A 72,089-nucleotide genomic window follows, 5' to 3' on the forward strand; every position below is an offset into this window, starting at 1 on the left:
TCGGCAGAGAGAGTCAATTAGGGATTTTATCCCGTTTTAGTCATGATCCTAGAAGAGTATTAGGATGTGTATCTAGTGTAAATAAGGAAAGTCAACTCAGTAAAATAAGGAATAGGAAACTGTCAATATTTTATTTTATTCCTTTTCTTTTTTGTGTAATCTCGTGTGCCTCCTCTTACCTATAAAGAGGGCATTGTATTCATTAAATAAAATTATTCTAGACACAATTTTATTCTACCTTCTAAGTTGGTATCAGAGCCTCTCACTCTTCAACGTGTCCAAAACCCTAGAAAACCTTTCCTTCCCTCCGTCCAAACATAGCCATGTCTGAGGTCACGTCGGAAGCTACCACAAGCCTTGCTGTTGCTGCACCAAAGAAAACTCCAGAAACTCAACCGAACCATTCCACCCATCCCAACACTCATTCGGTCCAGATCACCACTATTCGTCTAAATGGCGACAATTTTCTCCGCTGGTCTCAATCTGTCCGGATGTTACATTCGGGGGCAAGGAAAACCGGTTACATCATAGGGGACAAGAAGGCACCTGCAGTTGATGATCCATCATATGCTACTTGAGACGCGAAAAATTTCATGGTTATGACATGGTTGGTCAATTCCATGGATGAGGATATTAGCTCTAATTACATGTGCTATCCCACAACAAAAGAATTATGGGATAATGTTAGTCAGATGTACTCTGACCTGGGAAATCAATCTCAAGTTTTTGAGATAACTTTGAAATTGGGAGAGATTCGGCAAGGGAAAGATTCTGTCACCAAATATTTCAATTCCTTGAAAAGACTGTGGCAAGACCTTGATCTCTTCAATACCTATGAATGGAAATCTACTGATGATTGCAATCACCATAAGAAAACTGTGGAGGATAACCGGATTTACAAGTTTCTTGTTGGCCTCAACATTGAGTTTGATGAAGTGCGTGAAAGAATTATTGGAAGGCGTCCTCTCCCATCCATTGGTGAAGTTTTTGCCGAAGTTAGAAGGGAAGAAAGCCGAAGGAGTGTTGGGCTTGGAAAAGGGTGCTGGTGAGTCCATTGAAAATTCTGCTTTAATTACTGATGCTGCTGCCTATAAGGTCGCAAACTATCAACGCAGGGATGATGAGAAGTCTCGACTTTGGTGTGACTTTTGCAAAAAGCCACGTCACACTCGTGAGACGTGTTGGAGGATTCATGGCAAACCAGAAAATTGGAAAAACGGCAAGATAGGGGAGAAGAATAACTGTGGCCCTCCAAGGTTTCCCATAGCAAATGAAGCCAACTCGGGCTCCTCCAACAAGGAGCAAAACTTGGGTCCTTTCAACAAGGAGCAAATCGATAAACTCTTGACACTGATAAAGTCCAATTTCTCATCCGGTATTCCTAGTGCTTCCTTGGCACAAACAGGTAGAAAGCCTACATCCCTCTCTTGTTTAAATTCTTCTCCGTGGATCATAGATTCCGGAGCTTCTGACCATATGACTTGTTTTTCTCACCTATTTAACACATATTTCCCTTGTTCTGGCAATGAAAAAATTAGAATTGCCGATGGTAGTTTTTCACCTATTGCAAGAAAAGGGCTGATTAAATTGACTGAGAAAATTAATCTCAATTTTGTTCTTCATGTTCCCAAACTAGCCTGCAAGCTTTTGTCAGTTAGTAAACTATCCAAAGATTCTAATTGTCGTATCACTTTCTTTGAATCACATTCTGAATTTTAGGACCAGAACTCGGGGATGATAATTGGGCGTGCTAGGATGATTGAAGGTCTTTACTACTTTGATGAAGTCTCTACAAGTAATAAAAAAGCTCAGAGATTTAGTAGTATTAGTTCAATTTCTGTTCAAGAACAAATCATGCTATGGCATCTTAGGCTAGGACACCCTAGTTTTCTTTATTTGAAACATTTGTTTCCTAAGTTATTTAAAGGAATTGATTGTTCCTCTTTTCAGTGTGAAAGTTACATTTTAGCAAAAAATCATCGGTCTACATATGTACTGAAATCTTATCAAACTTCAAAGCCTTTTTATCTAATTCATAGTGATGTTTGGGGGGCCTCTAAAGTTATTACTCTTTCGAGAAAAAGGTGGTTTGTCACGTTTATTGATGACCACACATAGTTATGTTGGGTATACTTGACGAGTAAAAAATCTGAAGTAAAAAATTTGTTTAAAAATTTCTACACAATGATTGAAACCCAGTTTCAAACCAAAATTGGTATTTTACATTCTGACAATGGAACATAATATTTTAATGAACAATTGGGTGATTTTTTGAAAGAAAAAGGTATTCACCACCAATCCACTTGTCGGGATACCCCACAACAAAATGGCATTGCAGAATGAAAAAACAAACATTTACTTGAAGTAGCACGAGCCATAATGTTTTCTATGCATGTCCTGAAATATTTGTGGGGTGAGGCAGTTTTGACAGCCTCATTTAATAAATAGGATGCCCACTAAAGTGTAAAAATACAAAACACCCCTTGAGTGCTTGAAGACATCCTTTTCACAAACTCGGTTGTACTCAGATTTACCCGTTAAAGTTTTTGGGTGTACTGTCTATGTCAATATACCTAGTCAATTCCGTTCAAAACTTGATCTACGGGCTGTAAAGTGTGTTTTCTTAGGCTATTCTTCAAACAAAAAGGGTTACAAGTGTTATGACCCTAAAACAAAAAAATTCCATGTGAGTATGGATGTTTCTTTTCTTGAAAAACAACCCTATTTTCCCCAAAATTCTCTTCAGGGGGGAGACACATGAAATGGAAGACAATTTTTGGGATATTTCTGAACCTCTTCCTAGAATAATTCATTCTACACAGGATTAACATGTTACTGATAATGATCACTTAGGAGAACCATGTTCTTTGGTGACTAGTGAAGAGGATTCTCAGACAGGGGAAGAATTACTACAAAACGATCGACATGATCGGAATTCTGAGCTTCAGGTTTATACTAGGAAGAGATTTCATCAAAGGAACAAAGATGTGACTATCAATCCAGCACATACTCAATCCGAAAACCCAAGTTCAGGTACTACTCTTCCAACTTCTAGTCTAATTCCTTCATCTAATAGTTAACCTGTTGTTCCCTCAAATATTACTGATAACTTACCAATTATTCATGATTTTGATGTTCCCATAGCTATTAGGAAGGGTGTCAGAAGTTGCACTGAACACCCTATTGCCAAGTACCTCTCTTACCAAAAACTGTCAAAAAACCATAAAGCTTTCATATCTAGGATTTCACACTTGTTTGTTCCAAGGAATATACTGGAAGCACTGGATGATCCAAATTGGAAGTTAGCAGTCATGGAGGAGATGAATGCTCTAAGGCAAAATGGTACTTGGGAAATAGTTGATTTGCCTAGAGATAAGAAAACAGTAGGTTGTAAATGGGTGTTTACTATAAAGTGTAATGCGGATGGAAGTGTTGAGGGGTACAAGACCAGATTGGTTGCTAAAGGATTCACTCAGACTTATGGGATAGATTACCAGGAAAATTTTGCTCCTATTGCTAAAATAAACTTTATTAGAGTTTTGTTGTCCCTTGTAGTGAACTTTGATTGGCCTCTACATCAACTTGACATCAAGAATGCTTTCCTCAATGGCAATCTTGAAGAGAAAGTGTTCATGAGTTTCACCGCCAGGATTCGAAAGGAAGCTTGGAAGTGACAAAGTATGCAGACTGAAGAAGTCCTTGTATGGACTTAAACAATCACCAAGAGCATGGTTTGAATGCTTTGGGAAAGCTGTTACTAGTTATGGCTTCTTTCAAAGTCAGGCAGATCACACTATATTTTATAAACACTCAAAAATGGGCAAAGTTGCAATTTTGATTGTTTATGTTGATGATATCATCCTAACTGGTAATGATGAAACAGAATTAGGCATTCTGAAGAAAAGACTTGCAGAAGATTTTCAAGTCAATGACCTGGGAAGGTTAAAATACTTTCTTGGTATGGAGTTTGCTAGATCCAAAGAAGGTATCTTTGTCAATTGGAGGAAGTATGTGCTTGATCTCCTCAAAGAAACAGGTCTCCTCGGCTGTAGGGTGGTTGAGACTCCCATTGAGCCTAATGTGAAGTTACAAGCCGCCAAAACTGAAGAGGTGAAGGACAAGGAACGATATTAGAGACTTATAGGTAGAATGATCTACTTATCACATACACGTCTTGATATTTCCTTTGCAGTAAGCATGGTAAGTCAGTTTATGTATTCACCAAGACCAGAGCACTTTGAAGTCTACAGGATTCTGAGATATTTAAAAGGAACTCCAGGGAAAGGCCTACTATTCAAGAAACACGGCCATCTGCAGATTGAAGTTTATACTGATGTAGACTGGGCTAGAAGTATTACAGATAGAAGATCTAATTCGGGCTACTGTTCCTTTGTTGGAGGAAATCTAGTTACTTGGCGAAGCAAAAAACAAAATGGTGGCTAGGAGCAGTGCAGAGGAAAAATTCAGAGCTGTTGCCCTTGGAATTTGTGAGGGAATATGGATCAATAGAATACTTGAAGAATTGAAGATTTCTCATTTGTTACCTATAAAAGTCTACTGTGATAACAAGGCTGCTATATCTATAGCTCATAATCCAATTCTACATGATCGAAAAAATCATGTAGAAGTGGATAAGCATTTTATCAAGGAGAAAGTTGACACATGAGTAGTATGCATGCCGTACCTTCCAACAATAGAAAAAGTCGTTGATATGTTAACTAAGGGGCTACATAGAAAGCAGTTTGATAAATTAGTTGGCAAGCTGGCTATGGTAGATATCTTTAAACCAGCTTGAGGGGCAGTGTCGGCAGAGAGAGTCAATTAGGGATTTTATCTCGTTTTAGTCATGATCCTAGAAGAGTATTAGGATGTGTATCTAGTGTAAATATGGAAAGTCAACTCAATAGAATAGGGAATAGGAAACTGTCAATATTTTATTTTATTCCTTTCCTTTTTTGTGTAATCCCGTGTACCTCCTCTTACCTATAAAGAGGGCACTGTATTCATTCAATAAAATTATTCTAGCCACAATTTTATTCTACCTTCTAAGTGTTGACATACCAAGGTAGAAGAAGATAGTTGGATTCAAATGGGTGTTTACTATAAAATGCAGGGTTGATGGTAGCATTGAAAGATACAAGCCGAGACTAGTGGCGAAAGGTTTCACACAAACCTATGGAATTGACTATCAAGAAACTTTTACTCCCGTAGCCAAGATAAATTCAATTCGAGTTTTATTGTCTTTGGTAGCGAATTCTAACTGTCCTTTACATCAGTTGGATATTAAAAATGCCTTTTTAAATGGAGACTTGGAAGAAGAAGTCTTTATGAGTTTACTTCCTGGTTTTGAGGAGAAATTTGGCAAAAATAAAATCTGTAAACTGAATAAGTCCTTGTATGGTCTTAAATAGTCTCCTAGAGCATGGTTTGAACGCTTCGGGAAGGCTGTGAAGAGTTATGGTTACTGCCAAAGTGAAGCAGATCACACCATGTTTTTTAAGCATTCCACAAAAGGGAAAATTACCATTTTAATTGTCTATGTGGATGATATAATCATAACAGGTGATGATAGTGCTCAAGTAGAGAAACTAAAGAAGAGTCTTGCTGATGACTTTGAGATCAAGGACTTGGGCGCTTTGAAATATTTCCTTGAAAGGGAATTTGCAAGATCTAAAGAGGGCATATTTGTTAATCGAAGAAAATATGCTCTTGATTTGCTCAGAGAAACAGGGCTGCTTGGTTGAAAAGCTGCTGAAACTCCAATCGAACCCAATGTCAAGCTACAATCAGCAAAAACCGAGGATGTGGTGAACAAAGAACAGTACCAAAGACTTGTTGGAAGAATGATTTATTTGTCTCATACACGTTCAGATATAGCATTTGCAGCGAGCATGGTGAGTTAGTTTATGCATTCACCAAGACAAGAACACTTTGATGCCGTCTACAGAATATTGAGGCACTTGAAAGGAACTCCAAGAAGGGGTCTGATATTTAAAAGGTGTGACCATTACAAATTGAAGTCTATACCGTTGCAGATTGGTATGGGACTATAATTGATAGACGGTCAACCTCTGGTTATTGTACCTTCGTTGCAGGTAATCTTGTAACGTGGCAGAGCAAGAAACAAAATGTCGTAGCTCGGAGTAGTGCAGTTGAGAAGTTTTGTCGATTGAAAGATTGTTAGAAGATTTGAAGATTCCTGACTCCTCACCCATGAAAGTATATTGTGACAACAAGACAGCCATCTCCATTGCTCATAACCCCGTTCTCCATGACAGAACAAAGCACGTAGAAGTTGACAAGCATTTTATCAAGGAAAAAGCTTGATGGTGGACTAATTTGTATGCCATATATTCCAACTACTGATCAGGTTGCTGATACACTAACAAAGGGACTACACAAGAAGTAGTTCGATAGATTGATTGACAAGCTGGCAATGGAAGATATCTTCAAACCAGCTTGAGGGGGGTTGTTGGAAAATAGAAGACTTAGCTGAGATATTGCCGAATTATAGGAGATTTGATTAGATGATTTGTTATATGTAAATATAGAATTAGTAACTAGTCAAATCTTGTAAAATAGGAAAGTCTGGTAATAGGTTAGCTGGCATAGTTATTTTATTCCTATTTTTTCTCCTTGTCTTTTCCTATAAGCAGGAAACCGTGTAAACTATTTTTATAGAGTATCAATATACGAGAAATTCCATCACTCTATTCTTATCTTTCTAAGTTTATACTTCTCATCCCATGCTCACTAGATTATGTGATGGTATTGTCAAACCTAAGCTTTTCTTATCTACTAACCATCCTTTACCTATTAGTCCTGGACCTGTAGAACCTACTACTGTTTCTCCTGCACTTGTTGTTCCAGCTTGGAAGAAGGCCATGCAAGCTGAGTATACAGCTCTTATGTACAATCAGACTTGGGAATTAGTCCCTATCTCCTAAGTAAATGTTGTGGGAAATAAATCAGTTTCTAAGCTCAAGTTTAATCATGATGGTACTGTTCAAAGACATAAGGCTCATCTCAAGGCAAAGGGTTTTCTTCAAACCCTAGGAATATATTTTTTAGAAACGTTTAGTCTAGTGGTCAAGGCTTCTACAGTTCGCGTGGTTCTTACCTTAGCTATCAATTAAGGTTGGGATGTCAAGCAACTTGATGTGCAAAATGCCTTCTTGTATGGCTTCTTAAAAGAGACTATTTATATGCATCACTCCGAGGGGTTCATTGATCCTGTCAGGAGTACTCATGTTTGTAAATTGAAGAGAGCTCTATATGGTCTTAAACAGGCTCCAAGAGCTTGGTTTGAAAGACTTTTGTTTGCTTGGGGTTTTCATAATTCTCATTCTGATGTGTCTCTTTTCATCTAACATAAAAATGGAGTTTTGCTGCTTCTTCTCTTATATGTAGATGATATCCTCATTACTGGCAATTCAGCTTCTCTCATTTCTCAGCTTATCAAGGATCCCAACAATCAGTTTGCCTTGAAGGAGTTAAGGTCTGCATTATTTCTTGGGTTGAGGCCTATCGAGACAAGTCTAAATACATTTCTGATCTACTGGCTAAAACTGATATGTTAGGTGCAAAAGCCTTGGTCTACTCCAGCTGCTCCTGGCCTTACTTTGTCCAAGACAGAGGGAGAGCCAATGAGAGATCCTTCTTTATACAGAGGCACTTTATACAGAAGCACTAATGGTGCTTTACAATATTTGACTATTACTAGACCGGATATTTCCTACAAAGTCCTACAAAAGTACATTGGCAAGCCTGTAAAAGAGTGTTAAGGTACTTAAAGGGTACTGTCACTCGTGGGATTTCTTTTAAACCGGGACATCAACTGCAATTGACAAGCTTGCTAATGTTGATTGGGCAAGCTGTCCAGGCGGTTAACTAGTGCTTATTGTTTTTTTCTAGCAGGTTGTTTGGTGTCTTGGAGCTCAAAGAAGCAGCATGTAGTGCTTAAGTACTGAGGCAGAGTATAGAGCACTTGCTCACATAGCTGCAGAAATTACATGGTTACAGGCAGTGTAGACAGAGATTGGGGGGTTACTTTACAAACAGCTGATGTATTGACTAAAGGTCTCTCTGTCAGTAGATTTATCAGAATAAGGGAAAAACTCAATGTGGTTGAATCCCCTTTTCGTTTGAGAGGGCGCGTTGAAGACATTAGCCAATCAAGTCAGAGAGAAGTGCCAGTTCAGATCTTGAATCCAGCTTAGCAGAGTCAAGTTGGTAAAGTTAGTTAGAGGAATACCCAAGTTGTATTGAATTAGTTATAGAATCAGGATTGGTATTTTGATTAGTTAGACAACTTGTGTAATTAGTTAGAAGAACAGATGTAGTTATATTCAACTATTAATACAAGTGTTCACTCTCCCAGATTAATCACACTCAGAGATTTCCATCAAAGATTTTCCTCTACTTCTAAACATTTTCCTTCTCATTCTTTCTAGCCAAACAGTGTGTTTTGTCTGCAGGTAACAAAAAACAAGAAAAATAAAAAGGGACTAACTAACTTTTGATCCCTTCTATAAATTTTTGAACAAAAATCAACTGTCTTTTAATGTGAAAAGAGCTAGAATATGCAAGTTTCTTAAAAATACAGACAAAAACTACTGAAGTTTCTTACAAACACACAATGATTTTTTAATGACTAGGATTAATGTAGCATCATCTGGGCTAACATTTCATTAGATTCCAGCACTATTTGACAAGATTAAAACTCTGAAACGAGTAAAAATAGATAAATGCAACAGCATTTGTAAAAAAAAGGAAAGTTCTATTCTGAAAACAAGTTAAAATATAATCGGAACTACTAATAAAATTACCAGTGAGCATATAATTATTTTTTTTTTTTCCTGAAAAAAAAAAAAATCTGCCTATCAAACTTAGACTAACAAACATAACCCACTCTAAATTTGAGTATAAGAAAGAAACAGATCTCTTGTACAAATGGGTTATTTTTCCGAATCAAACGCTAATCATATTTAACATCAATCAACACGGTACTCACAAGAACTCAGAACCCGCAATCTTGGCCTCAGCATCTCGAACACACTGTAGAACGACAGATTTCCCCTCGTCATCCCTATAAGCCCCCTAATGGTTTCATCCCAAATATTAAGCATCAGTCATAAATTCCAAAAACCAAAAATTTCATTACCACCAAAAAATAGAAAAAACAAAAACAAAACAAAACCCCATTTGAAATACCATTCCAAGATTGATCCTGTTGGGATTTGGGTCCGCAAGAAAAGCTTCAGTGACGCCAGTAATGGGGTCCTTAGAAGCAGGGTTGACGTGGTCCCACCAAGTAGTACTGGTTCTGGTTGAGCTCGAAATGCATCTTCTTGTAAGACTAGACGCCATGCATTTCCGATACATGATTGATCGTCAAATCCTCTTTATTTGATCCTTCACTTTTTGAGTTACCATTATGCTTATAAGTATTTTGGTGAGGTATATAAAGAGCTTGGAGTTGGGAGATTTCTTCATCTTCTTCTTCTTCCATGGTTTATTTTGTCACTATTTTCTGTTCCAGTGGGCTAGCTTCTTCCGATTTCATGACCAACAGCCAACAGATCATTGGGTTTTATACTTCCTCGTAGCCAACAGAATTAAGTTTTGACTGTTGATGTGTCCTAAAACCGGTGGTTTTTGTTTTTGTTTTTGTTTTGTATTGTATTTTTTTTTTCTTATGGCACTGATAAGTAAAATGAATTATTTGCATGTTTATATTTTTCAACCGTCTAATTTATATAAAAAAATTAATCTATATAAAAAAAATTTTGTTTTGCATATATATTTTATTTCAATATGATTTCAATTAGATTTAATATTTATAATAATTAAGAAAATTTTCATTTTAATACATTGTGTTATATCTAAATTTACATTTTGTACTTCGATGTTGTAAAAAATCTATTTCTTGGCACCTTGAGATCTTCATAGGACGTAAAATGTCAAACTTTCCTTATTAATAATAGGATAATTAGATTGGTTGGCCCATTTCCTACCTTTATTTAAGTAGATGCTAATCTTTTTTAAACTTACACCAATGGTCTTTTTTTTTTCCCTAAAGTCAATCACTTAGTGGCTGTTTGATATAAGGATTCTGAACCTGAAATTATGATTCTAGGTTTAAACTAGTGTTTGTTTATAAAAAAATAAAAAGTAGTTCTGATTTGACTCACTCAGAATCAGTGTTTGATTTGGATGGTTCTGATTTTAAGATTTAAACCCTGATGTGATGTTTTAAACTATGAATTACCCCTGATTCTAAAATCACCCACCCATTGATTTTGGGTGGTTCAAGCCCATAATTCTAGTTCTGGTTTCAGAATCATAATTTAGACCTAAAATCATAAATTATAGTTCTGGTTTCAAAATCAAAACTAAAATCACCTTGGTTTGAACCCTCATATCAAACGAATTCATAGATCGCAGTCAATCAATGATAGGCCGAGATCAATCAACGATAGACCGATGTTAAAATAGTCTAATAGACTATGACTGATAGACCATAGTCAATCAACGATAGACTATGGTCAACCAGCGATAGACTGTGAAAAGAAAACCCAAAAGGCAAAATTGGTAGTCAATTACTAATAGACCGCAATCAATCAATGATAGACCGTAATCAATTGGTGATAGACTACAGTCAATCAGTGATAGACTGTGAATAAAAATAGAACCCAAAAGCTACAACCATGTGTTGACTCTAAAAGTGATGCTATTTATGAAAATTATGCTCCTAAAGGGGCATATTCACTGGAGAAAATTAGTGAACTCACCATTTGAATGCATTGTTTAAAGATTTTTACTCTTTACTCTTGATCAATACCACTTTAACTAATATAATTTTTTGATTAAAGGGTATTAATTAAGAGTAAGGAGTGAAAGTCTAAGACCCACTTATATTCATTTGCACAACTCAAGTTATGACTTGAGTTGCGCATGTGAGAGAAAAATAATGTAACAAAAAAAATTAAATTTAAATTTTTATGAGAAAAAATACTGTAACAATTTGACTTGAGTCATGAATCAAAGTCATGAAATGAATAAGGCAGTACCCAATTGCAGTTGATGTCCTAGGTGTCCTACCATGATACTTAGACATGTCATGTCGTAATACTACCAAATTCAGGGAGCCAAACAACTGTCAGTATCATACTATGATACTTTGGGGGCGTTTCGTACGCAGTAATCAGTAGAAATCATATTCCTGAGAAAGTGATGGAGGGTAATATGATTCTCAGGAATAATACATTACTATGTTTGGTTCCATACATGAATCTTGTCTCAAATTCCCAGGAATAATGCATTATTGTGTTTGGTTGTGCGTAGGAATGTTGTGTATTAAAAAAAACGTTCAAGGGATTAAAATGTAATTTAAAAAAAATTAAATGTCAAATATATTTTAAAAAGTTAATGTTTGCTAAATGAAGCATTTCTTGGTTAAATACATTTACTACATAAAAATAATATAAGGATAAAATTGTAACACGATGTATTGAAAATTTAAACTATGCTATTTATTTTTACTACAAATGGTTTAATAAAATGGGCTATTACGATTTCTCAAAAAAAAAAAAAATTGTATTGACCTTATAGAAAAAGGATCCGACCCGGTAGTTAATTAGCCTGGCTTACCATTATGTGCATGATTACTGATTCAAGAATACCACCTTCTTTGATTTCCTTTGAAATCCATTACTTCTGAATAGGCGGAAGACAGTTTTACACTTTTATTCAATCATTTGTGAATCTAGACCATACCTTTCATCTTCTTGAAGGTGATGTGAGCAAGATCGGCGAGAGATCCCCGATGTCACTTTGTTGGCTGACAGCCAGATCAACTAAATGAGCTTCTGTGGAGACCTTCGTCGGATCCTATGAAGAGAACGGAGTCACTCAAATGTCAGTGAAATCTCCACCGCTACCAGCAAACGATCACATCTTGCAACGGCATTCTCCGAATGGCAAGCTGCGACGACAACTTCTTCTCCAACAGAATTACAAACCGACGATCATCTCGAACGACGTAGTGCATTAAATTGTTCCTCATCGTCGAGATAGGCGTATGAGCTTAGAAGAAATTAGTGAGAGAGATTTTGATTCCCGTGATATTACTTTCCTGGGAAAGTGAATAACACCTTATTAGGTGGGTTTAGGATTACCCCAAAATGTGGTAATGTGAATCCCATGGGCTTCACATTCCTGGGTTTTAAAAAAGTTCAATAATTGTACTAAACATAGAAATCTTTCAGATTCCCATTTCCACTCTTAAGATTACCCCATACCAAACGCTCCCTTTGTAGTTTTCAGCTGGAGACTAACAATTTCTTGGCATGATACTTTGTGGGCATTAACCACACTGGTTTTCTCACTAAAATACTTAAAAAGAATGAAGAAAATCCAAAAAGAAAAAATCACTAACAAAAAACACAAAACCATAAAAGAACATAAAATAATCTACATATAAGAAAGCACAAGACTTTCTCCTTGTGTTTTGGTTGAAAAAATGTTTTGGTACCAATCTTTTTACCTTCTCTTTTTATTTTTTAGTCCTTATTTTGTCTTTCCTTTTTATCTTTTGGTCCCTCCTTTTTTTCTTCTATTTTTTTGTTCTTATTTTTTGCCCTTCTTTTTTTCTTTTTACCTTTTAGTCCTTCCTTTCTTTTTTTTCCTTATTTTTTGTTCCTTTTTTGCTTTAAAACTTATTTATTTTTTCATTTTGGTCATTTTTAATGTCTTTTTTTTTTTTACTTTTTGCCCTAATTTCTTTTAAATTTTGGTTCGTTTTGCTTTAAAAATTATTTATTTTTTCATTTTAGTCCTTTTTGACCCTTTTTTTTATGTTTCCCCTAAAAAAATTTTTTTGTTTTTTTTTCTTTTTAGGATTTTATATTCAAATTTTATATGCTTATAAAATGTGTCTTCATACTCATTATCAAAGCCTATTCATACTCACATTATAAATCACAACTACTTGACCATATACATGAATATAATTACAACAACTTTGGTATTTGAATTCTGACTGAATTTGGTATATACGTAATATTGTCTCTCATAAATCGCAACACAAATTAATCAAGATTAAATAAATCCTAAGCTATTAGTTATGCATATATTTATAGATCATAAACTAAACTACCTATGCTTTTAAGAGTTCTTGTGAACAATCATAACAAAATTTCTCTCAAACTACTATTTTTCTTTTTAGTAAATAAAGAAAAAAGACAACTGACGTTATTCTAAAAACCGGAACGTCAACAATTTTTACAACTTGATTTAATCCTTATAAAATTAACTAATTAAGAGAAGGCCCCGTTAAAAATTAACTCGGAATGAACCCAGCGAAGAAGTAATAATGAAACCCCAACTTTTTTTTTTTCCTTTCTTGCTGAGAATGAAACCCCAACTTTTTTCGTCTTGCTTAATGAAACCCAAAATTCACAAATGATAAACATAGCCCAAAAACCTTCAAACGACAAGCGTTTCACATTCCCGATTCCCAAATATTTGAGTCATTATTTTAATATATCTAGCTAGATCTTTGCCAACATACTTTAGGTACTTTCCTCGGATCTACTTTTATTAGCTACCCCTGGCGGGTCCTAAATACAATATAAAAAAAAAACGTTTAATCATGTCTGTCCAATTTCAATCCATCCAACGGTTGCATGCTATTGTGCTGACCAGACATGTGTTTCTACTGCTGCCTGTTTGGAGACAATTCCGAATAAATATATTCGAGCCTATAATAAATGCATCATGAATAATATATAATAACTCCTCTCCCTCTCTCTTCTATTCTTTTCTTTTCTTTTCCTTTCTTTCTTTCTTTGAAGGACATCAGTCAATACGTTGCCAAACTTATAATCAGAGCATAAGCGTTCAAATAATATTTTGAGCGCGTATAGTAATGAGTTCAAATTTTGAGCGACAAAATAACTGGTTCAAATGTGCTATCTCATTTTTGTATTTCATTTTCCTGTCCCTAATTAAATTTCGACACGTCCTTTATTTACTTAAATATTGTTCCCAATCTTTAGTTCCTAATTATCTGCTCATGTCACCGTAAATTAAATTATATGAGAAATAAATAGTGGATTGATAAGCACAGGAACAGGAACAGAAAAATAGCGATAGCAGAGCTGGACTCAAGAAAGTAACATGTACCGCCACCAGAGTCACGATCAGCAACGGCCAAGAGATCAGCACAGGAGACGACTGGGCCACCACAGCAGCTATCCACCGCGGTCTTGATGTCATCCACAACCTCAAATCCCTGCACCGAATTCAGATTTGCAATCGCGTTCTTTTCACTGTCGATGGTCTCAGATGAGTCAAGAAGTATTGAGCCATCACAACCCAGAATATTAATTTATACAACAATACATAAGCAAGTTAGTATTATAATCGATCTCCATGGTAAAGATAATTAGTGAAAGAAATATCATTAGAGTTTTTGGTCTTGTTCTAGTAATAGTACTCTAAGACGAAAATATATAATTACATTGACAAAACAATCATGGAAGTGGAGACGAAGTAAAGAAGCTCCCATGCGTCCTTCTTTCGCCACAGCGGCGTCAACGATGCTTTTGATGGCCGACAGTGCGGCGGGGCACGACTCGTTGTAGAAGTTAGGAGAGAGTTCCGCTGAGGAGCATGTTGCTGCAAGAGAGAGTATTAATGCAAATGCTGCTAAATGACTTGCCGTTGAAGCCATTTCCTAGCTTGTTATTAGGTGTCTAGTGGGGTTTTTAAATCTGTTGTTAGTACCGGTTTTAGTCTTTTAACACTTTATAAGACAATATGAATAATGCAGAAATATAAAATAAAAGAACACGAGAGAAATGATATCGCGGTTCGGTAACACCCTACTCTGTGGGGTCACGCCCAGATGATGAACAATCCACTAAGAACTCTTTTACAATTCAATTGGACTTAATCTACCCGAGACTCCCTCTCTAAGAAGACGCCTATGAACTTGTAATTTTCCAATGGACTTGAACAACGAGATCCCCTCGACTTTTAACATTGGAATCCCTCAAACTAAGTTTTTCTCCCAAAAAATACTCAAATCATCTCTCTCAATACAAGTGCTCACCATTGTCTCACAACCCAGCAAAAACTCATCAAGAGGCGTACAAAGACTTAAGGGACACTTTCAATAAATAAGCAAGCGGTGAATAGTTTGACACATATTCAATTAATTCGCTGAACCAAATCTGTCGCAGATCCTTGTTGCAACAAAACTGCAACATAGCTGTTACGGTCAACTTTCTCAAAACCAGACGAATCAATCTCCTTTCATTCTGAAATCTTCCCAAAATTGATAAACGAACCTGGACACGTTCTTAGGCGACATAGGAAGATCATCCAGCTATGAAATCTCAATCAAGAATGAATCAAATCAATTTTTCATCTTTGAATCAATAGTTGACTTACAAAAATAGAAACTAAAACAAGTTTCCGGATCTTTTAGTAACATTCCATACAAAGCTAGCCAGCTGCACATCTATTTTAAAACACAATCAACCAGCCAAGCATTTTTAAAATAATGCCAATCAAATCCGATTACAATCAATACACAAATTTAGAAACAAATCCCAACAATCTCCCCCTTTGGCATTGTTTTGGCAAAACTAATATTAGCAACTAAAACACAATACTTTTTGTAAAGTCAATCCGCACAAATCAAACCTACTAGAAAAGAAGTAATAAGGAAGAAGAAGTAGAAGAAGAAGAAGAAGAAGAAGAAAAAGTAGTAAGCAAAAAGAAGTAATAAGGAAGACGAAAAAGATGAACAAGAAGAAGTAGTAGTAGTAGTAGTAAGCAAAAAGAAGTAATATGGAAGAAGAAGAAGTAGTAAGCAAAAAGAAGTAATAAGGAAGAAGGAGAAGAAGAAGAAGAGGAAGTAGTAAGCAAAAAGAAGTAATAAGCAAGAAGAGTAAGCAAAAAGAAGTAATAAGCAAGAAGAAGAAGGAAGAAGAAGTAGTAAGCAAAAAGAAGGAAGGAGAAGAAGAAGAAGCAAAGTGGAGCCAAAATGAAGCAAGAATGAAGAAGAAGAAGTAGTAAGCAAAGTGGAGCAAAAATGAAGCAACAATGAAGAAAAAGAAGAAGTAAGCAAATGGAGCCAAAATTAAGCCAAAATGAAGAAGAAGAAGAAGAAGAAGTAGTATGCAAAATAGTAATAAGCAAGAAGAGTAAGCAAAAAGAAGTAATAAGCAAGAAGAAAACAAGAACAAGAACAAGAAGCAAAGTGGAGCCAAAATGAAACAAGAATGAGAGGAACAAGTACTAAGCAAGGTGGAGCCAAAATGAAGAAAGAATGACGAAGAAGAAGTAGTAAGCAAATAGAACTAGTAAGCAAAATGAAGTAATAAGCAAGAGTAGTAAGCAAAAAGAAGTAATAAGTAAGAAGACGAAGGAAGAAGAAGTATTAAGCAAAAAGAATTACTAAGCAAGAAGAAGAAGAAGAAGAAGAAGAAGTAGTAACCAAAAAGTAGTAATAAGGAAGAAGAAGAAGGAGAAGAAGTAGTAAGCAAAAAGAAGTAATAAGGAAGAAGAAGAAGAAGAAGAAGAAGAAGAAGAAGTAAGCAAAAAGAAGTAATAACGAAGAAGAAGAAGAAGTAAGCAAAAAGAAGTAATAACGAAGAAGAAGAAGAAGAAGTAAGCAAAAAGAAGTAATAACGAAGAAGAAGAAGAAGAAGTAAGCAAAAAGAAGTAATAAGGATGAAGAAGAAGAAGAAGAAGAAGAAGAATTAAGCAAAAAGAAATAATAAGGAAGAAGAAAAAGAAGAAGAAGAAGTAAGCAAAAAGAAGTAATAAGGAAGAAGAAGAAGAAGAAGAACAAGTAGTAGTAGTAGTAAGCAAAAAGAAGTTGTAAACAAAAAGAAGTAATAAGTAAGAAGAAGAAGGAAGAAGAAGTTGTAGGAAAAAAGAAGTAATAAGCAAGAACAAGAAGGAAGAAGAAGTAGTAAGCAAAAAGAAGTAATAAAGCAAGAAGAAAAAGACGAAGAAGAAGAAGTAGTAGTAAGCAAAAAGAAGTAATAAGGAAGAAGAAGAAGTAGTAAGCAAAAAGAAGTAATAAGGAAGAAGAAGAAGAAGTAAGCAAAAAGAAGTAGTAAGCAAAAAGAAGTAATAAGCAAGAAGAAGACGGAAGAACAAGTAGTAAGCAAAAAAGTAGTCATAAGCAAGAAGAAGAAGAAGAAGAAGTGAGCAAAATGAAGTAATAAGGAAGAAGAAGAAGAAGAAGAAGAAGTAGTAGTAGAACGCAAAAAGAAGTAATAAGGAAGAAGAAGAAGTAAGCGAAATGAAGTAATAAGGAAGAAGAAGAAGGAGAAGAAGAAGTCGTAGTAGTAGTAAGCAAAAAGTAGTAAGCAAAAAGAAGTAGTAGTAGTAGTAAGCAAAAAGAAGTAATAAGCAAGAAGAAGAAGGAAGAAGAAGTAGTAAGCCAAAAAAGTAATAAGCAAGAAGAAGAAGAAGAAGAAAGAAGCAGTAGTAAGGAAAAAGAAGTAATAAGGAAGAAGAAGAAGAAGTAGTAAGCAAAAAGAAGTGACAAGGAAGAAGAAGAAGCAGAAGAAGAAGAAGAAGAAGTAAGCAAAAAGAAGTAATAAGGAAGAAGAAGAAGAAGAAGAAGTAAGCAAAAAGAAGTAATAAGGAAGAAGAAGAAGAAGAAGAAGTAGGCAAAAAGAAGTAATAAGGAAGAAGAAGAAGAAGAAGAAGTAGTAGTAGTAGTAGTAGTAGTAAGCAAAAAGAAGTAGTAAGCAAAAAGAAGTAATAATCAAGAAGAAGAAGGAAGAAGAAGTAGTAAGCAAAAAGAAGTAATAAGCAAGAAGAAGAAGAAGAAGTAGTAGTAGTAAGCAAAAAGAAGTAATAAGGAAGAAGAAGTGGTAGTAAGCAAAAAGAAGTAATAAGGAAGAAAAAGAAGAAGAAGAAGAAGTAGTAGTAAGCAAAAAGAAGTAATAAGCAAGAAGAGTAAACAAAAAGAAGTAATAAGCAAGAAGAACAAGGAAGAAGAAGTAGTAAGCAAAAAGAAGTAATAAGCAAGATGAAGAAGAAGAAGAAGAAGAAGTTAGCAAAAATAAGTAATAAGGAAGAAGAAGAAGAAGAAGAAGAAGTAGTAGTAGTAGTAAGCAAAGTGGAGCCAAAATGAAGAAGAAGAAGAAGAAGTAGTAGTAAGCAAAAAGAAGTAAGAAGAATAAGAAGAAGAAGAAGAAGAAGAAGAAGAAGCAAAGTGGAGCCAAAATGAAGCAGAATGAAGAAGAAGAAGAAGTACTAAGCAAAAAAAGTAAGAAGAAGAAGAAGAAGAAGAAGAAGAAGAAGAAGCAAGGTGGATCCAAAATGAAGTTAGAATGAAGAAGAAGTAGTATGCAAAAAGAAGTAATAAGCAAAGAAGAAGTGGAGCCAAAATGAAGCAAGAATGAAGAAGAAGTAGTAAGCATAGTGGAGCCAAAATGAAGCAAAAATGAAGAAGAAGAAGAAGTTGTAAGCAAAAAGAAGTAATAAGGAAGAAGAAGAAGGAAGAAGAAGTAGTAAGCAAAAAGAAGTAGTATGGAAGAAGAAGAAGAAGTAGTAAGCAAGAAGAAGAAGTGGTAAGCAAGAAGAAGAAGTAGTAAGCAAGAAGAAGAAGAAGAAGAAGTAGTAAGCAAGAAGAAGAAGAAGAAGAAGAAGAAGTACTAAGCAAAAAGAAGTAATAAGGAAGAACAAGAAGAAGAAGAAGAAGAAGTAGTGTAAGAAGAAGAAGTGCAAGAAGAAGATGTAGTAAGCAAGAAGAAGAAGAAGAAGAAGAAGAAGAAGAAGAAGAAGAAGAAGGAGGAGGAGGAGGATGAGGAGGAAGAAGAAGGAAGAGGAGGAGGAGGAGGAGGAGGAGGAGAAGCAGGAGGAAGAGGAGGAAGGGAAGAAGAAGAAGTAGTAAGCAAAAAGAAGTAATAAGTAATAAGGCGAAGGAAGAAGAAGTAGTAGGCAAAAAGAAGTAATAAGCAAGAAGAAGAAGAAGAAGAAGTAAGCAAAAAGAAGTAATAAGTAAGAAGAAGAAATAAGGAAGAAGAAGAAGAAGTAGTAAGCAAAAAGAAGTAATAAGCAAGAAGAGTAAGCAAAAAGAAGTAATAAGCAAGAAGAGTAAGCAAAAAGAAGTAATAAGCAAGAAGAAGAAGGAAGAAGAAGTAGTAAGCAAAAAGAAGTAATAAGCAAGAAGAAGAAGAAGAAGTAAGCAAAAAGAAGTAATAAGGAAGAAGAAGAAGAAGAAGAAAGCAAAGTGGTGCCAAAATGAAGCCAAAATGAAGAAGAAGAAGAGGTAGTAAGCAAAAAGAAGTAAGAAGAAGAAGAAGAAGAAGCAAAGTGGATCCAAAATGAAGTTAGAATGAAGAAGAAATAGTAAGCAAAAAGAAGTAATAAGCAAAGAAGAAGTGGAGCCAAAATGAAGCAAGAATGAAGAAGACGAAGTAGTAAGCAAAAATAAGTAGTAAGCAAAAAGAAGTAGTAAGCAAAGAAGAAGTGGAGCCAAAATGAAGCAAGAATGAAGAAGAAGAAGAAGAAGAAGAAGTAAGCAAAGTGGAGCCAAAATGACGCCAAAATGAAGAAGATGTTGGAAAAATAACGGCATTGAGTGCGCAGCAGAATTTAAAAAATTTAATCAACGTCAAAGCAAACCAATAACATTTTCATGATGTTATATAACATAAATACTAAAGATCTAAATCATACATTTTGAGATTTTAGGAAACTACACATCTGACAGATCAAAGCGTTCCAAACAGCAACCAGAAGAGCCGCAAGCAACTGGTCTTCTTTGCTATTCTCGTTTCCACGATCGGTGTGTGGGTGGGCACACGTCATTCAATCTCCTCATGGTATTCTTAATCTCCTTCCAATCACAAGAGAGCCAAAGAAAAAATTGTTCTTGAGAATTAAACAATTTTTCCTCTCAGGAATCTTTTATCAATAGCCTCCAAAAAGTCTCTCAAGTGATCTAATGAGTAATGTGACTTAATAGGCTATTTATAGTATTTAGGAAGTCATACTTCCGTAATAATTAGGTTTCCTAAAGTCTTAATCGCATCCAGAGTCGATTTTGCCACGTCAGCATGCATTTTACGTTACAACCGGTCGACCGGTGACAGAGACGTTATAACTCACCAGTCGACCTGTCTTCACTAACCGGTCGACCGGACCGGTCGACCTGTCTGCACTGACGAAAGTTGTTTTCCTAGTTTTTCAACACGGTAAACTTGCATAAAGCATCAGTTTTAATTCAAGCAACCCAATAAAGAAATTGTCTGATCAAAACAGTCATATAATAGTCTTCTCATATTAAACAACTCTTAAAATAATAATTCAACCAATTTATCTAGAATTAATTTATCAATTAATTCACCTGATAAATCACCCATGAATTAACTTTGAACCTCTTTTACGGAAATAACACAAGTTACCAATGTGTAGGAAATACGCCGTATCGTTACAAGAAATTATGTGAGCTAGCAAAGGAACCCGATGGACATATATAAATCAAGCTCCTATAATCACAACACTACTTGTAAACCAACAAGTCCGTCTCATGATTATAAAACTCTAGCGCTATTCCACTAAAAGCCTAGAGCTGCACTCTCGATTTATATAGTGTATTTACAAAGCTCTGATTAGCTATAGTCCATGACTCAATATATTAATGTATCATCCTCATAGGATATCCATAATCGACTTGAGGTCAAGTTCCGTTTTACCTTCCCGATTACATTTATCTTATGTTTCATTATCATACCATCAGAAAAATACTATTCGTACCATTACAAACAGTAAACCATTAGATAACACAGAGTAGTCCACAGATAATGCATAAGAGGATATCATTGACTCTCTATAGGAGCTATGGATTCCACTATCTATGAATAACGAATCTACGCATACACGAGTCATACCCATAATGTACCGGCAAGCGTACCATTATATAATGTCAGGATGTCTCCCTTTAGTACATCAAAGGATACAAGTCAAGCATACGGGTTCATCATCCATCTCAGGATTAAGATGACAACATATAATTCGTCAAAAGTGAATTGTTTTATTCAAACATAATTATTAATTAAAACAATTCAACTTTGGTCTGATCTAATATAGATTTCACCATTAGAAACTATATCAATGTCTCCACCCATGGAATCCCACCTCCGACGACCAAGACAAGCCGTCTCCATTAGGAAGTAGACAACATAACAATCTTAACATGAATAAAGTGCCCAACTTTATTCCATCGATTGTGGATCATAAGATTTAGACTATCATCTTTAGATTCTTGTCTTCCGTATGTTCTTCACATTACATGTATGACCTAAAGATTTAGAATGACAGTCTCCGTCTTTCAGTTTGCTTATCATACATTCAACTATTATGAACATAAAGAGGACAATACATAGATATATGAAATAAACAAATCTTTATTAATAGTCAAAATGTCTCAAAGAATATTGTTACATTAATCCCTAAGGGCATAAACGCTAACAATCTCCCACTTGCACTTAAGTGAGTAAATGTGACATGCTATGCATCCCCATAGCCTTGACATGCTTCTCGAAGACCTTAGCCAGTAGGGCCTTCATGAACGGGTCAGCCATATTGTCATCTGACGCGATCTTGCATATTTCCACATGCCCTTCTTCAATAAAGTTTCTTATCACGTGATACTTCCTGTCTATGTGCTTACTCATTTTCTGATATCTTGGTTCTTTGGTGTTAGCTATTGCCACACTGTTATCACATTATAGTCTCAATGGCTTATCCACACCAGGAACTACCTCAAGATCCATCAGAAATTTACGGAGCCACACTGCTTCTTTTGAAGCATCACTAGTTGCCACATACTCGGCTTCCATCATTGAGTCAGAAGTGCAAGTTTGCTTGACACTCCTCCAAACGACGGAACCACCTCCCAGAGTAAAGACAGAACTCGAAGTCAATTTTCTAGAATCCAAACAGGATTGAAAATCTGAATCTGTAAATCCTAGAGGTGTCAAATCCTCCCTGAAATATACTAACATATAATTTCAAGTCCTCCGAAGATACTTGAATATATGCTTGACCGCAACCCAGTGGTTAGGTCCTGGATTCGACTGATATCGACTTACAATCCCGACCGCATGATAAATGTCCGGTCGAGTACAAAGCATTGCATACATGAGGCTCCCGACCGCCGAAGCATAAGGTACCTTTGCCATGTATTCTCTTTCCTCAGAAGTCTTGGGACAATCACTGTTTGAAAGAGTAATTCCATACCTAGATGGTTGCCCACCTTTCTTGGAATTCAGCATTGCATACTTCTCGAGAATTTTATCTATGTATGAAGCCTGAGAGAGAGCTATCATTTTGTTCTTTCGATCTCTTAAGATTTGAATGCCCATAACATAATTAGCTTCTCCTAAGTCCTTCATGTCAAACTGTTTGGTAAGCCAAACTTTGACTGATGACAAAGCCCCTACATCATTGCCAATTAGTAGAATATCATCAACATATAGCAGTAGAAAAACCACTTTTCCATCTTGAATATGCTTATAAACACAAGGTTCATCCATATTCTGTTGGAATCCAAAAGTCTTAACCACTTGGTCAAATCTTTTGTTCTAAGAACGGGAAGCTTGCTTTAATCCATAAATGAATTTCAGCAACTTGCAAACTTTTCCCTCTTGACCCTTAGCCCCAAAGCCTTCTAGTTGTACAATATAGATACTTTCATCAAGATGGTCGTTCAAGAACGCCGTCTTGACATCCATTTGCCAGATCTCGTAGTCAAGAGCAGCCACAATGGATAAGAGAATGCGGATGGACTTAAGAATGGCTACAGGCGAAAAGGTTTCCTCGTAGTCGATTCCCTCCTTTTACGTGTATCCCTTAGCTACCAGTCTAGCCTTATAGGTTTTGACATTTCCTTCTGCATTTCTCTTTCTCCTGTAGACCCATTTACATCCAATGGGCTTAATCCCATTAGGAAGATCTACAAGTTCCCAGACTAGATTAAAATCCATAGATTTCATATCAGCTTTCATGGCTTCTGTCCAGAGGTTTACATCAACATCCTCCATAGCTTCTTTGTAAGTATATGGATCTCTGTCATGTTCCAGAGATTCTGCCAAAAAGGTTTCCCTAGTAGCCATGAATCTCTCAGGTTCATGTCTGATCCTCCCACTACGCCGAAGCCCCTTAGGTTGTTGATGGGTTTCCTTTTCTACTCTGATTGGACCGGTTTCTAAAGGAACAGTTAGTATGACCAACTCACTCGACATTTCCTCAAGCACCATTTTGCTATGAGGCTTAAAGTTGTTCATGTAACTTTCCTCAAGGAATGTTGCATTCGTTGAAACCACGACTTTATTTTCCTTGGGATTATAGAAATAACCCCCTTTCGTCCCTCTCGGATAACCTACAAAAATGCATACTTCTGAACGTGCTTCCAACTTGTTCACTTTCTTGTCCAGGACATGTGCAGGACATCCCCATATGCGAATATGGTTCAAAGATGTCTTCTTGCCCGTCCACAACTCGTGAGGAGTTTTAGGAACCAACTTTGTTGACACGTTATTTAGAAGATAACATGCAGTTTCTAAAGCATATCCCCAGAAAGGTATAAGCAATGTCGAATAACTCATCATGGACCGTACCATATCCAACAAGGTCCTATTTCTTCTCTCAGCTACACCATTCTGTTGTGGAGTGCCAGATGCAGTTAAATGGGATAGAATCCCATTCTCTAATAAGTATCCAGTGAACTCATCATAGAGGTATTTTCCACCTCGATCGGATCGAAGTGCCTTTATGGGTTTACCCAGTTGCTTTTCCACCTCAGCCTGAAACTCCTTGAATTTATCAAAAGTTTCACTTTTGTGGCGTAATAGGTACACATAACCATATCTTGAGTAATCATCGATAAAAGTGACGTAATACTTATACCCTCCTCTTGCCTTGATGTTCATGGGACCACAAACATCACTATGCACAAGTTCAAGAACATCTTCAGCCGTATTGCCCTTAGACCCAAATGGTTTTTGGTCATTTTGCCCTCCAAACAAGATTCACATTGGGGTAAGGACTCAACCTTTAAAGAAGTTAAAGGTCCATCATTTACCAACCTCTGTATCCTGTTAAGGCTAATGTGACCAAGTCACAAATGCCAAAGATATGTCTCATTAGAGAAGTTTGAAGCCTTTTAGAGTTATTAACAACTTCAGTGTTTAGCAGTGAGTCCATCTTAGGTTTGATAAAATATAGATTATTTTGCATCCATCCATCACAAATAAAAGACTTATTTTTACGAATCACAACTTTATTATTAAAAGAAACTAAATAAGAATCCTTAAATAAACAAGCAACAGAAATAAGATTTCTCTTAAATTGAGGAACATAAAAACAGTCTCGCAAAAATAAACTCCTATAACTATCAAAATAAAGATGGACGTCTCCTACTGCTTCAGCTAACACTAGTGTTCCATCGCCCATCCTCAACGTGAAGCTCTTATTTAGAAGACTTCTCGTTTGCTTGAACCCCTGCAGAAAAACACACACATGATTAGTTGCTCCAGAATCTATGACCTAGTTGTCACTGGATTCCTCAACCAGATATGCTTCCACAATCAAAAGATCACACTCACCTCCTTTGCCTTTAGTGGCTAGGTAGTATTTGCAATTCTTCTTCATGTGCCCCACCTTCCAGCAATGAAAGCACTTAAGCTTGTTCGGGTTCTTCTTCTTCTTGTTCTTATCCTTGTTTGGCGGAATTGAAGAACTCTCCTTCTTAGCTACTTGCTTCTTCTTTCCATTCCCTGGAGAGGGTTTGGAGGAAGATACCTCAGCAAAGTTGGCCTCCATAATAGTCGACCCCTTGATCATCCGCTCAAACTTTTGGAGTTCTTGCATCAACTCTGTCAGGGTTATATTCTGTCTAGCGCTCAAATTGAACGTTGCCCTAAATGAAATATGCTCTTTCAACAAAGTCTCAAAGATCATGGTCAATTGAGACTCAGCATCGATGTCGGCCCCATTGGTCTGAACTTCAGCCAAATAGCCCAATTAAAAGAGTATTAATAAAAAATAAAAAATAAAAACTCATACTCATACTCTACGAATAAGTTCAACAATTTTCTCAACTTTTTTCATTATAATGTCTACGTTTTAAATTAAGTATATTTTTGCGATATTTAAGGATGAAACTTAATTATATCTTCCTTCTAACTTAGAAATAGAAAGGAATGAAAAGTCGTCAACTTTCCTCTTTATCATACCAAATACTCTTTCTTTACATTTCACTAGTTCTCTCATTATACATATACTAAAGGAAAGGAAAGATTTATTGTTTATGCTACAGTGCAATGAACAGTGTCTTTCCTGTTTTACCCTTTGTTATTCCTTCATTTGATTTTTTATTTTTCGGTTTTACCCTCTTGATTAATGACGCCACCACATGTTAATTCAATATCTTGACCTTGAAGATGGTCCAACACGTGTGTCTATTGTTTGCCCATCTCTCTCTTGCTTACCTTTCTAATTGTTGACGTGGGTCCAATATTTTTCCCAAGCTCAGTGAGTGCCCATCTTCTTATGTGGTCCATTTGTTTCCTTTGGTTGTGTATAGCTACCTGGATCTTGCTGTAAATAGAGGGATTAAAAATATTTACAAATTTTGGCCCTGTTTATTTCGCCGATTTGAGTTTAAAATTCGAGTTTTGTTACAGTAAAAAACTCTCAGAAATAGTCACATCTAACTTTTTTGCTACAGTAAAAAACTCTCACACAAAATCACATCTAAACTCGAATCAGCGAAGTGAACGGGCCCTTTGATTTATCTGATTTTATATTTTGCACAATACAAAATAGAGAGAGAATAGAATAGTGACTATGCATCAATGGATTCACAAAGGCAAGACAAATTTATTAATTTATATCATATATGTCTAAAAAAATTTTTATTGTTTTAAATACATATCAATTTTTTTTTTTCATTTCAGTCCTTAACCAACACCATCATCACAGATATCAGACTCAACCACAATTAATCTACATATGCCAATCATAAAAAGATCAAGCACAAGATAAAACATGTTAAATATAAAAAATAATTTTTACTATTTTAAATACATATTTAAATAATATTCCACAATATCAACTCTGAATCAAAAACAACATAACATTTTAAAAAGCGTATAAGGACAAAGTAATATATTTTTTTCTATATCATTTAATTTACACTATGTATGATAAAAGTTTGTCAATTTCTTTAAAAATTATATTCACTAATTTTTATTTTTTAACATTCCTATCTTGCTTTAAAAAAAAAACAGTAAGGATTGAAACAACTTCAATATTTTATATTGTATATGTGTTTGTATATATGTATGAATATATTTTGAATAACATATATGTATATATATATATATATATATGTAAATATGTATATAAAAATCTTAAATATTTCATATATTACAACAATATATTCCGCAGCAACGCACGGAATATAAGCTCGTACTTATCTAGGGCCGACAATCCGAGTAACGACACGACGATACAACTCGAAATCCGCACAAAATTAGTGAGTTTGGGTTTATCATAAATAGGTACGGGTCAAAATCAGGTCGGATCCGTGAAACACGATTAAATAACGTGTCATTTTCATGTTAACCCGCCAACCCGCAATTGACCCGCCATAACCCGTTTATTAAACATGTCATATTTGGGTAACACCAATACACAACCCATTTATTACCCGTTTTATAAACATGTTCAAAAATAGGTTAACATGACTCATTTATTACCTATTTTATAAATAGGTTCAAAAATAGGTTTAGAAATAGATTAACACGACCCATTTATCACTCATTTTATAAACGGATTGATAGGTAATCAACGGGTTGACACGATACGTTTATAACCTGTTTAATAAATGGGTTATTCGTGTCATATCATGTCAACCTACCAATATACAAATTGTGTTCAGATTTGATATTTTGACACGATTAATAAATAAATTATGTTTATATCAAACTTATTCGTGTCAATTAAATGAGTCGACACACAAACACGATCTGCCAACCGAATTACCACCCCTATACTTATCCATCTTTTTACACTTCCCTCTCTCCTTGTCAACGAACCCTGAAAAAGCTGATTAAAGAAAAGAAAAAGACCCTGAAACACACGTTAACGAGTTACAATTACGGTGGCTAAGGTGATTCACCATGGACTGAGGACACGTGTCGATCTTGAAGCGTTTACAGCGTTATTTTGACTGCAGAATCGATCCGCTTGTCGTCACAACATAGCTCCTCTCCCCCACGTAAGCCAAGTAAATACCATGACGTGTCGTTTGCTCCTCTCTTCTGCTTTTAACTCGGCTCCAACATTTACCTCTGTATATATATGTTATGACCGAACTTCACTACATATGTCACCTCTATATACATTTCCAGTGCCATCAAAATATTTGAAAAAGACTACAAAAAGTTGTATTTGTGTTAGTACTCAAAAAGCTCTACTGAAACTAACTTTTCTCACGTAAACAAGTCAAGATCCGTTGGGGAGAGAATATGGCTTCGGATCAGGAAAGACGAGAACTGGACGAGAAGGCTAGACAAGGTGAGACTGTCGTCCCTGGTGGAACTGGTGGGAAAAGCCTCGAGGCTCAAGAGCACCTTGCTGAAGGTATATATGTACAGTTTAACGAGTAAGATGTATCATATATCTTATATGGCATAAAAAGCCAGTTTGTGTATTATTACTTTGTGTCTGTGTTGATTGAAAGGCCGGAGCCGAGGAGGCCGAAAGAGGGCCGAGCAGCTAGGCCATGAAGGGTACAAGGAGCTGGGCCACAAAGGAGGAGAGACCAGGAAGGAGCAGCTGGGCCATGCGGCGTACCAGGAGTTGGGCCACAAAGGTGGTGAGACGAGGAAGGAGCAGCTGGGCTATGAAGGGTACAAGGAGCTGGGCCACAAAGGAGGAGAGACCAGGAAGGAGCAGATAGGCCATGAGGGCTACAAGGAGATGGGCCGCAAAGGTGGGCTCAGCACCACGGACAAGTCTGGAGGAGAGAGAGCTGCGGAGGAAGGGATTGAGATTGACGAGTCCAAGTTTCGCACCAAGAACAAGTAATCAGTATTCAGTCGCGTAGGATCGAAAATGCAAGTAGTAGTTTTTTTTAACTTTTTTTTTTTTTTTTTTAAATTTTATGTTGGTCGTTTAGGTAGATGGTGGTGGTCGTATTTGACTAGGCTTTTTGTGATGTAGTCAACTCCTAGTATAGTTTCGTTTTAGGAGGTCGTTTAATCAGGTTGTCGATGTTTGGACAAGTCTTGGTAAAGCGGTTAAATCGTTGTTTGGGGTTTTCCTTTCAAAAATATCAGTGGTGTGTTTTTTTTTTTTTTTTTTTTTTTGTGCCTTCTTTTTTTTAACACTTTAGTGCTTTTTTCTTGGTTCATTTTGTTGTTTTTCACATTTTCACTTGAAAATGAAGGTGATCGGTTTGAGGGATATCATTCTAAAAACTTTTAAGTAGTTGTTATCAACGTAATAGACTAGGTAGAATATGCAAATATTTGCTGCTGCTAAGGATCTGATTTCAGACGGCAACTAAATAATTGGTTTGTTATTTGAGGGAGAAAGATATTATATAATATAGACACACATATATAAATATATATGTCACCGAAAATTTAGTAATTATTTTATTTCAACTAAAGTTTACTGTGTAACATATGATTTTTAACGAGCTCTCCTCTTCCATAACAGTTGGGAGTCTTTTCAGTGCCCTATGGGTTTAAAGGGTTGCAGAGGGGAAAAAAAAAAAAAAAAAAAAAAAAAAAAAATTGGACTAAAGAGGAAGAAACGAAACAAGTGAATTTTTGTTTGGATTCGCTAATGTCTCCAAAAACACATTGAAACCTCACTCTAAATTATACTTTTTCTGCAGAATTTTTTCAGCAACACTTTATTTTCTTAAAAAAAAAAATCCATAACTGACTCTAGGGTTCCCAATCAGAATGATACAATATAACAAAATAATAGTCATGACACAATATTGATCAACTTTCTGATCATACTTCAAAGCAAAAACTAGTCTACTAGTCATACTCCAAGCAATACCTTGGCATAATATGTACTTAGACTTGAAATTTGTTACCTTTCACTCAATTATTCTTAACTCAGTAACAAGGCTTTTAGTTCCCATGATATTTTGGAACTAATAACATACGTAGCACCTACTCTGAATTTTGTTCAAATAACTTGATAGAGTCATTGAAACTCTATTAACAACGTTCCTGTGGCTGAAAACTCTACATATTACACCTCGAAGAGTGGAGAGAGAATCTGTCAAATATCATCTCGAGAAGTAGAGTGACTTTTATTCTGTCCAAAACAGTTCTAATCCAATATAAAACCGCTAAATAAATTCACCAATTCTAACCTTTCACAAAATCAATAGGAGCGTCACATAAGCAGATGATTTTTCTTAGTTTTCTCATATAACATGAAGAACCTCAGAATCTAAAAACAGATTCATACCAACTCAAATAACTACTTATCTGTCTAAACCAAGAGTTTCACTCCCATTAAGGAATTAAAACATAGAATGACGTCTTACTAATTGACGTAAGTCCTTTTCAACCTCTGACTTCAAATGATATACTCTAATGCTCAAGTCATTCTTTAAGTCAAGGACGGAGCTAAAATTCTAGAATTTAGCACTCACAAGAAATTTATTTTTTTTTTTTATTTCTAACCATTTTTAGTTTTTTCCTTATAGTTACTAACAATTTTTTTAATGAAATAAATTATAAATACGCAAATCAAAGCTAATCTCTAAGATTAAGAAGTAAAATTCACACATAATTAATCAACAAAAACTTATTCTGTTAGAATAGTATTAATTCAAAATCAAAACAAAACCTTTTATAAAAGCGTAGAAGAAAGAAAAGTGGATAACAAAAAAATATCAAATATTGTTTAAGATTATTCAACCAAAAAAATAGTGGCTATCTGAGAGATTAAGTAAGAAAATCAATTAAATAACTTAAAATAGTAGGATAGGTTTAAGAAAAAATAAATAAACAGGGTCACTTTTTATAGAAAATATATTTTAATGGGAGCACATTTATAAACTAATATTAAATTATAGGTAAAAATTAAATAGATAAAAAAGTTAGGTACTCCGTCCATGCTTTAACTCTGCCACTAGAGATCATGTTAATTTTTCAGTACTCTGTACTACATACTCAACTTTGTATCTGTAACGACACATGTCCCAAATCATCAAAAATATGTAGAAACAAAAACAAAAATGTATCCGTGAAAAACATGCACAAGTTTAGTTCAGTGAAATCTAAAACCGTACTCTAATGTCACTCTGTCACGCCCCGAAAACAGGGAACGTGACTAATGAAAATCAAACGTAAAATAAATCGGATTTATTGATCTAAATTGTTTTTGTCGACCCGAAAATAACATCACAACATACCGGAATGTTGATGGGCATATAGGATCAAGTTGAGTTGTATCGTCTCAAAATCAAAGACGTTGAGTAACTTGTGAACTTTGAATAAATCAAGTGTAACTCATTTGGTTTTTTGAATTGTCGTGCCAAAATTAGAAGTTATCGATAACAATATTAGAATTACTATCATACTTTCTACTATTGTGTATTGTTCTCTCTCCTATGTTATATTGGCATCATCGCATGCATAAGTGGAGCTCCTTTAGCTAGTCTCGCAATGACATGATGGGAACACGTAAGCTTGGGAATTCAGTATATAACAACAGAACCAAACACGGTGCACTGAAGACATGAAACTTGATAGAATAAAAGGCCATGGCGTCTTGTAAAAAACTAGGGTGAAAAATTCAAGGTGGGTAATCAGTAAGCAAATTGTTTCCTAATTTACAACAGGTACATATGTTTAAGGTTCAGATACAAACAGAAAAAAGAAAATCCTCAAATAGGAACGAACAAAATTTCCCCAAAAGAGGAGAGAGAGAGAGAGAGTACAACATGTTTTAGCAGTAGTTATTTTGCACCAGCTCTAAAGCTTCCTCTGCCATTGTGTCGCGTCTCTCCTCCAAAGGCCACCGAGTAATTGCAACCCAAAATCTCAATGGCTGGTTGCTAAAGCAGTCACTAATAGACCAAGCACGAGAAATGGCTGTGCACTAGCCTGAAACATAGGAAAACCAAGGTTATGCAAAACAGGTAATGAATTGCACTCTCTTCAGTGATGGAAATATAAATCCCCAGATTAACTGGACATTAAGAATGCCTTCCTAAATGGAGATTTAGAAGAGGAAGTGTACATGGAAGCTCCTCCGGGATTTATTGAAAGCTTTGGGAAAAAATGTTGCAGGTTGTGGAAGTCTTTATATGGACTTAAACAATCCCCGAGGGCCTGTTTCGACAGATTTGCAACATTTGTAAAGACTCAAGGTTTCTTACAGGGGCAGGCTAATCATACATTGTTTATAAAGACTTCTGCAGAAGGTAGAATTGCAGTTTTGATTGTCTATGTAGACGACATTATCCTCACTGGTGATGATCTTGAGGAAATGGATAAACTGAAGAAGAGCCTCTCTACCGAATTTGATTTGTAAAGACTCAAGGTTTCTTACAGAGGCAAGCTGATCATACGTTGTTTATGAATACATCTGCAGAAGGTAGAATTGCAATTTTGATTGTCTATGTAGACGACATTATCCTCACTAGTGATGATCTTGAGGAAATGGATAAACTGAAGAAGAGCCTCTCTACCAAGTTTGAGATCAAAGATCTAGGACCGCTTAGATACTTCCTTGGAATGGAAATTGCTAGGTCTAAGAAAGGTATAGTAGTTTCCCAATGGAAGTATATCCTAGATCTGTTGGAAGAAACGGGAATGAATGGTTGTAAACCGTCAGACACTCCTATGGAATTTAACTCACAGCTTGGGGAGGTTAAGGAAGGAGTTCCTGTAGACACAGGTCGATATCAACGCCTGGTGGGAAAGTTAATCTATTTATCCCACACTCAACCAGACATTTCTTTTGCTGTCAGTATGGTGAGTCAATTTATGCATTCTCCCTATGAAGAACACTTGGAAACAGTTTACAGAATTTTAATATATTTAAAGGGAACTCCAGGGAAAGGATTACTTTTTAGGAAAAGTGATCAACAGAGGATTGAAGTCTACATTGATGCAAACTCGGCAGGGTCTGTGACTGACATGAGATCTACCTCTGGATATTGTACCTTCCTATGGGGAAATTTGGTAACCTGGAGAAGCAAAAAATAGAGTGTGGTGAATAGGAGTAGTGCAGAAGCGGAATATAGGGCAATGGCTCAAGGGATTTGTGAGATTCTTTGGTTAAAGAGAGTACTGGAAGAACTTAGTAGACCAGTGGAGTTTCCGATGAAGCTTTTTTGTGACAATAAAGCAACTATTAGCATTGCTAATAATCCAGTTCAATATGATCGGACAAAGCATGTGGAGATTCATACACTTTATAAAGGAGAAGCTTGAAAATGGAGTCATCTGTATACCTTTTTTGCCTACAACTCAGCAAATTGCCGATGTCTTCACCAAAGGGTTACTTAGGCAGAATTTTGAGTTCTTTGTAAGCAAGTTGGGCATGATCAATATCTATGCACCAACTTGAGGGGGGGTGTCGGTAAATTAGGAATGATTGGCTGTCCTATTGCTGTATGTGGAAAAATATAGAGTAATTATGTAGGAGGATTGTTAGCTGATTCAGAATAATTACCCTAAAGTCATGGGATTAGTTTAGGCAGTGTCCTTTTTTTGATTTGTTTCCTTATTTGTTTTATTTCCCTTTATTTGTTATCTTCTGGCTCATCTATATAAGGAGGTCAGTATGTATGAAGTTATTATGAATGAGAAATAAGAAGTTTCTTTTCTCTTCTCTAAAAGCCTACAGGATTGATGATGTGTCAATTCCTATAGGCTGAGGGACTTAAATTGTTTTATAAAGCCTATCAGGGGTTTAAGTATAAAAGGGGTTCTTTTGTGCTGAGATAGGATTAGTTCTTTTTCGTGTTGTTTAAGTCTTGTTCTCATAAAAATGTGTGAAAAAGAGATTTCTTAGTGAGTTGCGAGGTGTTGTAATCTTCTTTCAAAAGGCTCAGGAAAGTTGTAGTGATTCTCTCCCGAGGACGTACATCAATTGATCGAACCTCGTAAATGTCTGTGTCTAATCTTTCTATGTGTGATCAGTAATTTGTTTCTTGCAAATTCTTGAATTGGATTAGAACGAGTTTTTGAGTTTTGAAGACAGCCTCAAATCAATGATGACTGTTAAAATATGGAGGGAAACACATTTGTGCATGTGGTATGACATGCCCCCGTCATTATTCAAAACTCCAATATATGACCTTCTTAGTTCTTATGAGCTTACATGACATGCACTTGTGCACGTCCAAAATTTAATTGTCTTTATCAATTCAAGGGCATCTGTAACACTATAAAATGCGCTGGATAATTTGCCAAAACTAAGAATCTTGGTACAACTTGCCATTACGTATAATTCAGGGGATAAACATGCCAAAAACCCTTTAAAATAAATGTCCAAATGTTCAAAAAATACCTGATATTTGACATCGTACTTAACAGGGTCTTTAAGAAAGTACTTGAACTGCGGGGTAAAAAAGTTGGTGTTAGTAAACAGTCCGTGTTTTTCAAAAGTATTATATCTTCTACGAAACTAAGGCGTCCAACTAATGAAGTTCATCACGTATTACAAGTCTGAAGAAAATATAAGCATAAAATCATTTTTCCTAAGGAAAGAACCTCAATGATATCACAAAAGTTCTAAAATGTATTACCTGAAAAAATACTTGCGGCGCTATTAACGCAAGGAGAGCCAAGGCATATAAGGGTTTTCCAGCCCCAAGCAGATAACCTGCAAAATCATAATGTGACTTCACTCGTGTAAAAGAAAATAATAACCTACAAAATCATAATAATGAGACTTCACTCGTGTAAAAGCAAAAATTATTTTCTCCAAAATCAACCAAAGAAAACCTCAGTCGCTCATAAAACAAGCAATAATTCTGTCACCCAAATTACAAAATCCATCCTCAGCAGTTAATTTTTTTCTGATTAAAGTCAAAGGTTGACGAGGAGGATACAAAACGGGCAGGGGTTCAAGCACAAGTTCACCAACTCATCAATGACTTCAGTTGTGGAGATTCTGTCCAATACAGAAGGTGTGTTCTTAAAGATAATGAGAATCCAAGGAGGGGTGGTCAGGAATCTTTTCCTTTCGAACGATAGAGCCAGAACGGGTTGGATAACCTTGAAGGATAAACTCGACGTGATTCTGGGGAGGAGCTCAAACGGCGCTTGTTATTCAGGGACAAGAGGACGTAAGAAGACCTTTATGGGTGAAAACAGGAATATAGGGATGATAGACATGGGGAGGCCTCGACACAAGAAGGGGGAGGTACGTTATCAATATATTGGGCCTATAAGTGAAAAAGAGTTACTTCTCTTCTCTCCAATAAATTCGGAATTTTGGGATAAAATGAATTTTCAAAAGTGGAGAAGTCGTCTAATAACAATCGGGCCGAATCAGATATTGGGCCTATAAGTGATGGGCTCAGTGATAAGAACCAGCCCTGGTTCAATTCGAAGGTGGGCTTGGTCAAAGCATCCTCAGAACCAGCTAGGGTGGATTCAAATAGGGTGGTCAAGCTGTGGAGGCCCAAAAAGAAGTCAGATTTCATCGAGGCCAAGACTAAGGGATTGTTTGGTTAGGCGATTCATAATTCGAATAATAATTCATGATTTATTACAATATTTTTTTTCACAAAAAATACACATAAATTAAAAATGATTCTAATCTTATGATTCTAATCTATCTAATCTATGAATTAATCTGCTAACAAATTGGAGGAAAATCAGGCGAGTCCCAAAAAACCAGTTCTACATTATTCCAGCGACGGGGATTTGGAAAACCGCAGAATCAAACCTTTCCCTCTATTCTACAGACGAGCCAGGAAGTACCAGAAGAAACAATCGGATGTAAGAGAAGCGGATTTCATTCCAAATGCAGTGTGGGCTGACTTCGAAGGGGAAGAGATTGTTCCTCACGATGAGGATATCTCGGAAGATGATAGCAGTACGAGATCAGTTTCTCCGTTCTGCTCAACAGAAGAGAGCGATGGAACAGGTGAGAGGAAGGGCTTTTTGGGTCTTTAAGAGGTTAGACTGCTTATGGCGCCAGACTCGGAGGGACTAGCCGAAGTCAAGCAAGCGGGTAATAACTTGGAGCTTTGTTTTAATGCTCTAGTTCTGTCTCCATTAGCATCGGTGCCGCCAAGTGAGATGGAGGAGGAAGGCGGGCTATTGGAAGGGAGAAAAACAGAAATTGGTAGGATCAAAGGGGAACAAGAATCGGAAGGGGTTGAATCTTGCTCGGGAGGAGAAACAGGTTAATAGCGAGAGAGGAGCAGTTTAGTACACTGACAATCGGTCGGAGGAAGGAGAGTGGAGTGGAGTAAAATCCAGTCAATGCTTCAGAATATGCGGATCCAACTTTCAGTTTCAGAGAAAGTAAGTCAAGGCATCATTGAAGGGACTGCAAGGACAGCAAGAAGAAATGGCCAAAACCGTGAATTGAAGAATCTGGAGTTCAATATCCGCTATGATAAGGAGGATAATGGGGGTGTTGATAATAACAAATGAAGCTGATGACATGGAATATCAGAGGAGGAATTAAAATGAGGGGAGTTAGGGAAGTCGTAGGCAAAGAAAACCCTGATATTTTGATTCTTCAAGAAATTAAAAGAATGGAAGTAGATAGTAGATTTGTTGGTAGCATTTGGCAATCACGGTTCAAAGAATGGGAGTTGTTGCCGGCTGTGGGTTGTTCCGGTGGTGTGTTGGTAATTTGGGATGTTAGACTAATTAAAGTAGTTGAGAGTTTTTTGGGTGAGTTTTCGGTTACTGTTAAAGTTGAAGAAGAAGGGGAGGTCTGGTGGGTCACAAGTGTATATGGCCCCAATCATTACAATAAAAGAGAATTGTTTTGGGATAAGTTAGCAGGGATTTGGAGCTTATGTGGACAGAGATGGTGTGTATGTGGAGACTTCAACATTACTCGATCTTGTCAGAAAAGAGCCAGTAGAGTTACTAGGAGCATGAAGTTGTTTGATGAGCTCATTAAAGATTTGAGGCTGACGGATCCGCCTTTCATAATGCGAAATTTACATGGTCCAATTTTAGACATTCTCCGATATGTTGTAGATTGGACAGGGTTTTGCTCCCCCAAGGATGGATGGAGTTTTTTCCATTTGGGCACCAGGAAGCAACGGTTCGGACAATTTCAGATCATTGCCCCGTCCTTTACCATACAAAACCGCCAGCATGGGGTCCCTCTCCCTTTAGATTTGATAAAACCTGGCTCTAGAATAAGGAGTTAATAAAACATATAAAAGGGTGGTGGGAGGAAGAAGTTAGAGGTTGGATGGATATCGTTGTATGCAGAAGTTGAAGTTGATGAAGGAAAAAGTCAAAAGGTGGAGTTGGGAGGTAGCCGAGGCTAAAAGAGTGGAGAAGAGGAAAGCTCTAAAGAGAATCGAGGAGATTGACCAAAAGGAAGGGAGTTCTGTTTGGTCTTCGGTTTTATTATTGGAGAGGAAGGAAAAAAACAAGCTCTTCTAATTGATTGAGGAGGATAGGGCCTTGAGATTAAAGTGCAAATCCATATGGGTGCGAGAAGGTGATGCAAATTCCAAACTTTTCCATTGCTCGCTTAGTGCGAGGAAAACAAGGAATACCGTATAAAAATTGGAGACAGAGGATGAAGAGGAAATCACAAAGAGGACAGTTGAATTCTATGAGAAGCTATATAAATCATCGGGAGGGGAATTTTCTGGAATTGAAGGGCTCGAATGGAATCCGATTTCTACACATGCGTCCGAATCTTTGGAAAAGCCTTTTAAAGAAGATGAGATTAAAAGAGCAGTCTTCAATTGTGCGGAAATAAGGCTCCCGGCCCGGATGGATTTACGTCATCTTTTCAAGAGTGCTAGGACTTTTTGAAAGAAGATGTGGTGAAGGTGATTAAAGAGTTTTGAAGGCTTGGTATCTGATAAGCCCTTACTCAGGCAAGTGTATATTAGGAAGAAAAAACGGGCTTAGAAAGTGGGGCTCTGGTTTGGGGAGGCTGTCAATAGCTTACTGTGAAAGATTGTTAGTAGTAGTAGCTTACTAAGGAAGATTGTTAGTATTAGTCGCTTACTAAGGAAGATTGTTAGTAGTTAATGAATAAGGAAATGTATAAAAGGGAGAGAAAAATAGAAAGAAGGGATCATTGAGGATAATCAGTTTGTTGTAAAAATCTTGGAACCATTCCAAGTACGGGGAGGTAGCGGACACTCAAAGATCCGCGTTTCAGTGTACATTTGCTGTCATCAATAAAGTTCTCTAGTTGAATTCATCTTCTTTTTTCAATCTTTTTCTTGGTTTTGTTCTCGAATGTGTTCAGCTCTTATCATTTTGGTATCAGAGCATCGTTTATGGGTGATTATGGCGGCTAGGAAAACGGAGGAGAAATTTGAGGCGGTGGAGAAGGAGATTCAACAAGTCAAGGCTTCGGTGGAAAAAGAAATTGGTGAGGTAAATGAACCATAGCAGGGCTGAAATGAACCATAGCATGGCTGAAATGAACCAGAACGTGTCAGATCTGTGCCGGCTGTTGGAGGAGCAGATGCGACTGCTAACCGTGGCGGCGGCGGCGAATGGTTCTCGTTCAGGCGCCGTGAGGGTTCGGGAAGAAAAGGCAGGGTAGGGCCAAGGTTTAACTCGCGATGTTGCGAGTCTGGTGGAGGAGGACGAACGCGATCTAGGGAAGTTGGCCAAACCTAGTGTTTCTAGGGAACGGGTGCGGGGAAAATGCCGAGGTGTGGACAGCAAGAAAAGTCTGGTCGGGGAAGAAATCACGCGCGCAAGGGTACGAATCGCGAATGGAAATCGTTCCGATTTCAACCACGATGACCGGAATGGCCGACCCAGGGGCAGCGAGGCCGGCGACGGAGAAAGGGGCCTTCGTGAAGGACGGCGCGGCGATTCCCGAGTTGGTAGGACTTTCGAGGATGGTCGAGACCTGCGCGATGGCCGAAATGGTGAAGGAGGAAGAGGACCTTGTACGGTTAATGGAGGAACTAGGCCGAGCGTGGATGGCCGTTACGAGGGAATCTGATTTGGCGTGAACACCGGCAAGGAGGGTAGACGTCGTTAGGAAGAAAACGAGGTTGAGGATCCCATGGACTTCGTCGGTAACTATGGAGAGCTGTGGGGAGGTGAGGAGTTGTCACCGGTTCGGCGGAAGCAATTGGATTACCCGTTGTTCAGTGGGATTGATCCTGATGGCTGGTTATTTAGAATGGACCAATTTTTCTCCCTCAATAGGTTCTCGGAGATGGAAAAACTAATTACCGCTGGTATTGCCCTAGAAGGAGATGCACTATCGTGGTTTAAATGGCAGAATCAGCGGCGACCTTTCGTCACTTGGATTGACTTCAAGGTGGCTCTCCTACAACGTTTTCCTTCTTCTCAAGAGGGGAATTTGTGTGAGTGGCTTTTGGCGCCTAGGCAAACAAGTACGGTGGCTGAATATCGCCAGAATTTTGAGGTATCGGCTGCCGCTTTACAAGAAGTGCCGGAGGATATCCTTGAAGGCATTTTTGTGAATGGATTGAAGGCTGACATCCGGGCTGAATTATGCTTACTTAAGCTAGAGGGACTCTCTGAAATCATGGATATCGCGCAGCGAATTGAAGAGAAAAATTTGTTGCGGAGGAGGATGGGAGGGTCTCAGGTTTGGCGACCTCAAGCAGCGGGGTTCACAGCAAATCCGCCAATGGGAACCACAACGAATCAGCCTCAAGGCAGCCCTAGTGTCAAGAGGCCGAAGAAGGATTTTCCATTCCAGAAATTATTCAATTCAGAGTTACAAGAGAAGAGAAATAGGGGATTATGTTTTCGTTGTGACGAAAAGTTTACTGTTGGGCATCGCTGTAAGAAGAGGGAGTTGCGGATTATGTTAGTTAGCGATGAGGACGACTTGGAAAATGAGGAGATTGAGTTGGAAGAGACAAAAGAGGAGTCGGAGGAGTTGCTACATACTGAGGTGATTGAGTTGTCCTCGAATTCCGTAATGGGGTTAACTACACCAAAGACCATGAAGATTAAGGGCAAGATTGGTCACCGTGAGGTAATTGTCCTAATTGACTCCGGAGCTACACAATTTTATTTCTCTCACATTGGCTTCCGAATTATTGCTGCCCATAACCCCTACAACTGGTTTTGGTGTCCAAACTGGCACGGAACAGTCGGTACAAGAGCAGGGATTATGTAAAGAGGTGGTGTTGTCCATGCAAAACTTGACCATAATTGAAAATTTCTTGCCTTTAGAGTTGGGAGTAATAGATGTTATCCTAGGAATGCAATGGCTTGAGACTCTAGGAAGTATGAATGTCAATTGGAAGACTCAAGTAATGAGATTTAAAGTACATGGGGAGAGTGTAACGTTGAAGGGAGATGCTAGTCTTACGAGATCACTGGTTTCCCTCAAGGCCATGATGCGCACAATTCGTCATGAGGGTTAGGGCATTTACTTGGAGCTGAGTCACTTAAGTGTAGAGCAGGGCCACGGCAAGGTAGAGGAATGCAACGAGCAGCTCCGATTACTGTTGCAGAAACATGCCGCTGTCCTTAACATGCCAGCCGGTTTACACCCTCACAGAGTGAAAGACCACCGCATAATTCTTGAGGATGGCACCGGTCCGATTAGTGCCTGGCCTTATCGATACCCTCACTTTCAAAAAAATGAAATAGAAAAGTTAGTAAAAGAAATGTTGGCGGCCGGAATTATACAACCGAGTACAAGCCCTTTCTCCAGTCCAGCTTTGCTTGTCAAGAAGAAGGATGGCAGTTGGAGATTCTGTGTGGATTATCGAGAGCTAAACAAAGCCACATTTCCGGATAAATTTTCAATTCCGGTGATTGAGGAGTTGTTGGACGAGTTGTGCAGGGCCACCATTTTCACCAAACTAGATTTGAAATCAGGGTATCATCAAATCCGCATGTGTGACGAGGACGTCCCTAAGACTGCTTTTCGCACACCTGAGGGTCACTATGAGTTTCTCGTTATGCCTTTCGGATTGACAAATGCGCCGGCTACATTTCAGTCTTTAATGAATGAGGTATTAAAGCCGTTCTTACGTCGCTTTGTGCTGGTATTCTTTGACGACATTTTGATTTACAGTCGTTCTTAGGAGGACCATTTGGAGCATATGGACATAATTCTTTCGGTCTTGGAACCCAACCAATTGTATGTCAATCAAAAAAAATGTATCTTCGCACAGGAGCAATTGGAGTACTTGGGGCATATTGTCTCTAAGGATGGTGTCTCAGCGGATTCCACCAACGTACAAGCTATGTTGGATTGGCCTACTCTGCAGTCCATCAAGGAATTACGGGGATTCCTGGACCTCACAGGTTATTACCGTCGTTTTGTGGAAGGGTACGGGCGTATTTCATGGCCGTTGACGCAACAACTTAAGAAGGACGCCTTCCAATGGAATTCTGAGGCCAAGGATGCTTTTTAGCACTTAAAAAAAGCTATGACTGAGATTCCTGTGCTGGCCTTGCCAGATTTTTCTCAACCCTTTGTGGTAGAATCTGACGCTTCGGGGTTTGGCATAGGAGCGGTTTTGATGCAACAGCAGCGCCCCATCGCTTATTTTAGCCAAGTTCTTTCGGCGCGCGCTCGAGCCAAATCAATCTATGAGCGGGAATTAATGGCCATTGTGTTGGCAATTCAGAAGTGGCGACCTTATTTGTTGGGAAGACGTTTTGTGGTGCGCACTGATTAGAAAAGTTTGAAGTTTCTATTGGAACGGCGATTGGTGAGTGTGGAGCATTAGAAATGGCTATGTAAATTGCTTGGCTATGATTTTGAGATTCAATACAAGCCGGGTACGGAAAATAAGGTGGCGGATGCCCTTTCGAGGCAACAAGTGGGGCTTGCTTTAATGGTCATGACCACTCCAATGGTGCTTAATATTGAGGGCTTGCAGCGGCAGGTCAAGGCGGATCCGGGGTTCAACAAAATCGTGGATGAGTTACTGGTCGGAACACCTTCTTTGAAAGGGTTTTCTCTTCAAAGGGGGCACTTACTATACAAAGGCCAGTTGGTAGTTCCTCCACAATCCCATCTTATTCCAATCTTGTTGCGTGAGTTTCATAGTAGTAAGATTGGCGGCCATTCGGGGGTCTTCAAGACTTACAAGCGGTTGGCAATGGAGTTTTATTGGAAAGGTATGCGCAATGATGTCGAGCTTTTTGTGGCTGCTTGTGTCGTTTGCCAGCAACATAAGTCGTCAACTTTTTCACCTGCGGGTTTGTTGCAGCCTCTACCCATACCTCATCGAGTTTGGGATGGTTTTCCGCGGAGTATAATTTCCGATCGAGACAAGGTTTTTATGAGCCACTTTTGGAAGGAACTCTTTCGGTTACAGGGCACCACTTTGTGTCGGAGTACGACGTATCACCCACAAACGGATGGGCAAACTGAGGTCGTCAACCGCTGTTTAGAGGCCTACTTGCGTTGTTTTGTTTCCGGTCAACCTCAGCAGTGGTTTACACACCTTCCGTGGGCGGAATATTGGTACAATTCGAGCTTTCATGTTTCGGCTGTCATGACGCCTTTCAAAGCTCTCTATGGTCGAGATCCTCCGCGGTTGGTTCCTTATGAGGCCGGTTCCCCGACTACATCGGAATTGGAGCAGCAACTATGCGATCGAGATGCGCTTTTGGCTGAATTGAAAGACCATTTGGGCCGCGCTCAACAGTCTATGCAAGACCATGCCAACAAGAAGTGTCGCTCCGTGACATTCGAAGTGGGAGACATGGTTTTTCTGAAACTCCAGCCGTATCGACATCGAGTGTTGGTGTGTATGGTGAATGAGAAGCTTGCGCCTCGCTGTTACGGGCCTTTTCAGATTCTTGCTCGCGTCGGCCCAGTGGCGTACCGGCTACAACTTCCTTCCCATGCTCGGATTCACCCTGTTTTTCATGTTTCCCATTTGAAGAAGGCTCTTGGTTCTGTGGATATTCGTCAATCTTTACCTCCCATCTTGTCTGAGGATTTGACGTTGCAAGTTGAACCGGACCAGGTCCTGGATACCCGTTTCTCTCCCACCAGTGGTTCCTTGGAGGTTCTGATCAAATGGTGCCATCTTCCTGACTTTGAGTCTTCGTGGGAGCTGTTTGAGGTTATTCAGCGCCAATTTTCGGCTTTCCACCTTGAGGACAAGGTGACTTTTTTGAGCGGGGGTGTAATTGATAAGCCCTTACTCAAGCAAGTGTATATTAGGAAGAATAAACGGGCTAGGAAGTGGGGTTCTGGTTTGGGGAGGCTGTCAATAGCTTACTGTGAAAGATTGTTAGTATTAGTAGCTTACTAAGGAAGAGTGTTAGTAGTTAATGAATAAGGAAATGTATAAAAGGGTGAGAAAAACAAAAAGAAGGGATCATTGGGGATAATCAGTTTGTTGTAAAAATCTTGGAACCATTCCAAGTACGGGGAGGTAGCGGACCCTCAAAGATCCGCATTTCAGTGTACATTTGTTGTCATCAATAAAGTTCTCTAGTTGAATTCATCTTCTTTTTTCAATCTTCTTCTTGGTTTTGTTCTCGAATCTGTTCAGCTCTTATCAGTATCATTAATAATATTACCAACGAGACATATATCTGTTTGATACCAAAAAAAGTAAATTCTTGTAAAATTATGGACTTCAGACCTATCAGTTTGGTCACGGGCCTATATAAAATTATATCAAAGGTGTTACCGATGAAGGAGGTATAAAGGAGACGATTTCAGAAATTCATGAAGCGTTTGTTGAAGGGAGGCGCATATTAGACTTGGTTTTGACTGCGAATGAGGTGGTGGAAGACTATATAGAGCATTGCGATGGAGAGAAAAGGGTTTGGCGCTAGGTGGAGAAAGTGGATTGCGGGGTGTATTGGCTCTGTTAACTACTCTGTGTTGATTAATGGGAGGCCAAGGGGCAAATTTGTAGCCTCAAGAGGGTTGCAACAGGGGGATCCCCTATCCTCATCTGTTTACTTTGGTGGTTGACGTGTTGAGTAGGCTAGTGGACAGAGCTGTCAGTGCCTCTCTTTTGTCTCCTCTTAGCGTGGGCAGATCGAATGTGAAGATAAGTCAACTCCAATTCGTGGATGATACATTGTTTTTTAGCTCACCAGAGGAGGAAAGTTTGATGAACTTAACCTCGATATTGGAGATTTTTTTATTAGTCTCGGGTATGAAGACAAATCTGGATAAAAGCATTATTATGGGTGTAAATATTGATGAAGGGCGGCTATCCAGGTTGGCTGGTATTGTTGGACGCTCAGTAGGATCTTGGCTGGTCAAATATTTGAGTTTATCATTGGGCGGGAACCCATTACAGTCATCTTTCTGGAATCCGGTAGTAGCTAGAGTAGCAAAGACATTGTATGGGTGGAGAAAAGCATTCCCGTCAAAAGGAGGAAGGCTAGGAGCCAATTTGGTATTACTGTAGATTTTAGAAAAATTGCTTTCAGCTGTGCTGAAGAGAGAATCAGCTATTACATAAAGCTCCTAAGTGTTTGGTAAACTGTGATTTTAAAAGTGTTGTTGATTCTAACAACGGGATAATAGTGTTTGGTAAATTGTATAGTTGAATTGATGTGAGGTGTTAAAATGATCAAAATAGACATACCATAAAATTTTAAATATATAAATATAGTAATTCTATCAAACAAATACTTGTTTGTTTTATATATATATATATAGGGTAATACTTTAGTTATGAGCAAAAAAATAACATAAATTTGTTCCTCATTTTCTAATCAAAATTAGAATATTTTCCCATCAAATTTTATGTAAATGATAACAACTAAACCACACGTGAGTAACAATATTAAAACCTCACAAAGCAATCTCATAAGAGCCACTATTATTACATACCTTGGAAATCCAAGAAAATTTGAAAAGTCACAAACAACGGAGCGGAAAGGATCTCCAATCATCTAATGGTGTAGCCAAAATCAATGTGTCATAGCAAAGTACGAAGGAAAAAAAAAGGAAAAAAGAAGAGATAGGAGTTTTGGGTGGAGGGGAATAAAGCAAGATTATAGTCTGTAAGGGTAAATAAGGACACAGTTAGTCATTTTTAAAAGTTTTTAGGGGTATTTGTGGTATTATAAAATTATCATTAATGCTATCAAGTGATTGACCGGGAATCTAAAAGTAGAAGCATCAAAATTGCCGCTTCCGCTTCTAGCTGCTCATTTAGCTGAAATTCTCTTAGAATTGGTTTATGCACTTTTTACCAAACGCTAAAAGTAGTTGTGGATGGATGTGAAATCACTTTTGGGCTCTGAAAATCACTACCAAACGGACCCTGACTCTTATTCAGTCAATTTTATCTGCCGTGCCTGTCTACTATGTCGATATTTAGAATCCCTGTTGCAGTAGCAGAGATGATTGAGAAACTCATGAGATGAGAGATTTCTTTTGGGAGGGGTTCTCTGAAGATAGTGCAACTCATTTGGTGGCTTGGAATGAGGTTTCTAGACCAAAAGAAGTGGGAGGCTTGGGCATTGGCAATATGAGGAAGAGAAATCAGGCCTTGCTAGCAAAATGGCTATGGAGGTTTCCTTTGGAATTTGATTCGTTATGGTATAGGGTGGTTGCAGGGAAAGATGGATTGGCTCAAAATACAGGAGAAGCTTCAAGAGTAACTTTTAGATGCCCATGGAAGTCAATTCAGTCAGCATTTGTAGGTTTTTCCCAACAGGTCAGGTGGAAGGTTGGCTCCAGAGAAATCGTGAGATTTTGGGAAGATTATTGGATTGAAGGCGGTCCATTATGTTTAAGATTTCCTCATCTGTATAGAATTCCTCCCCTCCAAAATCAGCCAATATCACTTTTTGTAGCGGAGATCGAAGATCATGAAGATGGACGAATAGTGTGGGATTTCAGATTCCCAAGGAATTTAACAGATAGGGAGGTTTCTGAGTAAATTGGAATGTGGAGAGAATAAGAATTACTCATCTAATTCATGATAGAAGGGAGTGGGCGTCTGAAAGTAGTGGTATGTTTTCAGTGAAATCACTTTTTTCTTCATTGACAGCCGACTTGTCAGTTGCGAGTTTTGACTTCTACGAGAACATTTGGAAATCTCGACCCCCATCAAGGTTCAGGTTTTCTGCTGGTTGCTCACCCTAAATAAGGTAAATACTCGTGACTTGATGCAGCGTCGAAGTCCTTATCTCTCCATCTCTCCAGGCTGGTGTTGTTTGTGCAAGGACAGTGGAGAATCAGCAGATCATCTATTTCTTCATTGTGCTTATTCCCAACTTCTATGGTCCTTGGTGTTGAAGAAGTTCGGTCTCACTTGGGTCATACCTCGAAGTTGTAGAGAGCTACTGGTGTTTCCTCCCCCATCAAGCTTCAGCCAAAGGGGAGTCATTCTATGGAAGGCTACAATTTCAGCTACTTTTTGGGGTTTATGGTTAGAAAGGAATAACAGGATTTTCGAGGATCATGAGGATGGCTATTTTCTTTGGGATAAAATAAAGTATTGGGTTTCATTGTGGGTTTATAGGGCCAAAGAGTTCAGTAGACCTATTTTTTTTGGATTTTATCAGGAGTTGGGCTCCTTTTATTCAGCCTTACTCTTGTTTTATGGAAAAGCTACTGCTTCGTTTGCGGTCATAAACTTCATTGTATTTTTGGGTTTGGTTTGGTGAGGATAATTCTTCCTCCCTCCCCTTTCCTAAATAATCAATAAAGTTTGTTTCTTCTAAAAAAAAAAAAATATATATATATATATATATAAAGGCACTCCCCAGCTTTTCAGTTTAGGGAAGTCCGAAATACGTTCATGTCTTTCCACTTTAACTAGATGCAGAAAACAATACTCTATCATGTTTTATCAGCCAATCAAAATAGGTGATAATCAGAAGCAAGCCACTAAAATTTATCTTCTCATGAGATTCACTTCAAAGGCGACTTAAAAATATATAACTAACAAAAATGAACGTAAGTTTGACAATAGATATTACTCTTCATTGTTCTGATAAATGTGTCTGAATTATGTTGTTTTCCATAAAATAAAAATGTCAGCCCAGAGTCGCAAAGAGACAGTCAGAAAGGACCAAGCATGTTAACAAATTCCCACCCCATATTTCTTTCGCAGTCTTCAGAGCGCAAGGAAAAATGATATGTCAAGTAAGCAAGTTAATCTTGGACCTATATATTTAATTGATAGGTTTTACAAGTTTACTGCTTGGAATGCCCATACCTACGTATATATTTCCATAGACAAGGTAAAGCTCATCTGTTTTAGACATTCTTCCTCTAAGTTATGGATAAGATAACATAATAATTGAGGATGGATCTCTCATCCGTCCAAAAACTTTTGTAAAGATTTCATTTGATTAATGAAATTTTCGTTTCCTATAAAAAAATAAATAACAATAATAATAATAATAATAATATTTGAGTAGTTTCTAATGCCATAATTTAGTACATAAACATTCTTGAACAGAAAAAGGCAGTACTGTTATAAACTACCAGCAAAACTTAAATTTTGAAAGAAAGAAAGAACTTGAAGCAATGTGATTTTTCTTTTTATAATAAGCAAAAATTTATCAAGAAAAAAGAAAGAACGTCAAAACACAAAAAACTTACCAGCCACAGATAATTGAGTTATGTCAATTGCACCAACGCAAATCCATTTAGCAGTTTCTGCACCAAAAGCTACAGGGAGCGACTGAAAACAGCATTAACAAATAATTAGTAATAGTGTCAGCCTCTAAGGACGTTTTAGAAAATTATGAAGGAAAAATATTTAAGACCTGAAGTCCCAGTGCTCTATCTCCTTCAACACTTTTAAAGTCATTGACAATGGCGATACCCAACTGAAAAAGTAACGTGTTCAGTTAGACCAAATTATGTGACACATACATCAAGACACATACTTATGTGCAACACATACCCCAGCTATACTGTACAAGAGCGTGAGAACAACTATATCAGGTGTAAGGGTCCCAAATAAAGCTTGACCAGCCCACCTATCAATAGGAGATCAACATAATACTTCTTATAACAACATCATATACATTTAAGACAGCTCATACAGCTTTTCTCATTTTTAATCAGTTTATAATTAGCTATAAGAGTTAAGTAAACTAGGACAAAGATAATCAATCTTAGAAGCTTAGGTACAGCCCATAACTTGCACACCACCATCACATTTGTGAACATCTAATGGCTTTAAATAAGAAGGATAAAGTTTTACTTAAAAGCACAAACCTCACAAATGAAATTGGTAATGATCGTCATTTTTAACACTCCTTGGTCTAGGTAATTAACACAAAAAAGGTCATATAATTCAAGAAAGATTTAGGTGTTTTTCTACTTTTCTGATTTGATGGTCAAAACTCTGCTAGGCTCTTATTTCTTTCTCTCTGTCAAAATAAAATAAAATAAAACAAAAAACCAAACCTCCACAAAAAGAAAACTAGATAAATACTTCTCTAAAACATCATGATAAAATCTTTTGAATGCAATCATAAAAAATGGTGGATCATAAACTCATAAACTTCATCATGTGTCAACAACTCAAAGACTATATCTCAAATTTGATGGCTTCAATTATATGAAGATCAAGGATCTTAAGAAGAGTGAGGATGTTGCACCAAGGCAAACTGATATAACTAGCTCCAAGGGCAAAATTTCCAATCCATCCATTTTGTTTCAGCTGCAACAAGTATGGAGCATAATCAGGATTGAGGATTTACGCCTCCTTGAAAATCAGAGAAAGTTAGCTCTAAAACATGAGGAAAAAGAAAATACCTTTAAAGGTGGTGCAGAGTATATATAAGACAGCAGGGATCCACCCAAAGCAAGGTAAAAAACTATAGGGAAGTCATGTCCTGCCTATAGATGAGTAAGATCATGAGTCTATATCCATGAAAGCATTTTCTTAGAAAAGCAAAGTACCTATTGTTTAACCCACTCACCCAAACATCTAACAGACCAGCCAAGCCAATGCCTCCTAGAAGTAGAACCCAGATTTGCGTAATAACCTGGCAGAATTTGAAATAAAAATAATATAGAATAGAATTGGAAAAAAAAAAAAAAAAGGATAAGTAACTAAACCACCTCTGTCTCTTATTGAAATGCCTTAAAAGTCATGTTTTACCCTATCTTTTCAGGATGAAACAACCATCAATAGTGTTTTAATTTCATGTTCAAAGAATCGAAACCTCCTTTTTGACAAATTTTTAGGGTGTGAAGAAAAGACCATTTTAACAAACTTCAGAAAACTTTGAGTTTGAGCAATTTGGTCAATCTTGTAGTTAAAATGGTCTTTTTGCACGGGAGTTTGACCAAATCTTGTCAAAAGGAAAGTTTTTCATATGACACGGGAGGTTTAGGTACTTATCTTAAATAAAATGTGCATATCAATCCAACTGTAGTAATATTAATCAAACTTCTACCTCATTCTCGGATATTGCCCCTGAAGGAATTGGACGATAGGGTTCATTGATGGCATCAATCTCTCGGTCATACCAATCATTGATTGTCTAAATAAAGAGAAAAAATGAAATGACCAGAGAGGTCATTTGAGTATAACATGTCAGTAAAATGTCAATCAACACTAATATCAAGTTTGTATATTCACTATAAGGGACCTGTGTATATCCCGTGAGAAATGGACCAGACATCATCATACAAACAATTGATTTGGCAACGTCCTCAGGAGTCCAGTGAAAATTTCCTGCAAAGTGAAAAAGTTCTATTCATGCTATAGATAAGAGCATTTCACGAAACATTACAGCTGTATTTCGGTGATGAGAGCATTTACTAGTCTGATCAAATCCATATCATGGTATTGGATATATGCTCCCAGAGTGTTAAATAATAGGCATATAGTAACAGTTCTGGTTCTACAGGGACACATAGCTTAAGTTTTTAAAGTAAAAATAAGATAAAATCAAACCATTAAACAGTGGTTAGCATATTATCATCTTGTATTTTCGTCCGAGTAATGGACGGAAAATTGCACAAATCAATTTAAATTGGAATTTAATTCAGAAAATTACATGTATCACAAACGATTTATATCTATTGTAAGCAAAGTAAGTACCAGAAGCAGCAGCTCCACAAACTACTCCCCAAATCAACGGCGGCCAAGTGACAGGCTTTGTCAGCTGAAGACGAATCTTCCATTTATTCTGAACATTCCAACTCATACAATCAAACTCTACAAGTCTTCACCTTTTCACATGTCATACAATTCAAAATTTTCTTTTAATTTTTATTTTTATCTTCTCTTTTTTGGGATATAGCTATAGTTCTGAAATGGGTACGATTTACTGCACATTTGAACTAGCAGTAGTTCTTATAGCGGGTTTAATGATAATTTAGAAATTACAAGTTCTTTCTGACTAGAATCTGTATATTAAAAACTGTAATAAGCTGAACATTTTTTGAAGACTATTTAATAGAATTTATATAACAATTATTAAATTGAATCCAAAATTTATGACGTACAGTTTCTTGAGCAGCTCCTTTAATCCCAAGAAGCTGGTTGAAGCTCGACCCATTGCCGGCCGGCGCCTTAGATTTCACTGCTAAGCATAAATAGTCATCAACTAAACCCCAATCCCCTCATTTCATCTCACTCTCATCTAAAGCTATATTAAAAATAAAAAAATATAACTATAAATTAACTAAAGAAACTTGAAAAAAAAAAAAAAAACACAGAGAGAGAGAGAGAGTAGCTTAGAAGCTCAGAAGACCTTTATCCGCATCGGTCTCTGCTGCCCTAATCGTAAGTCTCCTCCCTGAAAAGCTGACAAATTCTCAGCGGCATTGAAAAATAGTTGAACAATAAAGAAGTCAAAAAGGTGAATTTTACCAAGAAGTTGAATTTTTCCCTGAGACCAAAAGGAGAAATAAACGGCTCTTGAAAATAACTCCTCTTTTTTTTTTTTGACTTGAAGCTTAGTTCTTTTTGTTTTTCTAACAACATTTGAATTTTCTCGGCAACCAAACGGGGCAATAAGTGAGCTAACTAACTCACTGGTGAATGAAACGGAAAGCGGCGTAGCGATGGGGCGAGGCCGAACTCGTGAGGTGTTGATGTTGGATAGTCGTAGGGAGGGAACTGTGTTGAGAACTGACGCCATTGATGGAAGCTGAGTGGAGCTCTCTCTGAACGAGGAGGGAGAGGATTGGGCGGAGAGCTTGAAAGAGGAGAGACTTTTGGCCTTCAATAATTTCCAGGTGATAACTTTTTGAGGTCTAAGGCTGCTACGTTTGGTAGTGCTTGTCGGAGCTAAATCATTTTTAGGAGTACGTTTTTGGCTTCAATATTAGGAGTACGTTTATTTTACTATTTAAATTTATAATTTAAATTTATTATGATAAAAAGTTTTTAAAAATAATTATATTTAATTTTTTATTAGAATAAAAAATTATTACATAAAATTATATTTTAATTTAAATTAAAAATTTAAATTAATAAATTAAATAAGTCTTAAAAATTGATAATGATATTCGATAAAATTATAAAAAGTTTTTTTAAAAAAAATTTTAAGAATTTATAATTAATTATTAAGTTTTTAATTTTGTTAATAAAATAATTATTAATATAGTAATTATTTATTTAGTTAAAGATTAATTATTAAAAATTAATTATATAACATATTAACCATAAACAAGTAGTAATAGGTTATTAAGGGCTTGTTCTTTTAGAGTTTAACTTGAGTATAATTCTTGAGTTGAATTTGAGTTATAACTTGAGTTGAACTTGTAACTTGAGTTTGTGTTTGGTTGTGTACATTTGAGTTATGGTTTGAGATAATAATCTTTTTGAGTTTGTGTTTGAGTTAATCAAAACTTGAATTTGTATTTAGATAGTATTTTAATAAAAACTCAATGCTGATGAAAAATTTTAATAGGGTATATGGGTCGGGTTTTATTCGTCTTTTCGTTGTCAACGCATAGAAAAAAAATCATCTCAATCAGAATTAAAACGAAAAAGTTATAGCATTTTTAAGAATAAAAAAAATACTGTTCATTAATTTGAGTTTGAGTTTCTGAACTCGAGTTGGAGGGGAAACTTGAACTCGAGTTTTAGTCCTAAACTCGAGTTTGAACTCGAGTTTAAACTTAAAAGAATATGAACTCGAATAAAATTGAGACTTGAGTTGCATTTTTTTGAGTTTTTCACTCAAAAGAACAAGATAACTTGAGTTGAAGTTGTAACTTGAATAAAGTTGAGTAAAGTTGAATAAAGTTAAAACTTAAAAGAACGTGAACTTGAATAAAGTTAGAACTCGAGTTGTCTTTTTTTGAATTTTTTAGACAAAAGAACATGCCAATTGTAACTCAAGTTGTATTTTTTTGAGTTTTTCACTCAAAAGAACAAGCCCTAAATAAGTAATTGATATATCAATCATATATTATATTAATTATAATCTATTAATTAGTAATTAATTAACTAATTGTTTAATTATGTAACTAAAAGTTAATAATTTAAAGAGTAAAAAGAATATTAATAAATTATGTATATACTGATTATTTTTCTTAATACACTAATTAATTGCTTATAATCTAATAAATATGAGGACATTACTAACATAATAATTACTTATAATTAATTACTTATTGCTTTTTTAAAATTATTTAGCATATTAATTTATTATATATATAGCTTAATTATTAATTTACTCATTAATGATAATTTATTCATTATTATTATATTATTAATATATTAATTTTTATTTGTTAAATAATTATCAATTACTTTATATATTAATTTAAGATTATTAATTACGGTCATCTTAACTGCCCACAACAATTTAATCTCACAATTTACCAAACGCTATTACACTCCTTCTGGAACCAGCAACACTTATATAATTACAGTTTACCAGACACTCAACTACTTTTTGTAACAACTGTTTTTTCCTTCAATATAATTAAAAGTATTTTTTTTAAAATTTACAGCACTATCAATCTGGCCCTAAGTACCATCTAGACAATATGAATCCGTGATATATATTTTCCGAGAAATTGTGCAAGTAAATAAAAAAAAACGTGGGCTTTTTATAAGCTCTTTTTTTTACAAGCACTTGAGAGGTTGAGTTTATGAAAAAAAATATATATTTTTATGTTGTCCATCTAAAATTTTAAAACAATTTTTGGGCTAAATAAGTTAAAAATAACTTTTTTAAGCCAATCTAAAAAGGCTCTTAGAGTTGAACTTGAGGCTTTTTATTATTGCTTTTGCAGGGGATAAAGTAAAAATAAAACGAATTAATTTTATTTTGCTTTGGCATTGAGTTGATAAAAAAAGACTCACTATTACAATTCTCATATTTTCAAGTATAATAGCTGATTCTCGTCGTCCACTTATTCTTCTTTTTCATCCGGCAATTTTTAGGTATAGATTTTGTGGGACCACTAGACTGATTAATTTGAGACATCGTCAATCTTACATTATTTATAGCAGAAACTTAAAGAAACTCAAATCTACAAAGTGAATGAGGCTTAAAAATTCAAAAACCTAATAAAATCTATTGTTTTTCACCGTAACATGAAGTATCAGACAGCCGTTGTTTGTAATTCTAACAGTCATAAATATATCTTGCTTCCTCACCAAATATATATATATATATATATATATTTTGCTTTTATAAGTGCTTAAGGTTTCTTTCATCATTTTAAAAGAAAAAAGAAGAAAAAAAAAAGAAGCTTTCGTTGTTTGTAATTCTAACAGTCATAAATATATCTTGCTTCCTCACCAAATATATATATATATATATATATATATTTTGCTTTTATAAGTGCTTAAGGTTTCTTTCATCATTTTAAAAGAAAAAAGAAGAAAAAAAAAAGAAGCTTTCTTTGAAAAAATAAACTAGAAATACTTGCACATTTAGTTGATGCGTTTCTTTTTTCCTTTTATTTGACATATACAATTTTTTTTCGCTTTTTTCTTACGGATTGCTAAAATTATCTCCACTGTAATTATTAATGGCAATAGTATATTAGCATTAAAAATATAAAAATGACATATATAATATTTCTTATTATTTGTGTTATTTCAAATACTAAATTTATTTTTTATCATCTTATCAGTAGAGATCTTATCAGCTGTGCTTGGGATTTTTTTTCTTTTTTTTGGTTTCTCTGTGTTGTAGATTGGAAAAGTGGTGGTTTTTACCTTGATTTTATAGTGTGGTTGTCTTGTTTTCTAGCGTTAGGTTGTGTTTTCAGTCTACTAATTTTTTTAATGGTGTTTTGTGTGTTTTGGTGCTACGGTTCTCCAAATTTTGATTGACCAGTTTTTTTTTTTTTTATGATTTTAAAGGTATTGTTAAAGAGCTATATATGTGTTTGCATTATTGGTGTATTTATTTAGGTGTTCATTTCAAAACTTGATACAAATTTATTCTTCTTTGAGTATTTTATTAAAATTTACTGATAAAATTAGTTGTCTATCGCGATCGTGATTTTCTTGTAATTCGAGGCTATATAGGTCACGAATGGTGCTTTTTTTTCCTTGATCTTGAATATATTACCCATTTAAAAAAAATAATAGGAAGTTATTTAAGGGAAATTATTATTATTATTTTTTTGGGTAAAAAAAGGGCCTAACAAATGTAGCACAACTTCCTAAAGATTCTGTAGCAAAACGGCCATATTATAAAACTAAGACCAAAGTTAAACCATCTCTAAATAACTGGTATTAAAAAGTGTAAAAATGACATATTTAATATGTCATTTTTACTTATATTCTGATGCATAATTATTTTTCAAATGATATATCTATTTTTTATCATAATTATTAAGTTTTAAAAATTATATAAACTAAATTTTTAAGATGAAAATAATAAATAAATTTTATGTTTGATACTTCATCCCCTAAACTTTACAAATTAGTCTACATACTCCCTAACTTTTAAATGTTATTAAGTTTGTCTTGATTTGATGGACAAATTTAACGACATGGCAATAATTGAAGGTGCAGTTAATACTATCTCTGAAGTAAAAGTTAATGACAATTGTATATTTGACACAAAAAAGTATGACAGCACATTTATTTTTATTTATTCTCAAATGCATAATGTTATTTGAAATATTAAAGTCTACTTTTCTTGGAATTATTAAGGCCTTGTTCATTTCACTGATTCGAGTTTTCAGTTTTAGGTTTCTACACTTTTTCTGTTACAGTTAAAAACTCTCAGAAAAATGTCACATCTAGCTCGAATTGAAAACTCAAATCCGCAAAACGAATGAAGCCTAAATTTTTTTTTCTAATCTAAAGGTCTATAATCATTCGACTTTAAAAGATGTAAAAGTAACCTTTTAATATTAAAAAATTTTAAAAAAGCAAACAGTGTAATGATTAAATGAAAAAATTAACCATATTAACCAATAAGAATTAGGTGTCAAATTTAGCATATGTTATATTTGGTAAAAAATTTGTCATAAAATATAGTATATGATAAGTTTAACACAATAATTTACATTGCGTTAGAAAGTATTATTTTACACTCAAATACTAAATTAATAATTAGCACATTAATATTATAGTACTGCATTGAAGACACGTGCTTACATATTTCACTTTTTCACTAGAATAGTTTCAAGGTTTTTTTTGTATGCTTTTTACAAAAAGAAAAACTGTCAACATGAACAAACTGATAAGAAAAGCAATATGGTCATAAAGTGCTTCTATTTACGTTATCATTAATATCAAATACATATTCCACAAAATTTAAAAACTCTCACAATCCAAAGTATGAGTTTTTAAATTCTAATATATCCACCTGATTTGGTGATAACCATAACAATAATTGCATGCACAATATTAATTCAACCACAAAATAGCAACATTCACATATCAACAAAATAATCCAAAATCCAAATCAGTCCATATTTTATTGATTCTAATACATTGAGCTAGTAGCAGCCCTTTTCGTCTTGGTTGTGGTCTTGAATAGTCTTTTGGGCACAATCGGTGCTGAGCATTTTGAACATGTTTAGTTCGCTGATTCGAATTTTTAATTTGAGTTGAGATGTGATTTTATGTGATAACTTTTTATTATAGTAAAGTTAGATGTGACTGTTTCTGAGAGTTTTTTACTGTAATAAAATTTGAATCGGTGAAATGAACGAAGTCTTTATGAGCGATCGTGTTGAAATAGCCCATGTGTAGTGCTTTTTGGCTGCTCTTGTGGCTGAAATGGTTGGAGGGCAGTCGTTGTAGCGTCACTTTGTGCACACTGGTGGCTGCTTGTTTCCAGATTATTTACAAAACCTAAACCCGAATACCATATAAAGTAAAGGCTACGTTAGCATATTTTTAACATCAATGGACTGAAGGGGGGCATATCAGAGCGGGGATAAAAATTAAATTTATTTAAATGATAATTTTAATATGTCAATATTTTAATAATTAAATGATAAATAAATACATCAATTAATAACAATTAAGTATTAAATTTAAAACATACTATATTAAATACCGAATTTACCAACAAGTATAATACATACCAGATTTAGTAGTATTGCACTAAAATTTTTAATGGTTAGACACTTATTTAACATTGTATTAAAGATACTCTGAATTCAATGTAGTTCAAAATCGAAATGTAATTAACAAGGATAACTACAACAAACACCAATGACTTTGGGATGTTAATATTCGAAATCTGTGTGTCTGTGTGATTGTTTGTTGTGGTCCCCGGCCAGGATACCATCGTCTTGAAGAAAACCAAATAAAAGAGAAACACGTGATATTTTAGTCATAAACTATCTTAATAAAAAACCAACAAAATATCTCCTCGAAGAAAGAGCTAGCATTTTCTTTGGATAAAGTTGTGGTTTGGTAAAATACAGATCACATCGTTTCAAAGGAAATAAAATAAATGCACCCACTTACTTTTTTTTTAATATTTAGGCCTTTATCATTAATCAGATGGATTCCACATACTAACAAGATAATAATATTATTGATTCCTAATCTATCTTCATGTCCTTATCTCAGTTATCTGTGTCAAAATTACAAAGACAATCAAATTTTGAAGAAGTATTTCTAACAACTCCCGCTTGATAATAGGAGTTTTATCATTTTTTTCCCCGGTGAAGGTTAGGGTTGAGGAGTGATAGTACTGGATATGTTATTTTAGTACTTGATCTCATTTTTATTTTTCACATTTTTTGAGAAAGAAAAAATAAAAATATTTTTAAAACGACGTTTGGCGCAATAAAAATAAAAAATAAAAATGAAAACGATTTTTTAGTTTAGCATAAAATGAGAGAAATAAAAAATAACTTTTAGTCGTTTTTCATTTTTTGTTTTCATTTTCTCCCCTCTCTCTCTCTCTCTCTCGAAAGAGAGACATTAATAGGTTTTTTTACACTGAAAATAATCTCTTGATAAAACTACCAAACGCATTTTTAAAAATGATTCTTGTCTAAGATTGAAAACGTTTTCATTTTCATTTTCATAAAAAAAAAATCATTTTAAAACGAGTTTCAAACGCGTCTGTTGTTAAGGACATGGCCATGCCCTTATTATGTTGTTAAGCGTAACATTTTTAAAGAGAAAATTAGGGAATCTACCCCTTAATTAACTTTTTTTAATCACTTTTAGAAAAATATTTAATAAATTTTTATAGTTAATTAAGGGGCTAATTGAGTATTTAGGAAATAAAGTGAGAAAAAATAATTAGTATCTCCCAAGTGGGATTAACTAATTTAAGTGACGGAGAGTAAGTTTTAGTTATACTCTAATCGGGTGTTCTAATCAGGACGAGATACTGTAGAGAATTATAATGAATAAATAAAACAATTTAGATAAAGTAATGGGAGCGTTTATTTACACCTTCGTTCTTCTTTTCATACACCATTTTTTTAATAAAGTTTTTTATTACTAAACTACTCCGTTATTAAAATTACTTTTCAGGACAAAGTTATTTTTGAAAAAAAATACTCGTTACAAAATTCATCTACTTTATGCTTTAAAAGATTGTTTTAACCTCTAAATAAATTATTTATAAATAATTTAAATAGACAATATGATAATTTAATAAATAATTATCGTCCATCTTTTTAACTCTCTTTCTATCTCACCAAAATAAAAAATTACTGGGCCTGTTTGTTTGTGTTTTCATTTTCATTTTTCACGGTTTTCAAAGCAAAAAAATGAAAACGGGTGTTAAAAACGTGTTTGGTGCAAATTTTTTTAAAAAACAAAACTAAAAACGTTTTTGTCTTTTTGTGGAAATCAGAAAACGAAAAAAAGGTGTTTTCATTTTCTCGTTTTCGTTTTCTATTTTCTGAAAACGGATTTCACTTTTTTTTTTTTCATTTTCTTCCCTCTTTTCTGAAACTGTTTTTGTATTATATATGTTTATTTAATATATTATTTATTTAATATATTTAATAATATTATTTATATAATATATATAATATATTATTTATTTAATATATTTAATAATATTATTTATTTAATATATTATTATTTAATATATTTGATAATGTTTTAATATATTATTATTTAATATATTATTACATGTTTTCAAAAATTAAACCACCAAACGCAGTTTCATTTTTTTTAAAACTGAAATCAATCTCTAAATAAAACTACCAAACGCATTTTCAGAAATAATTCAAAAATGAAACTAAAAACGTTTTCATTTTCGTACAGAAAACAAAAACGTTTTGAAATTAATTCCAAATGCACCCACTATAATCCTCTCATCAATCTCTCCAACTCTCTCCATCTCTCTTACTCTGTAGCCCTACTTCTTACAAAGTTCACGTACATATGGTGATATCTATAGAAAAGGAATATGCCATTGTGCCTTTTCAATCAAAGGCCAAACCAAAATATGCTTGAAATATAAAGCCTAGTCAAACACGATTTCATCATTTCAATGATAAGCTTTAAGTTCTGTTACAACAGAAATATGAATTTATAACATTAGGAATCCGTTAAAAAAAAAAAAGATAAACTTCGATTTGAAATGGGAATTTTAGTATGCTTCCATGATTAGCAATAAGCTTCCAGTTTTGTTACAACCGAAATCCACCTGCTGCAAGAATCTGAATTTCAAAAAAGGATCAAGAAACTTATCATGTTTTTTCCTTAGATTAATACACAAATTTAATCTAATAAAGCTCTTAGATATACTTTAAATTTCAAAAACCACTTTTGAAAAGATTTGAAAACCAAGAGAAAAACATTTAAAAAAATGTATGTTCTAAACATATGATAAATCCTTACTTTTTCTCTAAGTTTCAATATTTTTATCCTTATTCTTTCTGAAATTGATTATGAATATGTGTAATCCTTCCACACATTTTCTTATTTTTAATTTTTAAATTAGACCCAATCTTAAATCCTAAATAATATACAACGAGTTGAGTGTCGTGACAAGATATTAACACTAAAATACCTATCAGAAACCAAATAGCACCGCTCTAATGAGGGGCATTCCTCCTAGATTTTATTCTATCTTTCACAAATCGAGCCCATAAAGGGCCCAATAGGTTTGGTGCCGGTTGTGTGACTGTCACATATTCAGTCCAGTAAGGATGCTCGTGAAAGTTGGTCGGCGAGAAGAGATGAGAAGAGTCTTCCGACAACTCTAACCATATTAATCATGAAATTTTAATCAAAATAGTTAATAATTTAATTTTTTCTCGATTTAACTATTAGTTAAATAATTAGCCATTTTAAATAGTATATTTTACACTAACTAAATATAACTACTATGAAGAAGCTAGCTATTTTATTTTTTGTATTATTTTACTCTTTCAATTGTTATAAATGTAAAATTTCTTTTGTAAGTTTAATAGAATTATTTATGTTTTAAATTCAATAAATATTAAAATAATCTATATTTAGTTAAAATAAGAAGTATAGTTAGAGTGACTCATCAAAAAATTGTTAACTAAAATAGCTTTCTGACTTTTTAACTAGAATTTATTTAAAATTTAAAGAATTCCCTTAAAAATGCTCTTAAAAGCTTAAACTGTTTTGAAAATTAAGAGCGAGTTATCTTGCTTCTTTTATTATTATTATTATTATTATTATTTTCTTTTTATGACCCCTCTTTTGAGCTCTGTCCCACAATCCCACTAACCTTTTGTATTACTAGAATATTTGGTAGAAAGCATTTAGGATTCTGTTGCTATTAACAATAAATCAAGAAAAAGACAGATGAGTTTACTAATTATAACTTTCTATACAAAAAGTAGTTTGAGTCACTGTTGGGGATTCTATCAATCTCCAAAATATTTTTAAACGTTTGGTTCATAGATTTAGAATTATGATTCAGAATTATTTTCATTTTACGTGTATTTTTTATGAGAAAAAATATTATAGCGAATCACGAATCATGACACGAATCTCCTTTCAAAACGCAAGGCTAGTAACTCTAATAGCCTTTATAGAAATGATAATTTTGTTCTAACATCATTGCTTTTCACAATAACTGTATACTCTTCTCGTAAATATTAGAACTACTATTATATTTATGGGACATAATAAATTGCCTTGCATTGGCCGTCAGCTGATTTAAAGAAGACTAGTGCGAGTATGATGGGATTACTTGTCATCAGTCCTATTTTGTTGACATAACATATTTTTTATTCCACATATCCACTGTATACCTAAGACAAATTCCAAGAATGTGATCTTTTTTTGAGGAATATGCCACAGCCATATGAATTACACAAAACTCATGGTCAATTTTATGCCGCACCCGCTATATATATATATATAGACACACACACAACATTTTCGCGACAAATTTATATATGGCCCCAAAAAAATAAAAACTTTATTTTACCCACAAAAAGTATTCGTTTGGTTGGAGGATTCAAACCATGTGATTCGAACCATTTTTGATTTACGTGTATTTTTTATGAGAGAAAATACTGTAACGAACTACAAATCATGATTCGAATCAAGGAACGAATCCCTCTGCCAAATGTCAATTTGTTAAAATAAAATTCAATATGCTTTTCATGTCTAATAGCCGCCAACTATTGCATTAAAGTAAGCCTACTTTTTATTGTTCCCTTTATTATTTTTTTTTTATTTCTTGATTTTTCTCACTTGTTTATGTCATCATATTTTAGAATAATTAGGTTGGGAGAATCTCAAGGTTATGCATTACAATATATTTATGTTTAAAGAGCAATAACTAAGTATTCTAGAATATTGATTTTTGTATTTACGCTAAAATTTTGTCCCTTTTCTTTTCTCACTCTATTTTATTTGTTTTATTTTCTAAACATAAATATTATTTCTTTGTGATAACATTATAATAATAATAATAAATATGCATGGTAAGAAATGACATGGAATACATTTACAAATTAAGTAGGATAATTGGAAATATTTAATTATTCAAATTTAATTTAATAGAAGCATATATTACATCTATAGTTCCATACAAAATAAGAAAATATCAATACTAAAAGAAACTTATTTGTGGTAAATGTATATGGAATATGTTCTTGATTTAATGCACAATTTTGATCTTATTAAAAAACAAATAAATATATAGTGCACTCTATCAATTTTTTTCCCTTAAAATTACGTTTTTCACTGAAATCAATATTTTCATGAAGTATCAATCTTTGCCGAAATTTCCACTGAAATTTCCCTTATATTCTTCCTCTTTTAGACACTACTACGCATTTTACTTAGTCTTTTAATTTATAGTATCAAATGATTTATGTGTTATTAATTATTTTCGAGTTTGTTAAAGTTTAATTTTTAAATTCAATTTGTTAAGATAAATTTTCAAACGTTTCACTAATTTACGTAAAAATTGACCGATAACGATATTTTCATCAAAATTTCCATAAATTTTAGACACTGGTATTTCAACCAACACCCACTTTTTGATCCTTTGATAATTTAACACTTTTAACACAAGACAAACTTACAAGGACCAAAGAGAGAGAGAGAGAAAGAGAGAGAGAGAGAGAGAGAGAGAGGGAGAGAGAGAGAGAGAGAGAGAGAGAGAGAGAGAGAGAGAGAGATGAAAAACTTTAGCACAATAGAACCTTAACATAAAGAACTTGTTAGGAAAAAAAGAATTAACACAATACCACACATAGCGGATTAGTATTGGACCAGTTTAGTACTACATATAAACCAAGGAACCTTGCCATATATGGGGAAGATGCTCATATTATGCTTCTGAAAAATTCCATTCTGATCTGTACTTCTCCCACACTAAATTCGGATTCCCAAATCCAATGGCCATATGTGGTTCCAAAGAATGTGGTTCCTGACTCCACCAACAATGAAGGGCTATTCTGTTGAGTCTTGCCTGCCATTGATACCACACAAGTGTTAGAAGTGAGAGACGAGGCCTTTGATAGGAATAGTGCTTCAGGAATTTTTACCCACTAAGGTATTAATCATGCCAAATTGGAATATCATTCATGAGAAACAATATACCAAATCTTTCACGTAAAAGCATGCAAGTTTTATGTTGGTTGTTGTGAGGAAGCAAAGGGGCATAAGATGCAATAAGATCTTTGTAGCCACTTATGCCTAATATTGTCACTAGTAGAAATTTCGGGTTTTAATGACCGTTAATAACCATCGTTAAAAGTCTACATCGTCGCCTAATCACGAATTGTTAAATGTCTATACGATATTACGACGATTTTTATCCGTTGTTAAATAAAACATTAGATGAAAAAACCGTCGTATAAGATATTCTCAAAATGTCAAAGTGAGCGATTACCGAGCACATTAGATGACAGTTTCAAAAATGGGTATATAGACGGTTTATTCACGAATTATATGTGGAATATGTACAAAAAAAAATTGATGCTATTTTTTGTTCTTTTCTCACGGGTTGGCCTATTAATCCTATGTGTTATCAACATTTTAGCCACATTTAACACAACTCATATAACATAAAAAATGTTACAAATATAACATAAACATATATTACATTTTCAATTCCAAATGTATACAATAAGTTATAACATTTATTCTCTTACAAATTCTGCCCATTCTTCTATAACTTGTACCAAATGCTCATTAGTATATGGGTCTTTACTTTTAGATTATTGACACATACTTCTATTATATCACGCATATAGTGTAAGACAAAGAAACCGCATTTTTTGTGCCCTCTTGTGTTGATATTTACTGAAAATTACTAAAATTACTCAGTATTTCATTTAGGTATTCTTTTAGTTCAAGTAATTTAATGAACGGAATTATACGCATGAACACTTACCTTTGGTATAAGAAATTTTGTTAACCCATCATCATGTCGGTCAAACTCAAGGGTTGTTTAGGTCTTCCAAGTACGCAACGCATTCATGAATGATGAAACAATATCAATAAATTATTAAAAGAATAATGTACATTAGATGTTCTAATGTAATAAAGAATGCTAAACTTATAGAGCAATCATCGTTTTGAAGTCTGGGCGTGGTTTTTTTCCTAGCGGATCCAACCAAACCACTCTATCTTGCACTGGAGATACCATACCCACATAGCTCTAAAGCTCATTCCCCTCTTTTCAGATTGGGTTGTTTTTTTTTTTTTCATCAAATTTAACTTCAATTTTTTATCCACTATCCGTCATTCGGGCAACCATACGCATCATGATTGTCCTTCGTTTTCCATCATCATCCGGATTAAATTTGGGAGGCGGCCTTTTCTGAAGTTCAAATGCATTTTCACCCTCGGAAGGGCCATCATCCCCGAAGAACTCTGTGTGGTGTTAATTTCTTGCTCAAACCAATCAGGTCCCGCCATGTTTCTAAGAATGGATATACAATTAAATACAATTACTCTAATCCTAAACTAATCAAATTACTTTAATTTTGTAAACCTAAATTAAAAATTACTAATATTAAAATTTTTAAAATCACATTTAAACATTATATATTCAGATAAGACAAATTAAGACAATTACAACTTGCAATACTAATAATAATATTTTTAAAAAATAAACTAATAAAAACCGTCGTCTAATTATAAACTAAGTCATTCAATTATCTAATACTAAATTAGTTAAATCACAACTAAGTCTTTCAAGTTTGTAATCCTAAACTAAAAATTATTCATATTGAAACTTTTCAAACATTATATATTCGAATAATACAAATTAAAACAACTACAACTAGCAAATAACAACAAAAAAATTTTAAAAAATTAAATTAATAAAAACCATCATCTAATAATTTAACCTAATTGAACTCTACTTAACCGTCATCTTATATAAACTTTGAACATTTGATCTAATAATCAACTAATTGTAAATTGATGAATACATTAAAATCATACCTCTAAATGCCGTGTTCGGAAGTTGTTGGTGGAGGAGAGAAGCTGGAATGACGTCGACGGTGGCGGAGGAGAAATATTCTAACTTCGTGTGGACTTCGACGGTGGAAATGCGTGGTGGCAGAAATGAGAGAGGGAAGGAGGTCGACGGAGCAAAAGAGAGAGGAAGAAGGTTGGGTAGAGAAGGGGAAGGTGGAATGGGGTGGGTTTTCCGATGGAAGAGCGGCGGTTTGGGTGAAATCGCAATGAAGGAAGAGAAAAAGAGAGAGAAAGCGGTGTGAGTTTGTGTTCGGGGAAGTCTAGGTTAAGGGTTTGATAATTTTAATTTTAGAAATCACATCCATATTAGATGACAGTTTTTAAAAAAACCACCATCTAAGATATAATATTTAACGACGGTTTTTTGAAAAACTGTCGTGACGTCGTCTAATTCTCTGCGCCAACTATACAAATTTTGTCAGAAGGATTAACGACGATTTTTTTTTATAAAAACTGTCGTTAAATATGCATGCGAGCAGGTGTAAAGTGGTAGAAGTTTTTGTTTCTTTTGTTTCTTTTTTTGTTTGTTCTTTTTTCTTTAAATTCATTTTTTTAAATGTTTCTACTTCACTTTGGTTTGGGGCTCTCATAGATTGTTCCCTCTAAAAGTTACTGATAGAGCAATGATGAGTTCAATATCCATCATTTTTAACATTTTCTTTTATTAAAAGCAAAAAATACGCAGTGTGCTCTATTTTATTGAATTACTATTTAAATAATATCGGAGTGATAAATAGTGTCGAAGCTAATATTTTACTCTAATGGAGCGGGTCTATATATTTTTTTCTAAAACATAAATAACATAAAAAGATATACAATAAATTATATTATAATAATTTTCAAGAACTATTAGATATATATTGAGAATTTTATTATATAAAAAAAATACCCCATTGTTAGGTTTTGTATTGAAACTTTAAATTTTTTTAATATATAAAAAGGTATTACTTTTGTATACCTCTTTTATTTTGATGTAATTTTGATTAATTTAGCGTTTGGAATTGTGCATTACCAATAAGAATACTCTACCATAGATTTTTTTTTTCACTTCAATATCTTACATTTTGATGAGATAAAAAAATTATACCTTATATTATATACTTGTCACATTTATAGCTTCTGATTTTCAAATCATACTCCATCTTATATTTTCTTAACCAACAGTCAATTTAACTATAAAACAGATCCTAATTAACGCCACCAATAAAATAAAAGAATTAGAAAAAACAATTACAACATGTTTAGAATACTCAGGTCTTTTTCATAGTCAAACTCAAACTTGGAGGAAAGAAATGTAATTTAATATAAATTTAAAATATGATAATATAAATGTGATGTAGTAAAAAATATAAGATATCATAAAAGGTATTGCAATGGCTCGTGAATAAAATGAATAAACTTGTTTATAAATAAAATCTAGAAATAAAATGAAGAAAAATGGTAAAAGTCAGTTGGGACATATATGAGATTATTAAATTTTAAGGGGGGTAAAATAAAAGTTAGAATCTTTTAAAGGTTCAAATTTTTATTTTTAAACAGCCCCCCACTCGGTACCATGTGCCTTCGCCCCTGGTGATACCTTGTACTTAAAAAAAACCTCTGAATAGTACTCTTGGATCTTTTTTGGGATACAAAAAATCTTATGTATGTCCTCTAAATCTAAAATCATAGTAAAAAGGCCAATAATAATAATAAATTCTCTATAAAAATTGAAAAAAAAAAACCAAATTGATCTTAGAATATATATATATATATATATATCTAATCTAATTTATCTAACATACATAAAAGAGTCAAAGCTCTTTTTATGGAGCTGCCACGCGGCGCCTATTTTTTTTTTCTATTTTTTCTATTTTTAATTTTCAATATTTTTTTATTTTTTTACATTTTAATTTTTGTGTGTTTCTTAAAAATGTATTTTTTTTCTCACTTTACTCCAATAAAAGTAATTTTTCGCATGTGTTCTTATTTTATTTTTTTATTAATTATTAAAATAATTTTCTTTAAATTTATCCTACTTAATTATTTTTTTGTGTAATTCTTATCATATCAAAGATTATTTTTACACATATTTCGTTTTAAAATAAATTTAAAAATCCTTAAATGGTGGTATAAATAAATTTTTCGTTATTTAGTAAATAATATATTTTTAAGTATCTCTAACATGGTAATACATGACCTGAAATCTCTTGGTCTAGTGACACTAAGAGTGTGGGTGGGGTGAGATTGGGTGGAATGTTGCAAGTTCAATCCTATATTATATGAGAAAAAAAACATGACAATACCTTTGGAATATTTTAAAAAACTAATCCAGTGAAAAACTACACTCAAACTAACCAAATCTATGGAATTTTAGGTGTTAAAGAAATAAGCTTTATTTAAAAGGGCATAAAGGATATTTTGTCTTAAAAGCAGGCACGTGTTACTGGAAGGTATTTTTTAAGTAGACGTGTCTGATTTGTTATTATCTACGTACTACTATTATCTATCCACTAATTTTATAAAACACATTATATTAGTATAATACTCCTTTTTCTAAAATTATATTTAGAATGTTAAAAGACACCAAAACAACACACCCCATATAATACAATAAGCGGAATAAACTATCATATTATCATGAACTATATATGTTACGCTATCAAAATGTCTATCTTTGATTTGTCATGTCACAGTGGTCCTAAGCATCCAAATAGTACTTTAAAAAGAAAAAGCATCCAAATAGTGATCAAGGCAAAAAAAAAAGAGACAAATATTTTTTAAATTACACGAGTCTTAAATTTTTATATCTTATTCTTAATTAATACTTTTAGTTAAAAATTATATTAATTAAAAATAAATGATAAAAATAATACTTATACACTCTTGAACGTAATTTCAGTTATTTATCAAAAAAATTTAATAATTGTGTTATTTGGGTATTGGTCTTTTGGCAAAGCAAAACCAAAATGGTGAAAATATTCATTTTCATTTCAATGAAACCAATAGATGTTCCTTGGCATTTTCTATGCCCAAATTGCTTAGGTTTTCCAATTGAACGACTTGACTTATAGCCGGCTTCTCTCCGTGGAATTGGATATCATCTGTCCATTGTTCTTGCTTACTCTCACAAAATGAAGTACCGAATATTCTCTTTCTTTATTTATGCAAAAGTTATTAACAATTTGGACACTTGACGGAAACAGAGATATCAAATTTAAGAAAAGATTCTCTTCATATGTAATCTTATACCAAAGACAAAAATATAATAATAATAATAATTTCGTGAACATCAGTAAAATGTCGAGATTCAAAACAGCTTGCTAGCATCAAAATCAACCGATTCAATTATTTTTCAAGCCAGGCAAGTTAATCAGTAATTTATTCTCTGTCAACCGTTAATCACTAAATTATTGTCCATCTATTACATCCACTTCAAGTTCAATCACAAATGCTTGTCAACTTCTAATGTCATTTTTCTAGTTAAAGAACAACAATAAATTTATAAGGGCCCGTTTAGTTCGCTGATTCGAATTAAGATGTGATTTTTTATGAGAGCTTTTTATTGTAACAAAAAAATTAGACGTGATTGTTTTTTAGAGTTTTTTACTGTAGCAAAACTCGAATCGGTGAAATGAACAGAATCTAATATGATGTTTGGTTGGAAGATTCAAACTATGATTTGAATCATAGTTCATGGTTCGTTATAGTGTTTTCTCTCACAAAAAATACACGTAAATCACAAATAATTCTAATAACATAATTCTAATCCATAAATTAAACGTCTCAACTTATTGACTTGGAAAGTGGAAACCTCATCAGCAGAGACGTGATAACTCGATTTTGTACAAACAACAAAGAGATAAACACTTCCTTTACATTTTTTTTTTGTTCAACCATGTATGAATCTATGATAATGGATACTTAATTAATCCGTTCCATTTGTCGCTATCTACAATTGTAACAAGTACATGAATGATGAGTAGCAAAACAAAACAAAAAAAGTAAAGTGCTTTTGTCTTGTATTATAAAATTTGGAACTGGATAGTAAAGATAATTGTATACCATTTAATCATGGTATCAAAACTCTATGGACTCAAGGAAAGAAAATGAAATAAAATAAAATAAAACTCTATGGACTCGAACATCAATCATAGATTGCACAAATAGTTCACTGGTGATATTGATCTTCAGCCAAAAAAAAAAAAAAGTGACATGAATTCTGCTCTAACTTATTCGATGATAAGTGTAAATAAGCTCGAGTAGAAATTTTTTTTGTTTTGTTTTTTGCTGATCAAAAGGTAAAGTGCAACTTATAAAGTCTAATTTTTAACCTGCACCGCTCTTTTTTTTTTTTTTTTTGTGTAAATTGGGATTAAATATTTTGTATATAGGTGGTATATTCGAATACCAACTCTAAAAATCACATTTCTTTAATTTACCCAGTGACAAGAGCCTAATAAAATCTTCTCCTATCTCCATTATCCCCCATTTTTACTTTTAGAAATGAAAAATTGATGTCCTTAGTCTAATCTTCCATTACCCAAAAAGGATATAATGGAGAGAGATGTAATGGATCCAAAAGCCTAAAGGAAAGAGCACGTGAAAGCAAGTGCCAAAAGAATCAAAAAGTCCAAATGAAATTAAGCATATCCACTATGTTGGAAAATTAGATTAGGATATCCTGCTCCTACCACACAAGCTGATGAGGAGGAAGATAGCTGAAAGATGAACTTTATGCTTATATATTGAATAAATACAGAAACTTTATGGAGATGATTTTTTTTTAATTTTATTATTATTTTTTTTTTTATAGAGGTGTAACATGACTAGCTACAATTCATTAAATCTTAAGAACAATAGAAAAAAAAATATTATCAGGACAATTTTCAGTCAATATATACTCTCGCTCTTGGAAGAAATAGACTTGGCTAGTGAGTGGGCAACCTCATAATACTGTTGAGTAATAAAACACTCGGAGGAAATTATAACGCATGCTACCAATATTTAAGACTTTGTTCATTTCATGACTCAAATCATATTGTTACAGTATTTTTTTTTATAAAAATTTAAATTTAACTTTTTTATTATAGTGTTTTTTTTTCTCACATACACAACTTAAGTTATGATTTGAATTATGCAAATGAATATACCCTAAGATTTTTATATTTATATCACTGAATTTTTAATAGATTTGATTTTTTCTAGTGAATCAATGAAATAGATTTTAAATTTATGCTATATATCCAATGGCATAAATGAAATCACTTTAATGATATTTATGCCACTCAATGACATAAATGTAAAGATGACATCAACCGGAACCAACACTAACAAAATGACTCACTTCAACGACTACAAGACCATTAGTCGTCCAAATGGATAGATGGTTAACAGAAAAAACAACTTTAGAAGATGATTGAAGATATAAAAAGAAGCATGTCTTTTTTTTGCTATTTTCTTTTAGAATATAAGGGAATTTTTCTAGTGGTTTTTTTTTTTTTTAGAATATTAGTGTTGTTTGTTTATTAACCGTCAAATTTTTTAATCTAATATAACTTTTAATCAGATGTAATACAAATTTAACAATTAATAAACATGAAATATCAATATTCTCTAAAAAAAAAAAACACCCGAAAAATCCAGAATATAATCAAAAGCATATTTTGTTTATATAACAAATTCGTACATATTTTTTACCTTTTCTTTTCATGAAAAGGTCATTTTTTGGACCTTAGGTGATTACTTTCTAACCCTACCACAGCGGATATTCTCACTTTCCACACAAAGAATATATGAGCAATTCGTGGATTTAAAATTTCGTCTTTTATGCGTGATAGATGTGCTGCAACTGCACCGCTTTACTTCTTATCGATTATCAAAGTCTCGTTAATTTTATCGATTTGAATTTTTAATTCCAGTTTTACTAAAGTTAAAAGCTCTTATAAAAAGTAACATCTAATTTTTTTGCTACAGTTAAAAACTCTCATATAAAATCACATTTCAACTCGAATCAGCGAATGTTACCCAAAAGATTCACAACCGTGGATTCAATCAATATGTATACGTTCTTCTAAAGGATCAAAACATACACCTACTAATAAATTATATTATCAACATATAACTAATAAAATAATGAAAAACCATTTATCCAATTTGATCATTAGACTCGAGCAATATGATGAAAGTAGAATGAAAAAACAATTACAGTCATAGAACTTTGGTTGCATATAATTTTTTCCATTTATTCCTCTTATTTATTTATTTATTTATTTCTCATGACAGGATATTGATACTTTAACTCCTTAAATTCTATGTTTGGTTATATGGCTTTATAACCTTTTCTTCAATCTCTAAATGAAATTGGGTTTTTTAAAAGTAAATAAAACTGGATTTAGGTAACTTTCCAATTACATTATTAAGGAAGGATACACATACAAGTCTTGTTAAGAGGCATAAATTAAAAAGTTAAATTCATGAATAGTCATAATTTTTTTCTCTTTCTACAGTTAGTCTTTATAGTCAATTTATCTTGTGAATAGTTTCTGAACCCAAAACCTTTTTTTTTTTTTTTAAATGATCAATTTGTTAAATTTTAGATGAAAATCATTGACTTTGTCTCCTAAAAGATCTTTAAATTAGTTTCTCTCTATTAAATTTAATCCCTAAACTTAAAAGAAAAAATATATGCCAAAATTACTTCATTTTTAAATAAATGGATGTAAAAAAAACATTTAATATGAAAGCTATACTAAACTTAGTCTCTAAACTTAAAAAAAAAAGTGATTCTATTGAATGCATTAAATTTCTAAATAACCCAATATAAACAATAATATTTTTTTTGTTACAGTATATAAAAGGATATTATAAAATAATCGTGCGATACACTTTGTTGTATTATGAATTGTGCTTTGCAGTTAATTGCTTTTACTCTTTTATAGGGAATTTTTTCCTCGTAATTTTGGTGTGAAAGATTCTAATAAATGGTTAAGATATATTTACGAATTGTCTTCTTGGTTGAATTTTAAATGTGTTGGGTTTCATCTTTTTGTTTTGTTTTGAATTAAATTAGTTTGTAGTTTTATTTTTTAATAAAAATTTGTTTTTTCATAAGAAAATAAAAAACTAAAGGGACAGATTGAGAGATAAAAGGATTAAAATGGGTATAATGCAAAAGATATTTATAAAAATATACGTCTTTAAAGTTATTATTATCATATAATAATAATATGGAAACATTTATTAATACGGTAGGGCAATTATAATCTCTCAAAAAAATATCAAAATTACACATGTAAATAAATAGATAAAAAAACTCAAATATATGTAGCAAAAGAAAACTAATTTTGATTTTTTTATTTATTTTAAGAACTAAATTTTGTACAGCTTCTTTATTTAATGTTTTCTATCTACTTATTTAAAAAATAACTAGTTTTAGTATTTTTTTTTTCAATTTAGGGATTAAATTTAGTACAACTCTTAACATAAACACTATTCTTAAAGAGTAATAATAATTTAAGGACTTTTTATGAGATAAAATTAACAATTTTCATCTAAAATTTAATAAAAGAACCATTTATACTTTTTGAGTTCATGGACTATTTATAAAATAAAGTGATTATAAAGACTAATTGTAGAATGAGCAACAAAAAGTTTAAGGACTATTCAAAAATTTAACTCTTAATTAAACATCTTAAGTATTGATATATATATATATATATATACACATAAAAGTTCAATCCTCTCCTTATAAAGTATAAAAACAAACCCGCATATTCTTTAAATAAAGAAAAATTCTCTGGTACGTCATTGCACTAATATGTTAGGTTTTTTTAATCATTAGATATGCATACTTTTTTTATTTTTACGTGATTTTATGCAGATTCAACAGTTAGAAAACCTGGCCTATCGATGTGTTGAAGTACTAGAGAATGTCCCTTAAACAAAATGATAAACATCAATTTATCAAGAATTTACCCACTTAACAGGTTGAATTTTTAAGATAAAAACTTAAGTCCTTGAAAAATCTAATTTTTATCATACCCTCGCATGAATATATATAATTTTTACTCCCCTCCCCCTCTATATTGGAGAAGGCTCGGTGACTATTTATGTGTAGTTCAAATCAACATGGATCTGTTTATTTTAAGGATCCTACATGGTTAAAACTATGGTTATTAGTCATGTTATAATGTTTTTCTCTTACAAAAAATTTAAATTTAAAAAATGAAAATAATGAACCATAATTTGAACCCATAAATCAAACGGACCCCAAATTTATTAAATCCATTCTCAACTTGAGGAAAAATTAGAAAACCAAAATAGCCTCCGATGACATTTCCTTTCCTGCGCTGCTCATTTGCTTCATGGAGGGCCGAAGTTCAAAGTTGCCTTTGGGTGGGTCATCGGACTCCAAACTTTTTTGCAGCATCTTGAGGAGCATGGATGACTTGCTGATGATGCTGGTGGAAGGTGAGGTTGGTTTTTGGTTGGGTTTTGATGCTTGATTGTGGGGAGGTCTTGGCTTGTTCGACTGCTAGTTTTGAATGTGTCTGAGCTACAACTCAGGGTTTTTCATTCTTGGCGTCACGATTCTTCTGGTGAGGCACGTGCACCT

The 72,089-nt window shown here is 34.2% G+C and overlaps 4 protein-coding genes across 8 annotated transcripts in view; 1 reads left to right on the forward strand and 3 right to left on the reverse strand.

Annotated features, from left to right (window-relative positions):
• LOC21399426 (aspartate aminotransferase, mitochondrial) overlaps positions 1–9,545 on the reverse strand; it is a 27,660-nt gene extending 18,115 nt beyond the window's left edge. The window contains exons 1-2 of the mRNA XM_024170679.1: positions 9,214–9,545; positions 9,014–9,099 (exon numbers count right to left, since the gene is read on the reverse strand). Coding sequence (XP_024026447.1) covers positions 9,014–9,099; positions 9,214–9,384 — 257 coding nt within the window. The 5' untranslated portion in view covers positions 9,385–9,545. The remainder of the gene's footprint in view (positions 1–9,013; positions 9,100–9,213) is intronic.
• A 4,518-nt stretch (positions 9,546–14,063) lies between these two features.
• On the reverse strand, positions 14,064–14,737 carry LOC21399432 (peroxidase 70). The gene is made up of 3 exons (XM_024170658.1): positions 14,525–14,737; positions 14,188–14,296; positions 14,064–14,071 (listed from the first exon to the last, which is right to left on the reverse strand). Exons 1-3 carry the CDS (start codon positions 14,735–14,737, stop codon positions 14,064–14,066), a joined length of 330 nt encoding a protein of 109 aa, XP_024026426.1.
• Positions 14,738–27,448: 12,711 nt separating this feature from the next.
• On the forward strand, positions 27,449–28,412 carry LOC21399433 (em-like protein GEA1). 2 transcript variants are annotated; one of them, XM_024170682.1, is made up of 3 exons: positions 27,449–27,693; positions 27,794–27,842; positions 27,963–28,412. In XM_024170682.1, exons 1-3 carry the CDS (start codon positions 27,579–27,581, stop codon positions 28,138–28,140), a joined length of 342 nt encoding a protein of 113 aa, XP_024026450.1. In that variant the 5' UTR covers positions 27,449–27,578; the 3' UTR covers positions 28,141–28,412. The 2 variants fall into 2 exon arrangements, with proteins under 2 accessions (XP_024026450.1, XP_010104242.1); XM_010105940.2 differs by having other exon boundaries at positions 27,794–28,412.
• A 2,427-nt stretch (positions 28,413–30,839) lies between these two features.
• LOC21399438 (chlorophyll synthase, chloroplastic) lies at positions 30,840–50,453 on the reverse strand. Of its 4 annotated transcripts, none has more exons than XM_024170677.1 (15): positions 50,183–50,453; positions 49,899–49,943; positions 49,651–49,727; positions 49,244–49,331; positions 48,789–48,874; positions 48,594–48,680; positions 48,114–48,179; positions 47,947–48,030; positions 47,790–47,851; positions 47,087–47,162; positions 46,947–47,009; positions 46,780–46,861; positions 33,851–33,927; positions 33,613–33,660; positions 30,840–31,196 (listed from the first exon to the last, which is right to left on the reverse strand). In XM_024170677.1, the coding sequence occupies exons 1-15, from the start codon at positions 50,286–50,288 to the stop codon at positions 31,134–31,136; spliced, it is 1,110 nt and encodes a 369-aa protein (XP_024026445.1). In that variant the 5' UTR covers positions 50,289–50,453; the 3' UTR covers positions 30,840–31,133. The 4 variants fall into 4 exon arrangements, with proteins under 4 accessions (XP_024026445.1, XP_024026444.1, XP_024026443.1 ...); XM_024170676.1 differs by having other exon boundaries at positions 49,651–49,730; XM_024170675.1 differs by having other exon boundaries at positions 50,018–50,453.
• Positions 50,454–72,089: the final 21,636 nt, after the last annotated feature.

This window comes from Morus notabilis, unplaced genomic scaffold (genome assembly GCF_000414095.1).
Source record: "Morus notabilis unplaced genomic scaffold, ASM41409v2 Scaffold382, whole genome shotgun sequence".
NCBI classification, from domain to species: Eukaryota; Viridiplantae; Streptophyta; class Magnoliopsida; order Rosales; family Moraceae; genus Morus; species Morus notabilis.

Coding starts and splice junctions, on each gene's coding strand:
- LOC21399433 (XM_010105940.2), top strand. CDS start 27,579: ATGGCTTCGGATCAGGAAAGACGAGAACTGGACGAGAAGGCTAGACAA. Junction 27,694..27,793: donor TCAAGAGCACCTTGCTGAAG/GTATATATGTAC, acceptor GTTGATTGAAAG/GCCGGAGCCGAGGAGGCCGA.
- LOC21399432 (XM_024170658.1), bottom strand. CDS start 14,737: ATGGCTTCAACGGCAAGTCATTTAGCAGCATTTGCATTAATACTCTCT. Junction 14,297..14,524: donor TCCATGATTGTTTTGTCAAT/GTAATTATATAT, acceptor AATTCGGTGCAG/GGATTTGAGGTTGTGGATGA.
- LOC21399438 (XM_024170674.1), bottom strand. CDS start 50,288: ATGGCGTCAGTTCTCAACACAGTTCCCTCCCTACGACTATCCAACATC. Junction 48,681..48,788: donor TTCTCACGGGATATACACAG/GTCCCTTATAGT, acceptor CTCTTTATTTAG/ACAATCAATGATTGGTATGA. Junction 46,862..46,946: donor ATAGAGCACTGGGACTTCAG/GTCTTAAATATT, acceptor TGCTGTTTTCAG/TCGCTCCCTGTAGCTTTTGG.